Here is a 72,089-nt window from a genome sequence, read left to right as displayed (position 1 = left end):
GCTCAGCCATCTGACCCCACACACAGAGATAAATACGTTTTACCTGAGGTTGAAATCTTGGTGTTCGTTGCTGGTTTTGGATTCAGCGTTTCTTATGGCTCCAGTCAGAACTGTGGTCAAGAGTTTGTGGTTCCAGTTGGTGCTGAAGTGTTCTGCTTGGGTTCAACTAGACGTGGGGAGCAAGTGGGTCTGGACTGAGGTCTGGTTCTAGGCCACAGCGGGTACAGCTGGCACATCCAGAACTGGCATGGAGCTGGCAGTGCCCACAGTCTTTCCCCAGGATGACCACAGCATGCTGGTCTTCCTCCTGTTCCTTCTCACCCTCGTCTCCAACAACTTCCTGGTCATATTAGTGCTGCCCCGGAACAGAAACACACCCTCATCACCCCTCTGAACATCCTCATCCTCAGACTTATTTACTTTCCCGTCACCCTCCTCGCCACAGTCACCAACTTGTAAGGCTACTATGTCCTCGGAGAAGGATTCTGCATCATACAGGGCTTGGCGATCAATTACTTTGGTAAGTCGGTTTAAAAGGTTTACGTGTTCCCTCTTCCACATGCACTCCATGCTGTGCATATTCATGTGTTTTTAAAATATGGTTCTGGTCAATAAAAACAACTGAAAAACGTGTTCCATGCACCACAATGTGTAATGGAGGAGGAAGACCAGCTGTGTTCACATTCTAACATAACGGTTGGTAACAAGTAGTCTCTGTTTTACAGATAAAGTGCACCAAAGGGTTATTTTCTTAAATAGACTGCCATGCAAAGTAATTTAGGCTTACAGTATTACGGTGCAAGATGACCAAATGAATAGTCGGCTATAGTTTATTAGGCTGGCAACCATCAAAAAGCAATAGCAAATTAAACACAAAATGATAACTTTATTGAGAACAACATTTAGTCAAGCATCTGTGATATGAGAGTGAGAGAGAGAGAGAGAGAGAGAGAGAGAGAGAGAGAGAGAGAGAGAGAGAGAGAGAGAGAGAGAGAGAGAGAAAGAGAGAGAGAGAGTGAATGTGTGTGTGAGACAGAGAGAGAGAGAGAGGAAGAGAGAGAGAATGTGTGTGTATGTGTGTGTAAGGGTGGAGTGTAACTGATGATGTCATATGTGTGTATGTCTACATGATCTCTGTGTAGTGAAAGACAGAGAGAGAGAAAGAGCATGAGTATGCATGCATGATGTTTGTTAAACATCTGAACAACAGCCGCATATCAGTTTGCTCGACAGCCACTGGAGAAACCTGTCAATCATAAGAAAAAACATAAAATGTAATCTGCCATACCAGTACGCATTCTCACATCCTTACAATGACTGTCTTGATGTCTTTACCCACATTCTACCACCCCCTCCATTTAGCCTTTCTGCTATCTGTCCTCACCTCTTTCCCACATTCTTCTTTTTCTTTTTCTCCTCCTTCACATCGTTTTCAGAGTATTCCTCTGGCTGTTTTTTGCTGACTTCCAACACAAGCAGTGGTTTGACAAACGACTGTGTTTTGGCCGTCTTCTCCCCTTTGCCAGGCTTCTTCTTCACCCCTTTGCCAGGCTTCTTCTTCTCCCCTTTGCCAGTGTTCTTCTCTTCTGTCACATCCTGAAAGCAGAACACAAGCTTACATGGATGAATCACTGAGCTGAGAAAAAAATTGAACCAATGAAATCATGGTTCTTTTCCAGCCTCATTAGTCCGCAATGTATTTAATTAATTTAAATGTATTTATGCTTTAACAGTGAATATCATCATATATTTGCCCATGATGATAATGACCTACCTGTTGGAGCCCTTCCAGTCCTCCTTGGAGCAGCCTCTTTACATCAGCGCTCAAGTGGGTGATTGGTGTCAGACGAAGGGGGGGCAGAGTCACAGCAGGCGGAGTCTCAGGCCTGCTAGGGGTCACAACTCCAACGGTGACACGGTTGAGGGGAGTCAAAGCCCGGGGAACCTGCTGGTCGAAGAGGAGGGCCTCGGGAGTAGGAGGAGTCAGAGGGGGGGATTCCATGGCATCGTCCTCAATGGTGAAGGGGACCACAGCAGTGGTCTCTGTCTCAGATAGATCCTGGGGAGACAGAGTCACAAGAGAAGACATCACCTTTTGGCATGTGGGACCTGGGATCTTTCCATGGCTCTTTAGGATGATAATCAACAAACAGTGCCATGCCATACCTTGAATCAAACAATAGCTGAATAAACAAATACGTACAGTACGTCTGTACTGATTACTTACAAAGCGTCGGATGGAGGGCTTTTCTTCCTGAGAGGGTTGGACCTGTGGTGGGGAACTACACACCTCGGGTGGTTGGATACTCTCAGTGCAGGCCCTGCAGGCCATGCGTAGCTTCTTAACCTCTTTCTGCCAGTTCTCCAGGCCCGTCAGATTGAAGTCATCGCTGCAGTTCTTCATCACCACTTGGATCAGCGCATCGAAATCTTGGCTGACCCGTATATAATTCTGCGCCTGAATCCTCTGGAGCCTTCTCCCTCTGACGTTATAAACGAGTCTTCTCAGAGACGCACCCATCAGGCCTTTTCCCTGGCTCTTCACACGAGACATCTCTTTGAAGTACTCGTTGGTGTTCAGGATCTCCTCCTTGGTTGTCATAAGATCCTGTTCCAGGGCAACCAGGGATTTTTGGAACCTTTTCATGACCTTTTCTCTTGTGAAACGGGACTTCCTGTCGCACCTCTTCTGATCGTGTAGCATGGTGGGGTGCACGTCATTAGTGATGCAAGGCTTGGTCACGGCTCTCACCGAGGAAGGAAGAAGGCCCTGGGCTTCGTAATCCATAACATGATTCTAGGGAGACCAAGAGTAAAGTACAATGTGCAGGAACAGGGCAGAGAGGAAAATGTGAAAATATGAAGATCCATATGGTGAGGGAGGAGGTCAGGTGGGTCAGATGGCTGAGCAGTTAGGGAATTGGGCTATTAATCAGGAGGTTGCCAGTTTGATTCCCGGCCGTGCCAAATGAAGTTGTGTCCTTGGGCAAGGCACTTCACCCTACTTGCCTCAGGGGAATGTCCCTGTACTTACTGTAAGTCGCTCTGGATAAGAGCGTCTGCTAAATGACTAAATGTAAATGAGGGAAAAGCTGATTCAGCACTAAGAGAAAAAGACAATTCATTGACCTTTTGTCACACACATACACATACCAGGCTTCTATCCGGAAGTGGATTCTGCTGGCGGTCACGGTCCTCATCAGACTGTGAGTCAGATGGAAACATATTGTTCACACAGTCTATCTTCAAAATGTAATGTACCTTGATGCTTTTGATGCACAAACTGACCAGAAAATCTCTCTCGCTGACTGAACGGAGAGAGAGGTCATCGTAATCTTCGGTCTGACAGATAGTGTTCCCACCACGTTCCATTTCCTATATTAGAGACACAGTCACTCAGAGGTATTTGACCATGTTTGCTATTTAACCATTTAAGTGTATGTAAAATAAGGATCTTACCAATTTGGTGTCATCCCTTTCACCTATCGCTATACATAAACAACTGACCAGAAAATCTGCCTCATCGAGTGAATGGAGAGACAGATCATCCCGATTTTTCCAATCCGTTTCCATCTCTTCAATAGTTGTCCCATCATGGTCAACTTTCTACATTAGAGACACAGTCACTCAGAGAGGTATTTGACCATGTTTGCTGTTTAAACATTTAAATTTAAGTTGATATAAGGCTCTTACCATTTCTGCGCCGTCCATTTGTCGAACCAGTATCCGTTTGGATCTCTTTCCACTGTCCCCACGACAGTGATCAGGATCATCAAACTGTGTCAGATAGATCGTTAGTTTTCATAAATAAATTCTCTGAAAACCACTGCATTAGGCTATGGCCAATAACAGTGATTATGGGAACGTGTTATTTGAGAGGAGCTGACCTGACTGGAAGAGTTTGGTATCGGCATGTTCGGCTCACAATGATTGGCTGTGAAGCAATTGAGAGAGAAAACTTGTAACTTTTGTAACTGCAATGCTGTTGAGGTTTGATTTACAGGCCATTTGTGGACTGAGTCTTGAGTCTCTTTTTATTGATGTGGTCAGTTATAACAAAACACAAAAAGAAAACCATGTATCAAAACTTGCTTTAAATGTATTTGATGCGATGATATTGACGGTAACTGCATAATGAAAGTGTGGATTAAATTGAGAATGAAATTATGTTTTACGTTTAAAATTACAATAAGTAGGGGAAACATTAATGTGTAAATAAGAATTACTCACCAAAAAGCACAAAATTGTCTGAATAGCCTGAGACAATCTCCTGAGAAAGCTTACAATACAAGTCTTCAAGTTGCTATTCACCTGCCTGTTCAGAAGAAATGTGATGTAGCTGTGTAATGTTTAATTTAAGTATGAATATACACCATTATGACGTTTTTGTACGTAATCATGTGTAGCATTCAACCATACTTTTTATACAGAACGTATGTCCGTAAAATAAATGTGTCAATATTCTTCATTAGAAATGTGTAATTACACACAAGCATGTAGCTCAGATGACTCCAATAAATAATACGCAAACAATGCCCACTATGCAAACTACAACACGTAGGCTATGCGATAATTGTTACTTGGCCCATCTGCACTACACGTTCCGTCATGTAGGACAGATTTGATTTTGACATCCATACAGCCCAGCAGTCCTTTAAATTGGCAACATCTTTCTTGTCTGTATAGGTACCGACCAGAGCCATTAAATTATTAAGCTTTATTTATTGATTTATTATCAAAACGTGCTTTAAATGTATTAGAATTTTGAATCTGAGAGACATTTTCTTAGTTGTACAGCCATGATATTTACGGTAACTGCATAACGAAAGTGTGAATTAAATTTAGCATAAAATTGTGTTTTGTGTAAGATTACAAAAAAAAGGGGAAACATTAATGTGTAAATAGGAATTACTCACCAACAAGCACAAAATTGTCTGAAGAGCCTGAGAAAATCTTCTGAGAAAGCTTACAATAGTCTTCAAGTTACTATTCGCCTGCCTGTTCAGAAGAAATGTGATGTAGCTCTGTAATGTTTCATTGAAGTATGAATATACACCATTGTGACGTTTACGCCACATCATGTGTAGCATTCAGACATACTTTTATACAGATAGAACGCATCAAATAAATATGTCAATATTCCTCATTAGAAATGTGTAGTAGCCTACACACAACCATGTAGCTCAGATGACTCCAATAAATAATACGCAAACCAATGCCCACTACATACTACAACAGTATGCTATAATTGTTACTTGGCCCATCTGCACTACACGTTCCGTCATGTTGGACAGATTTTATTTTGAAATCCATACACAGCCAGCAGTCCTTAAATTGGCAAAATCTTTCCTGTCTGTATAGGTACGCCCAGAGCCATTTAATTATTATTACTAGGCTTTTCTTTTATTTATTTTTAAAGAAAAGTAGTACGACTGCCCACGTTTCCCTCGAAAACATTTTAGATAGCTACTTTGCATGACACCATCTCTCGCTAGCTGGCCCCGCCAGCTGCGCCAATCCAAGTGAACTGTTCCTGCTGCAGAAGAGGTTCAGTGCAGGAGAGGAACTGTATCAAGTCGTCATTTTAAAGGGAGTTATTGTAGCTTCCCAATAAGGGCCGACAATTTTGAGCAAGAAACAGAAGGGTACTGCACATGTTTACCCTTCTGTTCCTTACTCAAAATGTCAAATAATTGTCCTAAACCTTTTTGAAAGTGAAAGAAAAAGGTGCAGTGGTCTCTCAATTTCTTCCAGAGCTTATGTCAAATGTCTTACCTTCAAGGTTAAAATATTTACTGAACAGATAGGTGACCATGTCAATACAGGACATGCTAGGACTTTTGCTTATAATGAAACCATGCGCAATCTCAACACCGATCTGTCACAAGGACGATACCAAGCGTTTTATTGGAAACACTGATAGACTCCATGTTTTCTACCCATACCCACCCAGAGACATACATTGTTGATTGATAGGGCTGGGATGTTTTGGTACATTGAAGTACATAGTGGAAATTGTGTTACATGGTTGTATAGGGAGACTGGAGGTAAAAAATATCACACTCAATCTCTCATGTTCTCCCTCTCTTTCTACCTGTCTCACACTTACACAAACTACATCTCCATCTATCAGAGGTATGGGAATGCTGATCATTCTGTAAAAAAATCAATTCCCAATTACCTTAATCACTTTTGCTTTCATTTGATCACAGAGTAGAAAACAGTAAATAATTTGAAAATAGAAAAGTATTTCTAAAAATGGTTGAAATTTATGTAATTCCATATTACGACAACTGAAAAAATCTGTACATTCTCAATAATTGAAAGAGAGCAGTCCATCTGTGACACAGATTTTTTCAACTTGATTGATATAATGTGGCTTTGAACCCCAGAAATGTCTTTCGATGTGATATTTCACCTGAGCAAATAGATGACAAGGTGAAGACAGGAATGGAATACGAAACAGTTTCTGACACGTGGACAGGTAATACAGACTGAGATACAAAGTTCAGCTTTAGGGGCCATAAACCATATACATGGAAGAAGGGACTGGCTTCACAGTCTTTTGTCCTCAGTATTTCCATCTAGATTGTTTTTTGCTGAAGGCATTACTGGCACCACACACACAGCTGTGTAACCCACAAAACAATGAGAAACATTTCCTCTTCCTCAGAAATGGTCGAATGTACTTATATCAACACTCCGGGTCTTAATCTCAGAGCCAAATTTGACAAGTGGCTGGGATGATAATCTCTCCGTTACAGCCCCTGGAATAAGGCAGTCGTGCCATTGAAGACACAGGCTTTCCATACACACGGATGTTGTGGAATTTGGAATGTTTCATCGATATCTAGAGCATGTATGTATGAAACCTGTTAGAATTGTGTTTGTGAACTCAGAGAAAGGGTAGTTCAGTCAAGACAATCACGTATTAGATTTGAGCATTTATTGTTACATGACATGGAGATGTAGATTTAACGTTGGCGGAGTGGATGATCTAAGGGAAGCACTCCCTGCCTCCTCGATGCAACACATACATACATGACATATGAGGCAGGGAGCAATAGAGATATAATCCCCCGGAGGGATCGAACAGACAGACAGCACGGGGGAGAAAGGGGATGGTGGAGGGCGGCAGCAGCACTGATCATACAACAACCGGGGTGAGTGTGTGCGTATCCGCGCGTCTTTTAAAGACGCCTTATCGGACGTGGCCCAATGGATATGCGCTGCTAACATGGGTGTGGTAGTGGGCAGAGGAAGGAAGGTGGAGTAAGACGCCTTACGTCCCCGATGACTGACGCTAGCTGCCCGATTGCCCTGCCTGAACGAGCTGCGCTTATTTCTGTTAGATGCCAACAATGAGGCTGCAGAAGGGAGAGTGGATGAGTCTGTTGCAGGGTGCTGGGCCTCCTGATAAACACAAGGCCACAAGGATGCTTTGGGAAATCCTCTAGGCAGCATTTTCCCTCTGCACTGTTTCTGTTGAAGAACTCACTCCATGTTAGCAGTCTGAACTGAGTGAAGATCACACAGAGAAAAAGTCGGAGACCGATACAGCTCTCTCCCCACACAACGTCGTTCTCAATTCCTCATTGAAGAAACACAAACCCAGGATTCGAAGTAACGTCCCTACACATCACGATCTATTATGCACACACATTACATTTAGTCATTTAGCAGACGCTCTTATCCAGAGCGACTTACAGTAAGTACAGGGACATTACCCCGAGGCAAGTTGGGTGAAGTGTCTTGCCCAAGGACACAACGTAGTTTTGCACGGCCGGGAATCAAACTGGCAACCTTCAGATTACTAGCCCGATTCCCTAACCGCTCAGCCATCTGACCCCACACACAGAGATAAATACGTTTTACCTGAGGTTGAAATCTTGGTGTTCGTTGCTGGTTTTGGATTCAGCGTTTCTTATGGCTCCAGTCAGAACTGTGGTCAAGAGTTTGTGGTTCCAGTTGGTGCTGAAGTGTTCTGCTTGGGTTCAACTAGACGTGGGGAGCAAGTGGGTCTGGACTGAGGTCTGGTTCTAGGCCACAGCGGGTACAGCTGGCACATCCAGAACTGGCATGGAGCTGGCAGTGCCCACAGTCTTTCCCCAGGATGACCACAGCATGCTGGTCTTCCTCCTGTTCCTTCTCACCCTCGTCTCCAACAACTTCCTGGTCATATTAGTGCCGCCCCGGAACAGAAACACACCCTCATCACCCCTCTGAACATCTTCATCCTCATCCTTATTTACTTTCCCGTCACCCTCCTCGCCACAGTCACCAACTTGTAAGGCTACTATGTCCTCGGAGAAGGATTCTGCATCATACAGGGCTTGGCGATCAATTACTTTGGTAAGTCGGTTTAAAAGGTTTACGTGTTCCCTCTTCCACATGCACTCCATGCTGTGCATATTCATGTGTTTTTAAAGTATGGTTCTGGTCAATAAAAACAACTGAAAAACGTGTTCCATGCACCACAATGTGTAATGGAGGAGGAAGACCAGCTGTGTTCACATTCTAACATAACGGTTGGTAACAAGTAGTCTCTGTTTTACAGATAAAGTGCACCAAAGGGTTATTTTCTTAAATAGACTGCCATGCAAAGTAATTTAGGCTTACAGTATTACGGTGCAAGATGACCAAATGAATAGTCGGCTATAGTTTATTAGGCTGGCAACCATCAAAAAGCAATAGCAAATTAAACACAAAATGATAACTTTATTGAGAACAACATTTAGTCAAGCATCTGTGATATGAGAGTGAGAGAGAGAGAGAGAGAGAGAGAGAGAGAGAGAGAGAGAGAGAGAGAGAGAGAGAGAGAAAGAGAGAGAGTGAATGTGTGTGTGAGACAGAGAGAGAGAGAGAGGAAGAGAGAGAGAATGTGTGTGTATGTGTGTGTAAGGGTGGAGTGTAACTGATGATGTCATATGTGTGTATGTCTACATGATCTCTGTGTAGTGAAAGACAGAGAGAGAGAAAGAGCATGAGTATGCATGCATGATGTTTGTTAAACATCTGAACAACAGCCGCATATCAGTTTGCTCGACAGCCACTGGAGAAACCTGTCAATCATAAGAAAAAACATAAAATGTAATCTGCCATACCAGTACGCATTCTCACATCCTTACAATGACTGTCTTGATGTCTTTACCCACATTCTACCACCCCCTCCATTTAGCCTTTCTGCTATCTGTCCTCACCTCTTTCCCACATTCTTCTTTTTCTTTTTCTCCTCCTTCACATCGTTTTCAGAGTATTCCTCTGGCTGTTTTTTGCTGACTTCCAACACAAGCAGTGGTTTGACAAACGACTGTGTTTTGGCCGTCTTCTCCCCTTTGCCAGGCTTCTTCTTCTCCCCTTTGCCAGTGTTCTTCTCTTCTGTCACATCCTGAAAGCAGAACACAAGCTTACATGGATGAATCACTGAGCTGAGAAAAAAATTGAACCAATGAAATCATGGTTCTTTTCCAGCCTCATTAGTCCGCAATGTATTTAATTAATTTAAATGTATTTATGCTTTAACAGTGAATATCATCATATATTTGCCCATGATGATAATGACCTACCTGTTGGAGCCCTTCCAGTCCTCCTTGGAGCAGCCTCTTTACATCAGCGCTCAAGTGGGTGATTGGTGTCAGACGAAGGGGGGGCAGAGTCACAGCAGGCGGAGTCTCAGGCCTGCTAGGGGTCACAACTCCAACGGTGACACGGTTGAGGGGAGTCAAAGCCCGGGGAACCTGCTGGTCGAAGAGGAGGGCCTCGGGAGTAGGAGGAGTCAGAGGGGGGGATTCCATGGCATCGTCCTCAATGGTGAAGGGGACCACAGCAGTGGTCTCTGTCTCAGATAGATCCTGGGGAGACAGAGTCACAAGAGAAGACATCACCTTTTGGCATGTGGGACCTGGGATCTTTCCATGGCTCTTTAGGATGATAATCAACAAACAGTGCCATGCCATACCTTGAATCAAACAATAGCTGAATAAACAAATACGTACAGTACGTCTGTACTGATTACTTACAAAGCGTCGGATGGAGGGCTTTTCTTCCTGAGAGGGTTGGACCTGTGGTGGGGAACTACACACCTCGGGTGGTTGGATACTCTCAGTGCAGGCCCTGCAGGCCATGCGTAGCTTCTTAACCTCTTTCTGCCAGTTCTCCAGGCCCGTCAGATTGAAGTCATCGCTGCAGTTCTTCATCACCACTTGGATCAGCGCATCGAAATCTTGGCTGACCCGTATATAATTCTGCGCCTGAATCCTCTGGAGCCTTCTCCCTCTGACGTTATAAACGAGTCTTCTCAGAGACGCACCCATCAGGCCTTTTCCCTGGCTCTTCACACGAGACATCTCTTTGAAGTACTCGTTGGTGTTCAGGATCTCCTCCTTGGTTGTCATAAGATCCTGTTCCAGGGCAACCAGGGATTTTTGGAACCTTTTCATGACCTTTTCTCTTGTGAAACGGGACTTCCTGTCGCACCTCTTCTGATCGTGTAGCATGGTGGGGTGCACGTCATTAGTGATGCAAGGCTTGGTCACGGCTCTCACCGAGGAAGGAAGAAGGCCCTGGGCTTCGTAATCCATAACATGATTCTAGGGAGACCAAGAGTAAAGTACAATGTGCAGGAACAGGGCAGAGAGGAAAATGTGAAAATATGAAGATCCATATGGTGAGGGAGGAGGTCAGGTGGGTCAGATGGCTGAGCAGTTAGGGAATTGGGCTATTAATCAGGAGGTTGCCAGTTTGATTCCCGGCCGTGCCAAATGAAGTTGTGTCCTTGGGCAAGGCACTTCACCCTACTTGCCTCAGGGGAATGTCCCTGTACTTACTGTAAGTCGCTCTGGATAAGAGCGTCTGCTAAATGACTAAATGTAAATGAGGGAAAAGCTGATTCAGCACTAAGAGAAAAAGACAATTCATTGACCTTTTGTCACACACATACACATACCAGGCTTCTATCCGGAAGTGGATTCTGCTGGCGGTCACGGTCCTCATCAGACTGTGAGTCAGATGGAAACATATTGTTCACACAGTCTATCTTCAAAATGTAATGTACCTTGATGCTTTTGATGCACAAACTGACCAGAAAATCTCTCTCGCTGACTGAACGGAGAGAGAGGTCATCGTAATCTTCGGTCTGACAGATAGTGTTCCCACCACGTTCCATTTCCTATATTAGAGACACAGTCACTCAGAGGTATTTGACCATGTTTGCTATTTAACCATTTAAGTGTATGTAAAATAAGGATCTTACCAATTTGGTGTCATCCCTTTCACCTATCGCTATACATAAACAACTGACCAGAAAATCTGCCTCATCGAGTGAATGGAGAGACAGATCATCCCGATTTTTCCAATCCGTTTCCACCTCTTCAATAGTTGTCCCATCATGGTCAACTTTCTACATTAGAGACACAGTCACTCAGAGAGGTATTTGACCATGTTTGCTGTTTAAACATTTAAATTTAAGTTGATATAAGGCTCTTACCATTTCTGCGCCGTCCATTTGTCGAACCAGTATCCGTTTGGATCTCTTTCCACTGTCCCCACGACAGTGATCAGGATCATCAAACTGTGTCAGATAGATCGTTAGTTTTCATAAATAAATTCTCTGAAAACCACTGCATTAGGCTATGGCCAATAACAGTGATTATGGGAACGTGTTATTTGAGAGGAGCTGACCTGACTGGAAGAGTTTGGTATCGGCATGTTCGGCTCACAATGATTGGCTGTGAAGCAATTGAGAGAGAAAACTTGTAACTTTTGTAACTGCAATGCTGTTGAGGTTTGATTTACAGGCCATTTGTGGACTGAGTCTTGAGTCTCTTTTTATTGATGTGGTCAGTTATAACAAAACACAAAAAGAAAACCATGTATCAAAACTTGCTTTAAATGTATTTGATGCGATGATATTGACGGTAACTGCATAATGAAAGTGTGGATTAAATTGAGAATGAAATTATGTTTTACGTTTAAGATTACAATAAGTAGGGGAAACATTAATGTGTAAATAAGAATTACTCACCAAAAAGCACAAAATTGTCTGAATAGCCTGAGACAATCTCCTGAGAAAGCTTACAATACAAGTCTTCAAGTTGCTATTCACCTGCCTGTTCAGAAGAAATGTGATGTAGCTGTGTAATGTTTAATTTAAGTATGAATATACACCATTATGACGTTTTTGTACGTAATCATGTGTAGCATTCAACCATACTTTTTATACAGAACGTATGTCCGTAAAATAAATGTGTCAATATTCTTCATTAGAAATGTGTAATTACACACAAGCATGTAGCTCAGATGACTCCAATAAATAATACGCAAACAATGCCCACTATGCAAACTACAACACGTAGGCTATGCGATAATTGTTACTTGGCCCATCTGCACTACACGTTCCGTCATGTAGGACAGATTTGATTTTGACATCCATACAGCCCAGCAGTCCTTTAAATTGGCAACATCTTTCTTGTCTGTATAGGTACCGACCAGAGCCATTAAATTATTAAGCTTTATTTATTGATTTATTATCAAAACGTGCTTTAAATGTATTAGAATTTTGAATCTGAGAGACATTTTCTTAGTTGTACAGCCATGATATTTACGGTAACTGCATAACGAAAGTGTGAATTAAATTTAGCATAAAATTGTGTTTTGTGTAAGATTACAAAAAAAGGGGAAACATTAATGTGTAAATAGGAATTACTCACCAACAAGCACAAAATTGTCTGAAGAGCCTGAGAAAATCTTCTGAGAAAGCTTACAATAGTCTTCAAGTTACTATTCGCCTGCCTGTTCAGAAGAAATGTGATGTAGCTCTGTAATGTTTCATTGAAGTATGAATATACACCATTGTGACGTTTACGCCACATCATGTGTAGCATTCAGACATACTTTTATACAGATAGAACGCATCAAATAAATATGTCAATATTCCTCATTAGAAATGTGTAGTAGCCTACACACAACCATGTAGCTCAGATGACTCCAATAAATAATACGCAAACCAATGCCCACTACATACTACAACAGTATGCTATAATTGTTACTTGGCCCATCTGCACTACACGTTCCGTCATGTTGGACAGATTTTATTTTGAAATCCATACACAGCCAGCAGTCCTTAAATTGGCAAAATCTTTCCTGTCTGTATAGGTACGCCCAGAGCCATTTAATTATTATTACTAGGCTTTTCTTTTATTTATTTTTAAAGAAAAGTAGTACGACTGCCCACGTTTCCCTCGAAAACATTTTAGATAGCTACTTTGCATGACACCATCTCTCGCTAGCTGGCCCCGCCAGCTGCGCCAATCCAAGTGAACTGTTCCTGCTGGAGAAGAGGTTCAGTGCAGGAGAGGAACTGTATCAAGTCGTCATTTTAAAGGGAGTTATTGTAGCTTCCCAATAAGGGCCGACAATTTTGAGCAAGAAACAGAAGGGTACTGCACATGTTTACCCTTCTGTTCCTTACTCAAAATGTCAAATAATTGTCCTAAACCTTTTTGAAAGTGAAAGAAAAAGGTGCAGTGGTCTCTCAATTTCTTCCAGAGCTTATGTCAAATGTCTTACCTTCAAGGTTAAAATATTTACTGAACAGATAGGTGACCATGTCAATACAGGACATGCTAGGACTTTTGCTTATAATGAAACCATGCGCAATCTCAACACCGATCTGTCACAAGGATGATACCAAGCGTTTTATTGGAAACACTGATAGACTCCATGTTTTCTACCCATACCCACCCAGAGACATACATTGTTGATTGATAGGGCTGGGATGTTTTGGTACATTGAAGTACATAGTGGAAATTGTGTTACATGGTTGTATAGGGAGACTGGAGGTAAAAAATATCACACTCAATCTCTCATGTTCTCCCTCTCTTTCTACCTGTCTCACACTTACACAAACTACATCTCCATCTATCAGAGGTATGGGAATGCTGATCATTCTGTAAAAAAATCAATTCCCAATTACCTTAATCACTTTTGCTTTCATTTGATCACAGAGTAAAAAACAGTAAATAATTTGAAAATATAAAAGTATTTCTAAAAATGGTTGAAATTTATGTAATTTCATATTACGACAACTGAGAGCAGTCCATCTGTGACACAGATTTTTTCAACTTGATTGATATAATGTGGCTTTGAACCCCAGAAATGTCTTTCGATGTGATATTTCACCTGAGCAAATAGATGACAAGGTGAAGACAGGAATGGAATACGAAACAGTTTCTGACACGTGGACAGGTAATACAGACTGAGATAAAAAGTTCAGCTTTAGGGGCCATAAACCATATACATGGAAGAAGGGACTGGCTTCACAGTCTTTTGTCCTCAGTATTTCCATCTAGATTGTTTTTTGCTGAAGGCATTACTGGCACCACACACACAGCTGTGTAACCCACAAAACAATGAGAAACATTTCCTCTTCCTCAGAAATGGTCGAATGTACTTATATCAACACTCCGGGTCTTAATCTCAGAGCCAAATTTGACAAGTGGCTGGGATGATAATCTCTCCGTTACAGCCCCTGGAATAAGGCAGTCGTGCCATTGAAGACACAGGCTTTCCATACACACGGATGTTGTGGAATTTGGAATGTTTCATCGATATCTAGAGCATGTATGTATGAAACCTGTTAGAATTGTGTTTGTGAACTCAGAGAAAGGGTAGTTCAGTCAAGACAATCACGTATTAGATTTGAGCATTTATTGTTACATGACATGGAGATGTAGATTTAACGTTGGCGGAGTGGATGATCTAAGGGAAGCACTCCCTGCCTCCTCGATGCAACACATACATACATGACATATGAGGCAGGGAGCAATAGAGATATAATCCCCCGGAGGGATCGAACAGACAGACAGCACGGGGGAGAAAGGGGATGGTGGAGGGCGGCAGCAGCACTGATCATACAACAACCGGGGTGAGTGTGTGCGTATCCGCGCGTCTTTTAAAGACGCCTTATCGGACGTGGCCCAATGGATATGCGCTGCTAACATGGGTGTGGTAGTGGGCAGAGGAAGGAAGGTGGAGTAAGACGCCTTACGTCCCCGATGACTGACGCTAGCTGCCCGATTGCCCTGCCTGAACGAGCTGCGCTTATTTCTGTTAGATGCCAACAATGAGGCTGCAGAAGGGAGAGTGGATGAGTCTGTTGCAGGGTGCTGGGCCTCCTGATAAACACAAGGCCACAAGGATGCTTTGGGAAATCCTCTAGGCAGCATTTTCCCTCGGCACTGTTTCTGTTGAAGAACTCACTCCATGTTAGCAGTCTGAACTGAGTGAAGATCACACAGAGAAAAAGTCGGAGACCGATACAGCTCTCTCCCCACACAACGTCGTTCTCAATTCCTCATTGAAGAAACACAAACCCAGGATTCGAAGTAACGTCCCTACACATCACGATCTATTATGCACACACATTACATTTAGTCATTTAGCAGACGCTCTTATCCAGAGCGACTTACAGTAAGTACAGGGACATTACCCCGAGGCAAGTTGGGTGAAGTGTCTTGCCCAAGGACACAACGTAGTTTTGCACGGCCGGGAATCAAACTGGCAACCTTCAGATTACTAGCCCGATTCCCTAACCGCTCAGCCATCTGACCCCACACACAGAGATAAATACGTTTTACCTGAGGTTGAAATCTTGGTGTTCGTTGCTGGTTTTGGATTCAGCGTTTCTTATGGCTCCAGTCAGAACTGTGGTCAAGAGTTTGTGGTTCCAGTTGGTGCTGAAGTGTTCTGCTTGGGTTCAACTAGACGTGGGGAGCAAGTGGGTCTGGACTGAGGTCTGGTTCTAGGCCACAGCGGGTACAGCTGGCACATCCAGAACTGGCATGGAGCTGGCAGTGCCCACAGTCTTTCCCCAGGATGACCACAGCATGCTGGTCTTCCTCCTGTTCCTTCTCACCCTCGTCTCCAACAACTTCCTGGTCATATTAGTGCCGCCCCGGAACAGAAACACACCCTCATCACCCCTCTGAACATCTTCATCCTCATCCTTATTTACTTTCCCGTCACCCTCCTCGCCACAGTCACCAACTTGTAAGGCTACTATGTCCTCGGAGAAGGATTCTGCATCATACAGGGCTTGGCGATCAATTACTTTGGTAAGTCGGTTTAAAAGGTTTACGTGTTCCCTCTTCCACATGCACTCCATGCTGTGCATATTCATGTGTTTTTAAAGTATGGTTCTGGTCAATAAAAACAACTGAAAAACGTGTTCCATGCACCACAATGTGTAATGGAGGAGGAAGACCAGCTGTGTTCACATTCTAACATAACGGTTGGTAACAAGTAGTCTCTGTTTTACAGATAAAGTGCACCAAAGGGTTATTTTCTTAAATAGACTGCCATGCAAAGTAATTTAGGCTTACAGTATTACGGTGCAAGATGACCAAATGAATAGTCGGCTATAGTTTATTAGGCTGGCAACCATCAAAAAGCAATAGCAAATTAAACACAAAATGATAACTTTATTGAGAACAACATTTAGTCAAGCATCTGTGATATGAGAGTGAGAGAGAGAGAGAGAGAGAGAGAGAGAGAGAGAGAGAGAGAGAGAGAGAGAGAGAGAGAGAGAGAGAGAGAGAGAGAAAGAGAGAGAGTGAATGTGTGTGTGAGACAGAGAGAGAGAGAGAGGAAGAGAGAGAGAATGTGTGTGTATGTGTGTGTAAGGGTGGAGTGTAACTGATGATGTCATATGTGTGTATGTCTACATGATCTCTGTGTAGTGAAAGACAGAGAGAGAGAAAGAGCATGAGTATGCATGCATGATGTTTGTTAAACATCTGAACAACAGCCGCATATCAGTTTGCTCGACAGCCACTGGAGAAACCTGTCAATCATAAGAAAAAACATAAAATGTAATCTGCCATACCAGTACGCATTCTCACATCCTTACAATGACTGTCTTGATGTCTTTACCCACATTCTACCACCCCCTCCATTTAGCCTTTCTGCTATCTGTCCTCACCTCTTTCCCACATTCTTCTTTTTCTTTTTCTCCTCCTTCACATCGTTTTCAGAGTATTCCTCTGGCTGTTTTTTGCTGACTTCCAACACAAGCAGTGGTTTGACAAACGACTGTGTTTTGGCCGTCTTCTCCCCTTTGCCAGGCTTCTTCTTCTCCCCTTTGCCAGTGTTCTTCTCTTCTGTCACATCCTGAAAGCAGAACACAAGCTTACATGGATGAATCACTGAGCTGAGAAAAAAATTGAACCAATGAAATCATGGTTCTTTTCCAGCCTCATTAGTCCGCAATGTATTTAATTAATTTAAATGTATTTATGCTTTAACAGTGAATATCATCATATATTTGCCCATGATGATAATGACCTACCTGTTGGAGCCCTTCCAGTCCTCCTTGGAGCAGCCTCTTTACATCAGCGCTCAAGTGGGTGATTGGTGTCAGACGAAGGGGGGGCAGAGTCACAGCAGGCGGAGTCTCAGGCCTGCTAGGGGTCACAACTCCAACGGTGACACGGTTGAGGGGAGTCAAAGCCCGGGGAACCTGCTGGTCGAAGAGGAGGGCCTCGGGAGTAGGAGGAGTCAGAGGGGGGGATTCCATGGCATCGTCCTCAATGGTGAAGGGGACCACAGCAGTGGTCTCTGTCTCAGATAGATCCTGGGGAGACAGAGTCACAAGAGAAGACATCACCTTTTGGCATGTGGGACCTGGGATCTTTCCATGGCTCTTTAGGATGATAATCAACAAACAGTGCCATGCCATACCTTGAATCAAACAATAGCTGAATAAACAAATACGTACAGTACGTCTGTACTGATTACTTACAAAGCGTCGGATGGAGGGCTTTTCTTCCTGAGAGGGTTGGACCTGTGGTGGGGAACTACACACCTCGGGTGGTTGGATACTCTCAGTGCAGGCCCTGCAGGCCATGCGTAGCTTCTTAACCTCTTTCTGCCAGTTCTCCAGGCCCGTCAGATTGAAGTCATCGCTGCAGTTCTTCATCACCACTTGGATCAGCGCATCGAAATCTTGGCTGACCCGTATATAATTCTGCGCCTGAATCCTCTGGAGCCTTCTCCCTCTGACGTTATAAACGAGTCTTCTCAGAGACGCACCCATCAGGCCTTTTCCCTGGCTCTTCACACGAGACATCTCTTTGAAGTACTCGTTGGTGTTCAGGATCTCCTCCTTGGTTGTCATAAGATCCTGTTCCAGGGCAACCAGGGATTTTTGGAACCTTTTCATGACCTTTTCTCTTGTGAAACGGGACTTCCTGTCGCCCCTTTTCTGATCGTGTAGCATGGTGGGGTGCACGTCATTAGTGATGCAAGGCTTGGTCACGGCTCTCACCGAGGAAGGAAGAAGGCCCTGGGCTTCGTAATCCATAACATGATTCTAGGGAGACCAAGAGTAAAGTACAATGTGCAGGAACAGGGCAGAGAGGAAAATGTGAAAATATGAAGATCCATATGGTGAGGGAGGAGGTCAGGTGGGTCAGATGGCTGAGCAGTTAGGGAATTGGGCTATTAATCAGGAGGTTGCCAGTTTGATTCCCGGCCGTGCCAAATGAAGTTGTGTCCTTGGGCAAGGCACTTCACCCTACTTGCCTCAGGGGAATGTCCCTGTACTTACTGTAAGTCGCTCTGGATAAGAGCGTCTGCTAAATGACTAAATGTAAATGAGGGAAAAGCTGATTCAGCACTAAGAGAAAAAGACAATTCATTGACCTTTTGTCACACACATACACATACCAGGCTTCTATCCGGAAGTGGATTCTGCTGGCGGTCACGGTCCTCATCAGACTGTGAGTCAGATGGAAACATATTGTTCACACAGTCTATCTTCAAAATGTAATGTACCTTGATGCTTTTGATGCACAAACTGACCAGAAAATCTCTCTCGCTGACTGAACGGAGAGAGAGGTCATCGTAATCTTCGGTCTGACAGATAGTGTTCCCACCACGTTCCATTTCCTATATTAGAGACACAGTCACTCAGAGGTATTTGACCATGTTTGCTATTTAACCATTTAAGTGTATGTAAAATAAGGATCTTACCAATTTGGTGTCATCCCTTTCACCTATCGCTATACATAAACAACTGACCAGAAAATCTGCCTCATCGAGTGAATGGAGAGACAGATCATCCCGATTTTTCCAATCCGTTTCCACCTCTTCAATAGTTGTCCCATCATGGTCAACTTTCTACATTAGAGACACAGTCACTCAGAGAGGTATTTGACCATGTTTGCTGTTTAAACATTTAAATTTAAGTTGATATAAGGCTCTTACCATTTCTGCGCCGTCCATTTGTCGAACCAGTATCCGTTTGGATCTCTTTCCACTGTCCCCACGACAGTGATCAGGATCATCAAACTGTGTCAGATAGATCGTTAGTTTTCATAAATAAATTCTCTGAAAACCACTGCATTAGGCTATGGCCAATAACAGTGATTATGGGAACGTGTTATTTGAGAGGAGCTGACCTGACTGGAAGAGTTTGGTATCGGCATGTTCGGCTCACAATGATTGGCTGTGAAGCAATTGAGAGAGAAAACTTGTAACTTTTGTAACTGCAATGCTGTTGAGGTTTGATTTACAGGCCATTTGTGGACTGAGTCTTGAGTCTCTTTTTATTGATGTGGTCAGTTATAACAAAACACAAAAAGAAAACCATGTATCAAAACTTGCTTTAAATGTATTTGATGCGATGATATTGACGGTAACTGCATAATGAAAGTGTGGATTAAATTGAGAATGAAATTATGTTTTACGTTTAAGATTACAATAAGTAGGGGAAACATTAATGTGTAAATAAGAATTACTCACCAAAGAGCACAAAATTGTCTGAATAGCCTGAGACAATCTCCTGAGAAAGCTTACAATACAAGTCTTCAAGTTGCTATTCACCTGCCTGTTCAGAAGAAATGTGATGTAGCTGTGTAATGTTTAATTTAAGTATGAATATACACCATTATGACGTTTTTGTACGTAATCATGTGTAGCATTCAACCATACTTTTTATACAGAACGTATGTCCGTAAAATAAATGTGTCAATATTCTTCATTAGAAATGTGTAATTACACACAAGCATGTAGCTCAGATGACTCCAATAAATAATACGCAAACAATGCCCACTATGCAAACTACAACACGTAGGCTATGCGATAATTGTTACTTGGCCCATCTGCACTACACGTTCCGTCATGTAGGACAGATTTGATTTTGAAATCCATACAGCCCAGCAGTCCTTTAAATTGGCAACATCTTTCTTGTCTGTATAGGTACCGACCAGAGCCATTAAATTAATAAGCTTTATTTATTGATTTATTATCAAAACGTGCTTTAAATGTATTAGAATTTTGAATCTGAGAGACATTTTCTTAGTTGTACAGCCATGATATTTACGGTAACTGCATAACGAAAGTGTGAATTAAATTTAGCATAAAATTGTGTTTTGTGTAAGATTACAAAAAAAAGGGGAAACATTAATGTGTAAATAGGAATTACTCACCAACAAGCACAAAATTGTCTGAAGAGCCTGAGAAAATCTTCTGAGAAAGCTTACAATAGTCTTCAAGTTACTATTCGCCTGCCTGTTCAGAAGAAATGTGATGTAGCTCTGTAATGTTTCATTGAAGTATGAATATACACCATTGTGACGTTTACGCCACATCATGTGTAGCATTCAGACATACTTTTATACAGATAGAACGCATCAAATAAATATGTCAATATTCCTCATTAGAAATGTGTAGTAGCCTACACACAACCATGTAGCTCAGATGACTCCAATAAATAATACGCAAACCAATGCCCACTACATACTACAACAGTATGCTATAATTGTTACTTGGCCCATCTGCACTACACGTTCCGTCATGTTGGACAGATTTTATTTTGAAATCCATACACAGCCAGCAGTCCTTAAATTGGCAAAATCTTTCCTGTCTGTATAGGTACGCCCAGAGCCATTTAATTATTATTACTAGGCTTTTCTTTTATTTATTTTTAAAGAAAAGTAGTACGACTGCCCACGTTTCCCTCGAAAACATTTTAGATAGCTACTTTGCATGACACCATCTCTCGCTAGCTGGCCCCGCCAGCTGCGCCAATCCAAGTGAACTGTTCCTGCTGGAGAAGAGGTTCAGTGCAGGAGAGGAACTGTATCAAGTCGTCATTTTAAAGGGAGTTATTGTAGCTTCCCAATAAGGGCCGACAATTTTGAGCAAGAAACAGAAGGGTACTGCACATGTTTACCCTTCTGTTCCTTACTCAAAATGTCAAATAATTGTCCTAAACCTTTTTGAAAGTGAAAGAAAAAGGTGCAGTGGTCTCTCAATTTCTTCCAGAGCTTATGTCAAATGTCTTACCTTCAAGGTTAAAATATTTACTGAACAGATAGGTGACCATGTCAATACAGGACATGCTAGGACTTTTGCTTATAATGAAACCATGCGCAATCTCAACACCGATCTGTCACAAGGATGATACCAAGCGTTTTATTGGAAACACTGATAGACTCCATGTTTTCTACCCATACCCACCCAGAGACATACATTGTTGATTGATAAGGCTGGGATGTTTTGGTACATTGAAGTACATAGTGGAAATTGTGTTACATGGTTGTATAGGGAGACTGGAGGTAAAAAATATCACACTCAATCTCTCATGTTCTCCCTCTCTTTCTACCTGTCTCACACTTACACAAACTACGTACATCTCCATCTATCAGAGGTATGGGAATGCTGATCATTCTGTAAAAAAATCAATTCCCAATTACCTTAATCACTTTTGCTTTCATTTGATCACAGAGTAGAAAACAGTAAATAATTTGAAAATAGAAAAGTATTTCTAAAAATGGTTGAAATTTATGTAATTCCATATTACGACAACTGAAAAAATCTGTACATTCTCAATAATTGAAAGAGAGCAGTCCATCTGTGACACAGATTTTTTCAACTTGATTGATATAATGTGGCTTTGAACCCCAGAAATGTCTTTCGATGTGATATTTCACCTGAGCAAATAGATGACAAGGTGAAGACAGGAATGGAATACGAAACAGTTTCTGACACGTGGACAGGTAATACAGACTGAGATACAAAGTTCAGCTTTAGGGGCCATAAACCATATACATGGAAGAAGGGACTGGCTTCACAGTCTTTTGTCCTCAGTATTTCCATCTAGATTGTTTTTTGCTGAAGGCATTACTGGCACCACACACACAGCTGTGTAACCCACAAAACAATGAGAAACATTTCCTCTTCCTCAGAAATGGTCGAATGTACTTATATCAACACTCCGGGTCTTAATCTCAGAGCCAAATTTGACAAGTGGCTGGGATGATAATCTCTCCGTTACAGCCCCTGGAATAAGGCAGTCGTGCCATTGAAGACACAGGCTTTCCATACACACGGATGTTGTGGAATTTGGAATGTTTCATCGATATCTAGAGCATGTATGTATGAAACCTGTTAGAATTGTGTTTGTGAACTCAGAGAAAGGGTAGTTCAGTCAAGACAATCACGTATTAGATTTGAGCATTTATTGTTACATGACATGGAGATGTAGATTTAACGTTGGCGGAGTGGATGATCTAAGGGAAGCACTCCCTGCCTCCTCGATGCAACACATACATACATGACATATGAGGCAGGGAGCAATAGAGATATAATCCCCCGGAGGGATCGAACAGACAGACAGCACGGGGGAGAAAGGGGATGGTGATCAGCAGCACTGATCATACAACAACCGGGGTGAGTGTGTGCGTATCCGCGCGTCTTTTAAAGACGCCTTATCGGACGTGGCCCAATGGATATGCGCTGCTAACATGGGTGTGGTAGTGGGCAGAGGAAGGAAGGTGGAGTAAGACGCCTTACGTCCCCGATGACTGACGCTAGCTGCCCGATTGCCCTGCCTGAACGAGCTGCGCTTATTTCTGTTAGATGCCAACAATGAGGCTGCAGAAGGGAGAGTGGATGAGTCTGTTGCAGGGTGCTGGGCCTCCTGATAAACACAAGGCCACAAGGATGCTTTGGGAAATCCTCTAGGCAGCATTTTCCCTCTGCACTGTTTCTGTTGAAGAACTCACTCCATGTTAGCAGTCTGAACTGAGTGAAGATCACACAGAGAAAAAGTCGGAGACCGATACAGCTCTCTCCCCACACAACGTCGTTCTCAATTCCTCATTGAAGAAACACAAACCCAGGATTCGAAGTAACGTCCCTACACATCACGATCTATTATGCACACACATTACATTTAGTCATTTAGCAGACGCTCTTATCCAGAGCGACTTACAGTAAGTACAGGGACATTACCCCGAGGCAAGTTGGGTGAAGTGTCTTGCCCAAGGACACAACGTAGTTTTGCACGGCCGGGAATCAAACTGGCAACCTTCAGATTACTAGCCCGATTCCCTAACCGCTCAGCCATCTGACCCCACACACAGAGATAAATACGTTTTACCTGAGGTTGAAATCTTGGTGTTCGTTGCTGGTTTTGGATTCAGTTTCTTATGGCTCCAGTCAGAACTGTGGTCAAGAGTTTGTGGTTCCAGTTGGTGCTGAAGTGTTCTGCTTGGGTTCAACTAGACGTGGGGAGCAAGTGGGTCTGGACTGAGGTCTGGTTCTAGGCCACAGCGGGTACAGCTGGCACATCCAGAACTGGCATGGAGCTGGCAGTGCCCACAGTCTTTCCCCAGGATGACCACAGCATGCTGGTCTTCCTCCTGTTCCTTCTCACCCTCGTCTCCAACAACTTCCTGGTCATATTAGTGCTGCCCCGGAACAGAAACACACCCTCATCACCCCTCTGAACATCCTCATCCTCAGACTTATTTACTTTCCCGTCACCCTCCTCGCCACAGTCACCAACTTGTAAGGCTACTATGTCCTCGGAGAAGGATTCTGCATCATACAGGGCTTGGCGATCAATTACTTTGGTAAGTCGGTTTAAAAGGTTTACGTGTTCCCTCTTCCACATGCACTCCATGCTGTGCATATTCATGTGTTTTTAAAATATGGTTCTGGTCAATAAAAACAACTGAAAAACGTGTTCCATGCACCACAATGTGTAATGGAGGAGGAAGACCAGCTGTGTTCACATTCTAACATAACGGTTGGTAACAAGTAGTCTCTGTTTTACAGATAAAGTGCACCAAAGGGTTATTTTCTTAAATAGACTGCCATGCAAAGTAATTTAGGCTTACAGTATTACGGTGCAAGATGACCAAATGAATAGTCGGCTATAGTTTATTAGGCTGGCAACCATCAAAAAGCAATAGCAAATTAAACACAAAATGATAACTTTATTGAGAACAACATTTAGTCAAGCATCTGTGATATGAGAGTGAGAGAGAGAGAGAGAGAGAGAGAGAGAGAGAGAGAGAGAGAGAGAGAGAGAGAGAGAGAGAGAGAGAGAGAGAGAGAGAGAGAGAGAGAGAGAGAGAGAGAGAGAGAGAGAGAGAGAAAGAGAGAGAGAGAGTGAATGTGTGTGTGAGACAGAGAGAGAGAGAGAGGAAGAGAGAGAGAATGTGTGTGTATGTGTGTGTAAGGGTGGAGTGTAACTGATGATGTCATATGTGTGTATGTCTACATGATCTCTGTGTAGTGAAAGACAGAGAGAGAGAAAGAGCATGAGTATGCATGCATGATGTTTGTTAAACATCTGAACAACAGCCGCATATCAGTTTGCTCGACAGCCACTGGAGAAACCTGTCAATCATAAGAAAAAACATAAAATGTAATCTGCCATACCAGTACGCATTCTCACATCCTTACAATGACTGTCTTGATGTCTTTACCCACATTCTACCACCCCCTCCATTTAGCCTTTCTGCTATCTGTCCTCACCTCTTTCCCACATTCTTCTTTTTCTTTTTCTCCTCCTTCACATCGTTTTCAGAGTATTCCTCTGGCTGTTTTTTGCTGACTTCCAACACAAGCAGTGGTTTGACAAACGACTGTGTTTTGGCCGTCTTCTCCCCTTTGCCAGGCTTCTTCTTCACCCCTTTGCCAGGCTTCTTCTTCTCCCCTTTGCCAGTGTTCTTCTCTTCTGTCACATCCTGAAAGCAGAACACAAGCTTACATGGATGAATCACTGAGCTGAGAAAAAAATTGAACCAATGAAATCATGGTTCTTTTCCAGCCTCATTAGTCCGCAATGTATTTAATTAATTTAAATGTATTTATGCTTTAACAGTGAATATCATCATATATTTGCCCATGATGATAATGACCTACCTGTTGGAGCCCTTCCAGTCCTCCTTGGAGCAACCTCTTTACATCAGCGCTCAAGTGGGTGATTGGTGTCAGACGAAGGGGGGGCAGAGTCACAGCAGGCGGAGTCTCAGGCCTGCTAGGGGTCACAACTCCAACGGTGACACGGTTGAGGGGAGTCAAAGCCCGGGGAACCTGCTGGTCGAAGAGGAGGGCCTCGGGAGTAGGAGGAGTCAGAGGGGGGGATTCCATGGCATCGTCCTCAATGGTGAAGGGGACCACAGCAGTGGTCTCTGTCTCAGATAGATCCTGGGGAGACAGAGTCACAAGAGAAGACATCACCTTTTGGCATGTGGGACCTGGGATCTTTCCATGGCTCTTTAGGATGATAATCAACAAACAGTGCCATGCCATACCTTGAATCAAACAATAGCTGAATAAACAAATACGTACAGTACGTCTGTACTGATTACTTACAAAGCGTCGGATGGAGGGCTTTTCTTCCTGAGAGGGTTGGACCTGTGGTGGGGAACTACACACCTCGGGTGGTTGGATACTCTCAGTGCAGGCCCTGCAGGCCATGCGTAGCTTCTTAACCTCTTTCTGCCAGTTCTCCAGGCCCGTCAGATTGAAGTCATCGCTGCAGTTCTTCATCACCACTTGGATCAGCGCATCGAAATCTTGGCTGACCCGTATATAATTCTGCGCCTGAATCCTCTGGAGCCTTCTCCCTCTGACGTTATAAACGAGTCTTCTCAGAGACGCACCCATCAGGCCTTTTCCCTGGCTCTTCACACGAGACATCTCTTTGAAGTACTCGTTGGTGTTCAGGATCTCCTCCTTGGTTGTCATAAGATCCTGTTCCAGGGCAACCAGGGATTTTTGGAACCTTTTCATGACCTTTTCTCTTGTGAAACGGGACTTCCTGTCGCACCTCTTCTGATCGTGTAGCATGGTGGGGTGCACGTCATTAGTGATGCAAGGCTTGGTCACGGCTCTCACCGAGGAAGGAAGAAGGCCCTGGGCTTCGTAATCCATAACATGATTCTAGGGAGACCAAGAGTAAAGTACAATGTGCAGGAACAGGGCAGAGAGGAAAATGTGAAAATATGAAGATCCATATGGTGAGGGAGGAGGTCAGGTGGGTCAGATGGCTGAGCAGTTAGGGAATTGGGCTATTAATCAGGAGGTTGCCAGTTTGATTCCCGGCCGTGCCAAATGAAGTTGTGTCCTTGGGCAAGGCACTTCACCCTACTTGCCTCAGGGGAATGTCCCTGTACTTACTGTAAGTCGCTCTGGATAAGAGCGTCTGCTAAATGACTAAATGTAAATGAGGGAAAAGCTGATTCAGCACTAAGAGAAAAAGACAATTCATTGACCTTTTGTCACACACATACACATACCAGGCTTCTATCCGGAAGTGGATTCTGCTGGCGGTCACGGTCCTCATCAGACTGTGAGTCAGATGGAAACATATTGTTCACACAGTCTATCTTCAAAATGTAATGTACCTTGATGCTTTTGATGCACAAACTGACCAGAAAATCTCTCTCGCTGACTGAACGGAGAGAGAGGTCATCGTAATCTTCGGTCTGACAGATAGTGTTCCCACCACGTTCCATTTCCTATATTAGAGACACAGTCACTCAGAGGTATTTGACCATGTTTGCTATTTAACCATTTAAGTGTATGTAAAATAAGGAGCTTACCAATTTGGTGTCATCCCTTTCACCTATCGCTATACATAAACAACTGACCAGAAAATCTGCCTCATCGAGTGAATGGAGAGACAGATCATCCCGATTTTTCCAATCCGTTTCCACCTCTTCAATAGTTGTCCCATCATGGTCAACTTTCTACATTAGAGACACAGTCACTCAGAGAGGTATTTGACCATGTTTGCTGTTTAAACATTTAAATTTAAGTTGATATAAGGCTCTTACCATTTCTGCGCCGTCCATTTGTCGAACCAGTATCCGTTTGGATCTCTTTCCACTGTCCCCACGACAGTGATCAGGATCATCAAACTGTGTCAGATAGATCGTTAGTTTTCATAAATAAATTCTCTGAAAACCACTGCATTAGGCTATGGCCAATAACAGTGATTATGGGAACGTGTTATTTGAGAGGAGCTGACCTGACTGGAAGAGTTTGGTATCGGCATGTTCGGCTCACAATGATTGGCTGTGAAGCAATTGAGAGAGAAAACTTGTAACTTTTGTAACTGCAATGCTGTTGAGGTTTGATTTACAGGCCATTTGTGGACTGAGTCTTGAGTCTCTTTTTATTGATGTGGTCAGTTATAACAAAACACAAAAAGAAAACCATGTATCAAAACTTGCTTTAAATGTATTTGATGCGATGATATTGACGGTAACTGCATAATGAAAGTGTGGATTAAATTGAGAATGAAATTATGTTTTACGTTTAAGATTACAATAAGTAGGGGAAACATTAATGTGTAAATAAGAATTACTCACCAAAAAGCACAAAATTGTCTGAATAGCCTGAGACAATCTCCTGAGAAAGCTTACAATACAAGTCTTCAAGTTGCTATTCACCTGCCTGTTCAGAAGAAATGTGATGTAGCTGTGTAATGTTTAATTTAAGTATGAATATACACCATTATGACGTTTTTGTACGTAATCATGTGTAGCATTCAAACATACTTTTTATACAGAACGTATGTCCGTAAAATAAATGTGTCAATATTCTTCATTAGAAATGTGTAATTACACACAAGCATGTAGCTCAGATGACTCCAATAAATAATACGCAAACAATGCCCACTATGCAAACTACAACACGTAGGCTATGCGATAATTGTTACTTGGCCCATCTGCACTACACGTTCCGTCATGTAGGACAGATTTGATTTTGAAATCCATACAGCCCAGCAGTCCTTTAAATTGGCAACATCTTTCTTGTCTGTATAGGTACCGACCAGAGCCATTAAATTATTAAGCTTTATTTATTGATTTATTATCAAAACGTGCTTTAAATGTATTAGAATTTTGAATCTGAGAGACATTGTCTTAGTTGTACAGCCATGATATTTACGGTAACTGCATAACGAAAGTGTGAATTAAATTTAGCATAAAATTATGTTTTGTGTAAGATTACAATAAATAGGGGAAACATTAATGTGTAAATAAGAATTACTCACCAACAAGCACAAAATTGTCTGAAGAGCCTGAGAAAATCTTCTGAGAAAGCTTACAATAGTCTTCAAGTTACTATTCGCCTGCCTGTTCAGAAGAAATGTGATGTAGCTCTGTATTGTTTCATTGAAGTATGAATATACACCATTGTGACGTTTACGCCACATCATGTGTAGCATTCAGACATACTTTTATACAGATAGAACGCATCAAATAAATATGTCAATATTCCTCATTAGAAATGTGTAGTAGCCTACACACAACCATGTAGCTCAGATGACTCCAATAAATAATACGCAAACCAATGCCCACTACATACTACAACAGTATGCTATAATTGTTACTTGGCCCATCTGCACTACACGTTCCGTCATGTTGGACAGATTTTATTTTGAAATCCATACACAGCCAGCAGTCCTTAAATTGGCAAAATCTTTCCTGTCTGTATAGGTACGCCCAGAGCCATTTAATTATTATTACTAGGCTTTTCTTTTATTTATTTTTAAAGAAAAGTAGTACGACTGCCCACGTTTCCCTCGAAAACATTTTAGATAGCTACTTTGCATGACACCATCTCTCGCTAGCTGGCCCCGCCAGCTGCGCCAATCCAAGTGAACTGTTCCTGCTGGAGAAGAGGTTCAGTGCAGGAGAGGAACTGTATCAAGTCGTCATTTTAAAGGGAGTTATTGTAGCTTCCCAATAAGGGCCGACAATTTTGAGCAAGAAACAGAAGGGTACTGCACATGTTTACCCTTCTGTTCCTTACTCAAAATGTCAAATAATTGTCCTAAACCTTTTTGAAAGTGAAAGAAAAAGGTGCAGTGGTCTCTCAATTTCTTCCAGAGCTTATGTCAAATGTCTTACCTTCAAGGTTAAAATATTTACTGAACAGATAGGTGACCATGTCAATACAGGACATGCTAGGACTTTTGCTTATAATGAAACCATGCGCAATCTCAACACCGATCTGTCACAAGGATGATACCAAGCGTTTTATTGGAAACACTGATAGACTCCATGTTTTCTACCCATACCCACCCAGAGACATACATTGTTGATTGATAAGGCTGGGATGTTTTGGTACATTGAAGTACATAGTGGAAATTGTGTTACATGGTTGTATAGGGAGACTGGAGGTAAAAAATATCACACTCAATCTCTCATGTTCTCCCTCTCTTTCTACCTGTCTCACACTTACACAAACTACATCTCCATCTATCAGAGGTATGGGAATGCTGATCATTCTGTAAAAAAATCAATTCCCAATTACCTTAATCACTTTTGCTTTCATTTGATCACAGAGTAGAAAACAGTAAATAATTTGAAAATAGAAAAGTATTTCTAAAAATGGTTGAAATTTATGTAATTCCATATTACGACAACTGAAAAAATCTGTACATTCTCAATAATTGAAAGAGAGCAGTCCATCTGTGACACAGATTTTTTCAACTTGATTGATATAATGTGGCTTTGAACCCCAGAAATGTCTTTCGATGTGATATTTCACCTGAGCAAATAGATGACAAGGTGAAGACAGGAATGGAATACGAAACAGTTTCTGACACGTGGACAGGTAATACAGACTGAGATACAAAGTTCAGCTTTAGGGGCCATAAACCATATACATGGAAGAAGGGACTGGCTTCACAGTCTTTTGTCCTCAGTATTTCCATCTAGATTGTTTTTTGCTGAAGGCATTACTGGCACCACACACACAGCTGTGTAACCCACAAAACAATGAGAAACATTTCCTCTTCCTCAGAAATGGTCGAATGTACTTATATCAACACTCCGGGTCTTAATCTCAGAGCCAAATTTGACAAGTGGCTGGGATGATAATCTCTCCGTTACAGCCCCTGGAATAAGGCAGTCGTGCCATTGAAGACACAGGCTTTCCATACACACGGATGTTGTGGAATTTGGAATGTTTCATCGATATCTAGAGCATGTATGTATGAAACCTGTTAGAATTGTGTTTGTGAACTCAGAGAAAGGGTAGTTCAGTCAAGACAATCACGTATTAGATTTGAGCATTTATTGTTACATGACATGGAGATGTAGATTTAACGTTGGCGGAGTGGATGATCTAAGGGAAGCACTCCCTGCCTCCTCGATGCAACACATACATACATGACATATGAGGCAGGGAGCAATAGAGATATAATCCCCCGGAGGGATCGAACAGACAGACAGCACGGGGGAGAAAGGGGATGGTGATCAGCAGCACTGATCATACAACAACCGGGGTGAGTGTGTGCGTATCCGCGCGTCTTTTAAAGACGCCTTATCGGACGTGGCCCAATGGATATGCGCTGCTAACATGGGTGTGGTAGTGGGCAGAGGAAGGAAGGTGGAGTAAGACGCCTTACGTCCCCGATGACTGACGCTAGCTGCCCGATTGCCCTGCCTGAACGAGCTGCGCTTATTTCTGTTAGATGCCAACAATGAGGCTGCAGAAGGGAGAGTGGATGAGTCTGTTGCAGGGTGCTGGGCCTCCTGATAAACACAAGGCCACAAGGATGCTTTGGGAAATCCTCTAGGCAGCATTTTCCCTCTGCACTGTTTCTGTTGAAGAACTCACTCCATGTTAGCAGTCTGAACTGAGTGAAGATCACACAGAGAAAAAGTCGGAGACCGATACAGCTCTCTCCCCACACAACGTCGTTCTCAATTCCTCATTGAAGAAACACAAACCCAGGATTCGAAGTAACGTCCCTACACATCACGATCTATTATGCACACACATTACATTTAGTCATTTAGCAGACGCTCTTATCCAGAGCGACTTACAGTAAGTACAGGGACATTACCCCGAGGCAAGTTGGGTGAAGTGTCTTGCCCAAGGACACAACGTAGTTTTGCACGGCCGGGATGGCCTTTCCCCAGGATGACCACAGCATGCTGGTCTTCCTCCTGTTCCTTCTCACCCTCGTCTCCAACAACTTCCTGGTCATATTAGTGCTGCCCCGGAACAGAAACACACCCTCATCACCCCTCTGAACATCCTCATCCTCATCCTTATTTACTTTCCCGTCACCCTCCTCGCCACAGTCACCAACTTGTAAGGCTACTATGTCCTCGGAGAAGGATTCTGCATCATACAGGGCTTGGCGATCAATTACTTTGGTAAGTCGGTTTAAAAGGTTTACGTGTTCCCTCTTCCACATGCACTCCATGCTGTGCATATTCATGTGTTTTTAAAATATGGTTCTGGTCAATAAAAACAACTGAAAAACGTGTTCCATGCACCACAATGTGTAATGGAGGAGGAAGACCAGCTGTGTTCACATTCTAACATAACGGTTGGTAACAAGTAGTCTCTGTTTTACAGATAAAGTGCACCAAAGGGTTATTTTCTTAAATAGACTGCCATGCAAAGTAATTTAGGCTTACAGTATTACGGTGCAAGATGACCAAATGAATAGTCGGCTATAGTTTATTAGGCTGGCAACCATCAAAAAGCAATAGCAAATTAAACACAAAATGATAACTTTATTGAGAACAACATTTAGTCAAGCATCTGTGATATGAGAGTGAGAGAGAGAGAGAGAGAGAGAGAGAGAGAGAGAGAGAGAGAGAGAGAGAGAGAGAGAGAGAGAGAGAGAGAGAGAGAGAGAGAGAGAGAGAGAGAGAGAGAGAAAGAGAGAGAGAGAGTGAATGTGTGTGTGAGACAGAGAGAGAGAGAGAGGAAGAGAGAGAGAATGTGTGTGTATGTGTGTGTAAGGGTGGAGTGTAACTGATGATGTCATATGTGTGTATGTCTACATGATCTCTGTGTAGTGAAAGACAGAGAGAGAGAAAGAGCATGAGTATGCATGCATGATGTTTGTTAAACATCTGAACAACAGCCGCATATCAGTTTGCTCGACAGCCACTGGAGAAACCTGTCAATCATAAGAAAAAACATAAAATGTAATCTGCCATACCAGTACGCATTCTCACATCCTTACAATGACTGTCTTGATGTCTTTACCCACATTCTACCACCCCCTCCATTTAGCCTTTCTGCTATCTGTCCTCACCTCTTTCCCACATTCTTCTTTTTCTTTTTCTCCACCTTCACATCGTTTTCAGAGTATTCCTCTGGCTGTTTTTTGCTGACTTCCAACACAAGCAGTGGTTTGACAAACGACTGTGTTTTGGCCGTCTTCTCCCCTTTGCCAGGCTTCTTCTTCACCCCTTTGCCAGGCTTCTTCTTCTCCCCTTTGCCAGTGTTCTTCTCTTCTGTCACATCCTGAAAGCAGAACACAAGCTTACATGGATGAATCACTGAGCTGAGAAAAAAATTGAACCAATGAAATCATGGTTCTTTTCCAGCCTCATTAGTCCGCAATGTATTTAATTAATTTAAATGTATTTATGCTTTAACAGTGAATATCATCATATATTTGCCCATGATGATAATGACCTACCTGTTGGAGCCCTTCCAGTCCTCCTTGGAGCAACCTCTTTACATCAGCGCTCAAGTGGGTGATTGGTGTCAGACGAAGGGGGGGCAGAGTCACAGCAGGCGGAGTCTCAGGCCTGCTAGGGGTCACAACTCCAACGGTGACACGGTTGAGGGGAGTCAAAGCCCGGGGAACCTGCTGGTCGAAGAGGAGGGCCTCGGGAGTAGGAGGAGTCAGAGGGGGGGATTCCATGGCATCGTCCTCAATGGTGAAGGGGACCACAGCAGTGGTCTCTGTCTCATATAGATCCTGGGGAGACAGAGTCACAAGAGAAGACATCACCTTTTGGCATGTGGGACCTGGGATCTTTCCATGGCTCTTTAGGATGATAATCAACAAACAGTGCCATGCCATACCTTGAATCAAACAATAGCTGAATAAACAAATACGTACAGTACGTCTGTACTGATTACTTACAAAGCGTCGGATGGAGGGCTTTTCTTCCTGAGAGGGTTGGACCTGTGGTGGGGAACTACACACCTCGGGTGGTTGGATACTCTCAGTGCAGGCCCTGCAGGCCATGCGTAGCTTCTTAACCTCTTTCTGCCAGTTCTCCAGGCCCGTCAGATTGAAGTCATCGCTGCAGTTCTTCATCACCACTTGGATCAGCGCATCGAAATCTTGGCTGACCCGTATATAATTCTGCGCCTGAATCCTCTGGAGCCTTCTCCCTCTGACGTTATAAACGAGTCTTCTCAGAGACGCACCCATCAGGCCTTTTCCCTGGCTCTTCACACGAGACATCTCTTTGAAGTACTCGTTGGTGTTCAGGATCTCCTCCTTGGTTGTCATAAGATCCTGTTCCAGGGCAACCAGGGATTTTTGGAACCTTTTCATGACCTTTTCTCTTGTGAAACGGGACTTCCTGTCGCACCTCTTCTGATCGTGTAGCATGGTGGGGTGCACGTCATTAGTGATGCAAGGCTTGGTCACGGCTCTCACCGAGGAAGGAAGAAGGCCCTGGGCTTCGTAATCCATAACATGATTCTAGGGAGACCAAGAGTAAAGTACAATGTGCAGGAACAGGGCAGAGAGGAAAATGTGAAAATATGAAGATCCATATGGTGAGGGAGGAGGTCAGGTGGGTCAGATGGCTGAGCAGTTAGGGAATTGGGCTATTAATCAGGAGGTTGCCAGTTTGATTCCCGGCCGTGCCAAATGAAGTTGTGTCCTTGGGCAAGGCACTTCACCCTACTTGCCTCAGGGGAATGTCCCTGTACTTACTGTAAGTCGCTCTGGATAAGAGCGTCTGCTAAATGACTAAATGTAAATGAGGGAAAAGCTGATTCAGCACTAAGAGAAAAAGACAATTCATTGACCTTTTGTCACACACATACACATACCAGGCTTCTATCCGGAAGTGGATTCTGCTGGCGGTCACGGTCCTCATCAGACTGTGAGTCAGATGGAAACATATTGTTCACACAGTCTATCTTCAAAATGTAATGTACCTTGATGCTTTTGATGCACAAACTGACCAGAAAATCTCTCTCGCTGACTGAACGGAGAGAGAGGTCATCGTAATCTTCGGTCTGACAGATAGTGTTCCCACCACGTTCCATTTCCTATATTAGAGACACAGTCACTCAGAGGTATTTGACCATGTTTGCTATTTAACCATTTAAGTGTATGTAAAATAAGGATCTTACCAATTTGGTGTCATCCCTTTCACCTATCGCTATACATAAACAACTGACCAGAAAATCTGCCTCATCGAGTGAATGGAGAGACAGATCATCCCGATTTTTCCAATCCGTTTCCACCTCTTCAATAGTTGTCCCATCATGGTCAACTTTCTACATTAGAGACACAGTCACTCAGAGAGGTATTTGACCATGTTTGCTGTTTAAACATTTAAATTTAAGTTGATATAAGGCTCTTACCATTTCTGCGCCGTCCATTTGTCGAACCAGTATCCGTTTGGATCTCTTTCCACTGTCCCCACGACAGTGATCAGGATCATCAAACTGTGTCAGATAGATCGTTAGTTTTCATAAATAAATTCTCTGAAAACCACTGCATTAGGCTATGGCCAATAACAGTGATTATGGGAACGTGTTATTTGAGAGGAGCTGACCTGACTGGAAGAGTTTGGTATCGGCATGTTCGGCTCACAATGATTGGCTGTGAAGCAATTGAGAGAGAAAACTTGTAACTTTTGTAACTGCAATGCTGTTGAGGTTTGATTTACAGGCCATTTGTGGACTGAGTCTTGAGTCTCTTTTTATTGATGTGGTCAGTTATAACAAAACACAAAAAGAAAACCATGTATCAAAACTTGCTTTAAATGTATTTGATGCGATGATATTGACGGTAACTGCATAATGAAAGTGTGGATTAAATTGAGAATGAAATTATGTTTTACGTTTAAGATTACAATAAGTAGGGGAAACATTAATGTGTAAATAAGAATTACTCACCAAAAAGCACAAAATTGTCTGAATAGCCTGAGACAATCTCCTGAGAAAGCTTACAATACAAGTCTTCAAGTTGCTATTCACCTGCCTGTTCAGAAGAAATGTGATGTAGCTGTGTAATGTTTAATTTAAGTATGAATATACACCATTATGACGTTTTTGTACGTAATCATGTGTAGCATTCAAACATACTTTTTATACAGAACGTATGTCCGTAAAATAAATGTGTCAATATTCTTCATTAGAAATGTGTAATTACACACAAGCATGTAGCTCAGATGACTCCAATAAATAATACGCAAACAATGCCCACTATGCAAACTACAACACGTAGGCTATGCGATAATTGTTACTTGGCCCATCTGCACTACACGTTCCGTCATGTAGGACAGATTTGATTTTGAAATCCATACAGCCCAGCAGTCCTTTAAATTGGCAACATCTTTCTTGTCTGTATAGGTACCGACCAGAGCCATTAAATTATTAAGCTTTATTTATTGATTTATTATCAAAACGTGCTTTAAATGTATTAGAATTTTGAATCTGAGAGACATTGTCTTAGTTGTACAGCCATGATATTTACGGTAACTGCATAACGAAAGTGTGAATTAAATTTAGCATAAAATTATGTTTTGTGTAAGATTACAATAAATAGGGGAAACATTAATGTGTAAATAAGAATTACTCACCAACAAGCACAAAATTGTCTGAAGAGCCTGAGAAAATCTTCTGAGAAAGCTTACAATAGTCTTCAAGTTACTATTCGCCTGCCTGTTCAGAAGAAATGTGATGTAGCTCTGTATTGTTTCATTGAAGTATGAATATACACCATTGTGACGTTTACGCCACATCATGTGTAGCATTCAGACATACTTTTATACAGATAGAACGCATCAAATAAATATGTCAATATTCCTCATTAGAAATGTGTAGTAGCCTACACACAACCATGTAGCTCAGATGACTCCAATAAATAATACGCAAACCAATGCCCACTACATACTACAACAGTATGCTATAATTGTTACTTGGCCCATCTGCACTACACGTTCCGTCATGTTGGACAGATTTTATTTTGAAATCCATACACAGCCAGCAGTCCTTAAATTGGCAAAATCTTTCCTGTCTGTATAGGTACGCCCAGAGCCATTTAATTATTATTACTAGGCTTTTCTTTTATTTATTTTTAAAGAAAAGTAGTACGACTGCCCACGTTTCCCTCGAAAACATTTTAGATAGCTACTTTGCATGACACCATCTCTCGCTAGCTGGCCCCGCCAGCTGCGCCAATCCAAGTGAACTGTTCCTGCTGGAGAAGAGGTTCAGTGCAGGAGAGGAACTGTATCAAGTCGTCATTTTAAAGGGAGTTATTGTAGCTTCCCAATAAGGGCCGACAATTTTGAGCAAGAAACAGAAGGGTACTGCACATGTTTACCCTTCTGTTCCTTACTCAAAATGTCAAATAATTGTCCTAAACCTTTTTGAAAGTGAAAGAAAAAGGTGCAGTGGTCTCTCAATTTCTTCCAGAGCTTATGTCAAATGTCTTACCTTCAAGGTTAAAATATTTACTGAACAGATAGGTGACCATGTCAATACAGGACATGCTAGGACTTTTGCTTATAATGAAACCATGCGCAATCTCAACACCGATCTGTCACAAGGATGATACCAAGCGTTTTATTGGAAACACTGATAGACTCCATGTTTTCTACCCATACCCACCCAGAGACATACATTGTTGATTGATAAGGCTGGGATGTTTTGGTACATTGAAGTACATAGTGGAAATTGTGTTACATGGTTGTATAGGGAGACTGGAGGTAAAAAATATCACACTCAATCTCTCATGTTCTCCCTCTCTTTCTACCTGTCTCACACTTACACAAACTACATCTCCATCTATCAGAGGTATGGGAATGCTGATGTAAAAAAATCAATTCCCAATTACCTTAATCACTTTTGCTTTCATTTGATCACAGAGTAGAAAACAGTAAATAATTTGAAAATAGAAAAGTATTTCTAAAAATGGTTGAAATTTATGTAATTCCATATTACGACAACTGAAAAAATCTGTACATTCTCAATAATTGAAAGAGAGCAGTCCATCTGTGACACAGATTTTTTCAACTTGATTGATATAATGTGGCTTTGAACCCCAGAAATGTCTTTCGATGTGATATTTCACCTGAGCAAATAGATGACAAGGTGAAGACAGGAATGGAATACGAAACAGTTTCTGACACGTGGACAGGTAATACAGACTGAGATACAAAGTTCAGCTTTAGGGGCCATAAACCATTTACATGGAAGAAGGGACTGGCTTCACAGTCTTTTGTCCTCAGTATTTCCATCTAGATTGTTTTTTGCTGAAGGCATTACTGGCACCACACACACAGCTGTGTAACCCACAAAACAATGAGAAACATTTCCTCTTCCTCAGAAATGGTCGAATGTACTTATATCAACACTCCGGGTCTTAATCTCAGAGCCAAATTTGACAAGTGGCTGGGATGATAATCTGTCCGTTACAGCCCCTGGAATAAGGCAGTCGTGCCATTGAAGACACAGGCTTTCCATACACACGGATGTTGTGGAATTTGGAATGTTTCATCGATATCTAGAGCATGTATGTATGAAACCTGTTAGAATTGTGTTTGTGAACTCAGAGAAAGGGTAGTTCAGTCAAGACAATCACGTATTAGATTTGAGCATTTATTGTTACATGACATGGAGATGTAGATTTAACGTTGGCGGAGTGGATGATCTAAGGGAAGCACTCCCTGCCTCCTCGATGCAACACATACATACATGACATATGAGGCAGGGAGCAATAGAGATATAATCCCCCGGAGGGATCGAACAGACAGACAGCACGGGGGAGAAAGGGGATGGTGGAGGGCGGCAGCAGCACTGATCATACAACAACCGGGGTGAGTGTGTGCGTATCCGCGCGTCTTTTAAAGACGCCTTATCGGACGTGGCCCAATGGATATGCGCTGCTAACATGGGTGTGGTAGTGGGCAGAGGAAGGAAGGTGGAGTAAGACGCCTTACGTCCCCGATGACTGACGCTCGCTGCCCGATTGCCCTGCCTGAACGAGCTGCGCTTATTTCTGTTAGATGCCAACAATGAGGCTGCAGAAGGGAGAGTGGGTGAGTCTGTTGCAGGGTGCTGGGCCTCCTGATAAACACAAGGCCACAAGGATGCTTTGGGAAATCCTCTAGGCAGCATTTTCCCTCGGCACTGTTTCTGTTGAAGAACTCACTCCATGTTAGCAGTCTGAACTGAGTGAAGATCACACAGAGAAAAAGTCGGAGACCGATACAGCTCTCTCCCCACACAACGTCGTTCTCAATTCCTCATTGAAGAAACACAAACCCAGGATTCGAAGTAACGTCCCTACACATCACGCTCTATTATGCACACATTACATTTAGTCATTTAGCAGACGCTCTTATCCAGAGCGACTTACAGTAAGTACAGGGACATTCCCCCGAGGCAAGTTGGGTGAAGTGTCTTGCCCAAGGACACAACGTAGTTTGGCACGGCCGGGAATCAAACTGGCAACCTTCAGATTACTAGCCCGATTCCCTAACCGCTCAGCCATCTGACCCCACACACAGAGATAAATACGTTTTACCTGAGGTTGAAATCTTGGTGTTCGTTGCTGGTTTTGGATTCAGTTTCTTATGGCTCCAGTCAGAACTGTGGTCAAGAGTTTGTGGTTCCAGTTGGTGCTGAAGTGTTCTGCTTGGGTTCAACTAGACGTGGGGAGCAAGTGGGTCTGGACTGAGGTCTGGTTCTAGGCCACAGCGGGTACAGCTGGCACATCCAGAACTGGCATGGAGCTGGCAGTGCCCACAGTCTTTCCCCAGGATGACCACAGCATGCTGGTCTTCCTCCTGTTCCTTCTCACCCTCGTCTCCAACAACTTCCTGGTCATATTAGTGCCGCCCCGGAACAGAAACACACCCTCATCACCCCTCTGAACATCCTCATCCTCAGACTTATTTACTTTCCCGTCACCCTCCTCGCCACAGTCACCAACTCGTATGGCTACTATGTCCTCGGAGAAGGATTCTGCATCATACAGGGCTTGGCGATCAATTACTTTGGTAAATCGGTTTAAAAGGTTTACATGTTCACTCTTCCACATGCACTCCATGCTGTGCATATTCATGTGTTTTTAAAGCACAGTATAGTCTAACACATCTGCAGTCTCAGTATGTAACCCGGAAAGCTTAGTGCAGAATCACAATGACCATGTATCCTCAACACAGTGTCATCCGAAATAATAATCTGCCTTTAACAACCTTACATTGACCCGGCACAATCAGAACCAGAAAACTGTAGTTCGTGGTGCGTCACCACAGCAGGACTTCCCCGTCTCCTGTCCCTCAGCCCTTCTTAAACAGTATTCGAAATCAACAGGTTCTATCCACAAGCTCCAAAAAAGCTCTTACCTTTTTTTCTATGGTGCGTAGCTACAACTAGGCAGGCTTTGAGGAATTTTATGGGAAATCACTAACCGCGGATGTTGCACTTTTGGCTTGGCTCGCCAAATTAAGACGTATTAGTAGCCTACCCAATTGCTGTTAAAGTACCAAGTCAATGAATGGAATCGCCAAATACAAGTTTAAGTTCAAAATCAACGTATATATTATAGATCTATGAAGTGCAGGTGTCTGATACACTCAAGTTGAGCATCTCAGAAGACTGGACCAAGAATACAGGAAATCAAGGGAGTTAAATGGTATCACAATATGGGAGGATGGGTGACTATTAGCATAGCCTTCGCAAGCACACAAAAAGGACACCGCATACTCGATAGCTTTCGTTTAGGTTTTTAGATAGGACTTCTAGAAATGGACTCAACGTTCCATGTCCTCATGAGCTAACATAACAGGGTAAAGTTCAAACATTGTTTATTCAGAGCATTCAAAACAGTATACAAGTAATAAAGTAATCATTAGTTATTGTTAATGGATCAGTGGTTAAGGACAGACCTCTTCCGTTTCCTTGATGTCCTAAAACCCATTATCAGGGTGGTGCCTTGCCTACTAAATGCCTAGAAAACCCTGCTACAGATATATCACAAAAATGAAGTGATTTAAGACCCACTCTTTGGAGTGTCAGGGTTGTGACAGCAGAAGAAAACCTTGACCTACTTGTTAACCTCATCTGTAAAATAATCCACCAATTAATATCTATATGTACAAGTTTGTTTTGCAGATGCTAAACTGAATATGGGTAATACTGGTGTGTCCTCACCATAATAGTCTGGTCTCTCCACATTAGAAGACTAGTCTCTTTTCGTTGTGATAATAGTCTCTCCTCCCTGTGATACTGGTCTCTCCTCAATGTGATACTGGTCTCTTCTGACTGTAATACTGGGCTCTCCTCACTGTAATACTGGTCTCTCCTCACTGTGATACTGGGCTCTCCTCACTGTGGTACTGGTCTCTCATTGTAATACTGGTCTCTCCTCACTGTGATACTAGTCTCTTCTCATTGTAATACTGGTCTCTCCTCATTGTAAAACTGGTCTCTACTCACTGTGATACTGGTCTCTCCTCACTGTGATACCGGTCTCTTCTCACTGTAATACTGGGCTCTCCTCATTGTAATCCTCTGGATCCGATTATATTGGTACCCTTGAAACTACAACCCTTTTTATACTGTTTAGCTTATACAGTCAGGTTAGAACAGGGTAAACATTAAATAAAATGTATAATTACACTCTACATTTCCCAGTTACTGTAACTAGCCACAAGGGGGCAGAGAAGGCCTCAAAACTATGGTGTCCAGCAAATGTTTAGTATGTGTTAAATTTAGAATGTTTACAGATGGAGTGAAGATGTCCCCGTTGAGAGCAGATTGTAAACCACTCTAAACTGCACACTTGGGTCACATTACAAAAAAGCAAGCCAACAGAAATTTCAAGAAGCTTAACGTGATGCCAAGATTGTTTAGTTCTTAGAAATAGTTCAACTTTTGTACTTTTACTTAATTTAAGATTCGTATATGTTTAGTGTTTTGCACCTCCCTGCCACAGTAAATTCCGTGTTTGTATAACATACATGGCGAATAAACCGAATTCTGATTCTGATGTTTGCGGATGCAGGAGTCAATAAGCTGCTTTTAAGACATTTGAAATGTTTATTTGCTCACTCAATGAAACTGATAACGTTTAGCACTTCAAGATACCAAACCCAGCTGTGGATGCATTGTTCCATCTGTCTCCTTGTCAAACACTGATGTATTTTTATTTGATTAAATAATGATCTTTCACTCTGTGTGTATGTCATTTCTTCTATGTGCTGTTTTTTTTGTTATTAAGTGTGAGTCGCCTCAGAAGTGTTAATATGTTTGTTTTTTGTTGTGGTCACACTATGCCCATTACTAAGGTCAACGTCCTAGCGAAGGCTAGCAACAGTCTCTCCCAGTAGAGTTAGAGAGTTAGAGAGTTGTGGAAAGAGTGTTGTCTCTCTCACCAACGGTATCTAAACATTCCTGTCAACAGGAACCCAACCTCTTTGGCACACACACACACACACACACACACACACACACACACACACACACACACACTAGACATTGTACTCTACAACACAACAAATACTTAAGTGGTAGCTTCTAGACACTGTGTTCTAATTCAAGATCCCAGCTACTGTGGATCGAAACAACACATACAGCTATACACAGTTGAACAAAACCAAGGCGCAAGTGATAGCAATAAAAAATAAATACAAAAAAGATTGTGTGCTAAAAGTCATTCAAAGGTCCACAATGAGGTCACCAACTGGACCAAACTTTATCAGGCACACCAGGCCAAGAATATGAGTGATGTGATGGAGGGACACCTGTCTGAAACCCCCCAGTGTCTCTGCTTACAGAGAACAGAGAAAATGCCGACCAGGCCACGCATCGCCTGCCAGCCCAGTCTGGAAGCTGCTCATCTCTTACCCTCTTTTCAAATGTTACCAGCTGACATACGCCACAATAGTTATTCTGAGGATTTGAGTTGTTCTAGTTGTCTAAAAATATGAAATCCCACCAGAGGACATGAAGAGATCAAATCATTTTCCGGATTGTGTTATTGTGTATGTAAAATATTGAGACTAATCTTTTGGAGGGCTAGGGTCAGTCACAACAATGTTGAGTGAATGCTGATAAAGGTACTTAAGAAGTACCAAACCAAAATGGACATTGCTTCTGTCTTTGTACACAGCTTCAGTGGGGTTGTGTTTGTGTGTCTGGTCTGTGATTACATGTTTCCATCATGTGTGTTTCTCGTTTATGTTCAAATCTTCTCTGACACAAGTTCTGTGCCCTCTCTCTCTGTCTCACCGTGTCTCTCTCTCAGTCTCTCTATCACTCTCTCTCGTCTCTCTCTCTCACCCTTTCTCTTCCTCTTTGTCTCTATCTCTCCCTCTCCCTCTCTTTCAATTCAATTCAACACGCTTTATTGGCATGAATGTTCAGGTTAAACAATGTTGCCAAAGCGGTCCACAGTCTTTCACAGTCGTCCTCTCTTACTCTTAGACTCAATCGCTCTCATGTCCAGTTGGGCTTTTTTTGGCTTTGAACAAATCACTCAGGATGCACAGACAACAGGCTGTCCCTCCCAGTGGGCCGAGTTAGTCTCTCTCTCTCTCTCTCTCTCTCTCTCTCTCTCTCTCTCTCTCTCTCTCTCTCTCTCTCTCTCTCTCTCTCTCTCTCTCTCTCTCTCTCTCTCTCTCTCTCTCTCTCTCTCTCTCTCTCTCTCTCTCTCTCTCTCTCTCTCTCTCCCTTACTCTCTCTATCCCCCCACCCATTTTTCTCTCTCTGAGCTCACATGCTTTTCATGGATTCTATCCTCTCTGACCACCGCCTCCCAAAAAAGCCCATGCATCATGGCCCGCACCTCCCTACACTCCCCCCTGAATGATCCCTCTTTTAAGGCCCAGGCAGCAGCTGGAGAGATTAGGAAGGAGACGAGAGGGACACACACACACTTGCAATAACCAGACGTCCCCTCTACTCTACACTGCGACCGTTCCCTACAATCGGCTGGTCAGACCCTTCGTCTACACTCCAACCAGGAGGGACCACCCCGCTCTGACTGGACTTCAACCCCAGAGAGACCTCAGTCAGGCCAGGCTCCTAACCCATAACAGAGTCCCCCCCCCCCCCCCCCCATCCACCAGGAGTCTGAACACCCTGACATAGCAGAACCTGGAACCATGAGCTGCTTTGGTTACCGGAGGGAGCTGAGCAAGTATGAGGACATGGACGAGGACGAGCTACTGGCCTCCCTCAGCCCAGAGGAGCTGGCCGAGCTGGAGAAGGAGCTGGCGGACATCGACCCCGACGCCAACGTGCCCATCGGGCTGAGGCAGAGGGACCAGACGGACAAGACGCCCACCGGGACGTTCGACCGCGACGCGCTGCTCCAGTACTGGGAGAAGGAGACAAGGAAACTTATGGAGGACGAGAGGGAGGGAGGCAGCCCCAAGCAGGTCAGCCACTAAGCAGATGGTTCACTTGGAGACTGTTCTGATGAATACTCGTCTGTATTGTATATAGCATGTTCTGATAAAAAAAGAAACAGGGGACAATACATGAGCTATTTATGTACATCGAGACACAAAAAGTAGAGGACACAGCAGCAGACAGTGACAGAGACAGGAAAAATACATGGTCTCCTTGTATAAAAGAGATGTGATCATTCCAGCATCTTTCAGCCGTTTAATTGATCTAACAGTAGTTTAGCTGACCTTACACATAAGCAAGATCAACTAAGCCACTTTCCAATGTTTGTCATTTGAGTCAATTGACGTTTTCCATGTCCCTGACTGCCAGTTGGGTTGGGCAGGAGGAAATATGTGAAGGGGGGCGATAAGGGTAAGCTGATAAACTTAGAGGCATATCGGGTGGTGAGTGCCAGTTTGTGAATGAACAGACTTCCACTGTGTCTGAATGTAGGATGAAGAGGAGAAGAGTGAGGAAGAGTGTGTGACGGACAGCGACAGCGAAGCAGAGGACAAGGATGGAGAGAATGAGAAAGACAAGAAAGGGTGCGAAGATGAAGAGGAAGAGGAGGAAGAGGAAGGGGAGGAGAGTGAGGATGAGGAGGAGAGCGAGGAAGAGGAGGAAGCAGTAACGGAGGAAGAGGACGATGAAGAGCAGGCGGAAGAGGAACCCAAAGTGGAGCTGCCAAATGATTCTGGTCCTACTCCATGCCAGCACACTCCTCCCAACCTTCTGAAACCCCAGAGGGTGGAGCCTATGCGACTAACCCCGCCCCCTCCTCCCCCTAACGACCCCAACGCCAGCCCCGGAAACCCCACCGTCGTAGACGACGCTCTGGAGCGCGTCCTCGCCGACGACCCCGAGCTCACCGAGGTCAACCTCAACAACATCGACGACATCGCTCAGGAGACGCTGGTCCGCTTCGCCGAGGCGCTGAGGTCCAACACCCACGTGCGCGTCTTCAACCTCGCCAACACGCACGCTGACGACTCGGTGGCGCTCGCCATCGCCAAGATGCTGCGAGCGAACAGCTCCATCGTCAGCCTGAACATCGAGTCCAACTTTGTGACGGGGAAAGGGGTCCTGGCGATGGTCCAGGCCCTGACAGAGAACAGCACCCTCACAGAGCTACGCTTCCACAACCAGAGGCACATGTGTGGAGGACAGGTCAGTATCCGCACCTCCACACTAAAACCGAGTCTAGTCTGATGTATTCGTAGCATGTAATATTATAATACATTCTAAGCCTTATTCTGTTCACTATTATTGTTATTATTCGCCCTGTGAAGACAATGTGAAGACAATTCCAAAATAAACTTTCCTCCCGTCACATCTTTCTCTGCCCTCTTTCTCCTTCCTCACACCCTCACCCTCCCTCGGTTCTCTTCCCCTCCCTCTTCTCTCCCTCTGTCTCTCAGGTGGAGATGGAGATGGTGAAGCTCCTGAGAGAGAACCACACCCTGATCAAACTGGGTTATCAGTTCCTCTTACCTGGCCCCAGGATGAGCATGACGGGCATCCTGACCCGTAACCAGGACCGCCAGCGCCAGCGGCGCCTCCAGGAGCAGCGGCAGGCACAGCAGGGGGCCGGCCCAGCGACGGGGCCACTTAACCCCCGCACCAGTGCACTGCAGAGGGCGACGCCGGCAGCCTCGCCCAGCACCTCGCCCTGGTCCTCCCCCAAGCCCCCGCCCAAGAGGCAGCACCCGGCTGTGCCCGTGACACCACCACCTCCTCCCCCCCCGCCGCCTCCTCCGCCGGCCGCCCCCCTGCCTACCTCAAGCCGAGAAGAGAAAGCCTACCCGGAAGATTGCCGAGGTGATCAAGCTGCACGAGGAGTCCAGCAGGAAGCAGGGGAAAGGGAAGGGGAAGAAGGGGAAGAAGGGTGGAGGGAAAGAGAAGGAGACCAGCAGCATCCTAAAGGAGCTGAAGAACGCCCTGAGGCCCGTGGTGGAGAAGCGGGGGGAGGAGTCCAGCCGGCCGTCCACACCGCTACGCTCCTCCCGCGACCAGCTCATGGACTCCATCCGCAACAGCAGCATCCGCTCCCTCCGACGGGTGAGTGTTGTGTGTGTGCGGTTGTCTGGTGTGTGTGTGTCCTCCAGTCATCATCTCAAACATAGAGGAACGATACGTTTTTGCCACGTAATGCCTCATTAAGAAACGCCAGGAAACAGATCCTAACAGGCCAGAACAGACCTAACCTTAGAGGGGTTTACCAGTTACACACACACACACATTATAGGGGAATGTGGTCAGCACATTCTGCATTAATACTTCACCACCAGCCTCACATAACACTGGAAACAACCAACATCGCTCCATTTAGGGAATTTGTGAAACAGGATATAGGAAAGCAAGCAGACGCTATGTCATTGAGGGGGAAAAAATGATAAAAGCTAGTGAATCCTCCGACTGAGAGGCTGGTTGAAAGGAAATAAAGGGATTCCTGGGTACCTTAGCGCGTAGTCAAACTGTCGAAAGGGTATACCTGCTTTAGATTTCTGAGGTGACATAAGCGCCTCAACCTGGAAGGCTCGGTGGTTGACTGGACTGTTCTAATTCTAGATAGAGAGAGAGAAAGTGAGAGAGAGACAGAGAGAGAGAGAGAGAGAGAGAGAGAGAGAGAGAGAGAGAGAGAGAGAGAGAGAGAGAGAGAGAGAGAGAGAGAGAGAGAGAGAGAGAGAGAGAGATGAGAGAGAGAGAGAGAGAGAGAGAGAGTGTGAGTGAGTGAAACACACAAATGGTCATCAGAAGACTTACCACACAGAGTAAAACAATGTTGTTATAGTCAGTATAGACGGTATATCTGTACGATGGTGCAGCTAGTTATGTTGTCGGCCACAATGGAAAATCAGTCTTGCCCTCAGATGCCAGGGTCACTTGGCTGTAAATCCCTGCCACTTAATGCAGATATAAATAGACCCATTTAACTGGACCTTGGATAAGAGTTGCCTCCCTTGTAATCAAAACACAGCACACACTGGATCAACGAGCCAGACAACTGTAAAGCTATACACGTGTTGATGGACAGCAATCAAGTTAATGCATTGTGACCATACTTCCATTTTGAAGCATACATAGTATGCAAAAAAATATAGTATTACTAAAAAAACACACATAAAATGAGAGCTGACAGACCTGTCGAATAGCAATCTTGAAACCTTTCCTGACTTAATGATAGCTCGGTATGTTCTGGACAGTTTGAAGAGTATTTGAAGTATACTCACACATGGTCATGAACTTGGAGGATCTGACAAACGTTCTTTGTCCATTGCAGGTCGAGGTTCCAAACGTTCTTATATAATGAAGATCGTGAATATTCCACCAGGACCTACCAAGAAGAGACAAATCAGACATTTCTACAACAATAAACTGGAAATTTGCATAGTTACTGTTACCTTTACTATAAATTTGGAGGATTTTAATTTTATTTTTTTACAAATAAGTTACTGTACTTTATACAGTATAAAGTGTTTACTGAATTCATATTTTGTCATTTGAAATGTTTAATGTATAAATGTAAATACTCTGCTGTTGGAGGGCAAGGTAATACAGTAGCCTATATTATGAAACATAAAAGTGAGTTTATGTGTGATTTTACGTTTATTTAGTTAATGGTAGGTTTTGGCAACTAATTAAAAATAATAATGCAATGACAATCCTGTCCGGTTTGAACATCCTCAACGGTGTTGATACTGTGCGTGAGGAAAACTGTGTTTGATATGGTGTTGATACTGTGCGTGTATATATTCAATAAGAGTAACACATTTATACAGGTTAGGCAACTGTTAACCTCAACACACAGTCAACCGCTGTCAGGACACTTGCCAAATGCACTCATCCCAGAACTTGCTCCTACAGGGAATTTTTCCAAGACACACAAACACATTTGGATTATGAGCTGCGCACGGCGGTAACAAGCTACAGCAATCAGATAATAACTCATCTGCGTTTAAGGCTTGGATGGGTAAAGGTAATCTCCTGACCCGCTGTACACCCGACAGGTTTTGAGGAAAGGATCAAGCGTACACGGTTTTGGATTATGCTGGATAGAACTCCGGACTCATTTGAATTGCGCAGCTGTTCACAGCAAGCACCGAAAAAGCACCACCATTTCGTTGACAACTGTCTCTCCAATAGTTTGTATCATAATTTTCTTCTCTGTAAAAGTGACTGAAGACTTGTAGGCTACTCCTCACTATAACGCAGTCTAACTGAGAGTAGTTTATAAATAAGAACGAGCGCGCAGGCATGCACACCGAATATGAGAAGTAATGTTGCTATTGGCCTTTTACATGTATTAACATTGTAGATGTACAGATGCTCCATAATAACACTCCTGACTCATGAAACACAAGACGCGCCTTGCGGTAAACATCCCAAGGTCATGAGAACGCTGAGTCACCAATGTAGGCCAAAACCCTTGGCCTAGCAAAACACTGTGCTTATGAAACTTAATCCCGTTCTCTAATCAATACATGTTTATCTCTGATACACCAAAGTCAGTGAGAAAGTCATATGAACTGAAAATGACTTACTGCATTTGTATAAATAGCAGATATACTAGTAACGCACAATAATGCAACTGTATAATATACAGTATTATACATAATAAGAACACTGTATATGAAGAGGGGGTGGCTGCAATTTATACTGTGACCTACTGTGACCCGTGTTTGTGTGGGTATGGTTGGTTTGGATATGGCCTTGGAAGTGTGGAAAGTACGACATGTAATCCCCTTCAATACTGTCCACAGCAAGGACAAACACACACACACACACAGCTGTTTCCTGATCAGTCATGCTGTCTGTACCTCAGGTGAAGAAATACCAGCTTCATAAGGATGCCAAACCATGCTCTATGGGGGGGGGGGGGCACACACACACACAGATAAGTTGAAAGCAGTCATCTGAGCCAGAAAGACACCATCACACTAAGACAAGTATCTGACCACATGATGTGCACACAATACCCCCACTAACATTACAATTGGCACAGTGGCACCCCCAAGGGGGGGGGGGGGGAGGCAGGGCCCCACTGATACAATCGCTGCATTAACTCTAAAATAAGTATGCAATTCTTTAACTTTCATATTAACATACATTTTCAAGTAGCTTATATAGTACAACAGTATAATATAATTTATGGCTTTTGATTTTAGTGTACCACCCCAAGATTTTCAGTGGCCCAATCTGGCCACCAATAAGAAAAAAAACACAGAAACAAAGCTATGGAAATATTAACATTTATTATAGTGTACAATTTAATAATCCGTTATTTTTCCAACCTAATCTCACGGGTTTTGATGTCCGTGGCCTATTGACTGAGTACAGTCACTAACTGCTGAATGGGGAAGAGATAAACAGGTGATAACAGCCGGTTCGAGACAGTCAGTCAGCGCTGCCGTAGACGCGGCTGCCTGTTAAAATATGCAGTATTACTCTGCTTGGGGGATGGGTTAGTGTCAAGGGGGCTTGAGTCTTGTGTCATTCTGCGATTCCTCCCACGGCATGTTTTAGTATCACAACCCCAATTTACACAGTGGTAAACAGCAGCTTTGTAGAATTCAAAAAAGTGTTTCTTTTACTCTCAAGCATTTTATACTGTACGAACGCTCACCTGATTCAAACAATTACGTCTGAATACTACTGTAAAGAGACAGACAAAACTAAAGAATACAAAGAAAGATAAAAACTGAACGGTGGATGTTGTAGTGAGAACCTTTTGAGCTCCATAAAACAAACCATGTTGCGGGTCTTTTGTGTGTATACAGTATATGTGTGTGTATAGTCTTGGTCAAAGTGTAGTGTAGAGTGCTGGATGTTGAACTGTACTTTACATCATAGCCTTTAAATCGTAACCCAGCAGGTTCAGATGAAGACAGGAAGTTGACTCCTGTACTCAAGTAGTGAGCCCCCCTTCCCTTCCTCTCGATTCGTGCAAAAATATAACAGGCTCAAAAAAAAACTCTGAGACAAATTTACAATAGACAGCAGATGGGGATAAATATTTCCAAAAGAGAGGGGATTCTTTAGGAAAATAGGAGAGCTAAATTAGGATTCTTTGAGTACACAAAAATAAAAGTTATTAGGGGCAGGGTATTAAAATAGTGTTCTCGATTTGTACTGACAATGAATTACATTTATGGGTTTCTGTCAATTTGTTCAATAGATCTCTCTCCATACCAATTGCTGACAAAAGCACACAAAAAGAAACATTCAACTCCATGTGTCGAGACAAACTCGATGTAAAATTGCACATGTTCATCAGGGAGGGAGAGAGCGAATACTTTACAAAAAGATACATGACAAACCTTTACAGATTACATGAGGTATTGCACAGATAAAAAAAAAAAAAAAAGAAGCTTAAAGGCAACAAAAATATACAACAAATCGATAGAACATTTACATTAGAATTTTAATAAGATTCAGAAAGACAAGAAACAATATTGTGTGGTAATCTTCCACGGGAGGGGGGGGGGAGCGTTAAGCTAGTCCTCCCACTCATCATCATCCTCAAAGTCCTCATCTTCATCATCATCCTCGTCGTCATCTATGAAGTTAGGGAGAGCGAGAGATTTGGGAATATGTAACCAACAACAGTGTAGTGTCTGCATTTGTGGATAGCATTGTGTGTGTGTGTACCTGAGGAGTGGATGGCTTTGCTCCTCTTCTGCATCACCTCCATAAGAGCCCCTACAATGCCGGCCGATGGGGCTGGGGTGGGGGGGCCCGAATCGGCAGTGTCTGGCACCTGCAAAACGCACACAAACATTGTCTTTAGTAGGCATATCTGGTGTTCATACATAAAAAAGGTCAATTGTGGTATGTTAGGGAGTATGAAGGCGCTTCTGGTTCTGTGTGAGCGCTGTATGTGTGTGTGTGTGTGGGAGAGGGGGGGGGGGGTTGGTCACAGAGGGTCAGAGTCCCCTCACGTTTTTCAGTTTGGTGCCCTGTCTGATCTGGTCCAGCAGGGCATCTCTGCCGGTGTTGGTGGAGACGGGACGCTCCTTCTGCTCCACCTTCTTCAGGTTGGCTCCCTCCCGGATCTGGCTCAGCAGGGCATTCTTACCCACGCCCAGGGGCGAGGGCACACCCCCGTCTCCTCCGTTAGCCTCCGGCAGTGGTGGGGGCCCCGGGGGTGGGGGGCCCGGGGGCGGAGGGGGAGGCGGCGGCGGAGGAGCTCCAGAGCCCATGCCTGCTGGGGCGGAGGAGGGGGGCGGGGGCGGGGGAGGTGGTGCCTGGGGGGCGATGCTGTCGTGGGAGGGTTGCGGTGGAGGGGGGAGGGGCCCCCGGCTGGGGGGAGGCGGCGGAGGCAGGGCACCCATGCCCGGCCGGGAGGGCGGAGGTGGTGGGGGGGCGGAGGTCGGGGCCCGAGTCGGGGGAGGGGGCGGAGGAGCCCCTCTGCCCCTGGCAGGGGGAGGCGGAGGGGGGGCTGAGCCGTGGTGGGGGGGCGGGGGCGGAGGACCACCTCTGGAGGGTGGGGGTGGGGGGGCTGGAGAACATGAGAAGAGGAGGAGCTCGGTTCAGTATAACAAGCCAACATCAAACTTTCTTCACATTGTGCTTCAAAACTTACGTCTTAAGAGCTGTCCATATCATTTATCTAACCATGCAGTTCAAAAAGCAGGCCACTAGGGGCATTACCTCCATGTCACACTATTTACCAACCCTGACCCAGCAATTTACAGAGACCTTAAAAGTCTGACTGACTGTGTATTGGGATAGGGATTAGGCTGTTTGGGATTGACTGAATCCAGCAACTCTCAGCCTAAATCCTAAGAAATTACACTAAAATGTCTTGCTGTGCATCTTCTCACAGAAAGGCAACACAGAACGGCAAGACAAATAAAGATGGATCACCACAATACCACAACATACTACTTAAATCAATCCATGCATGTAATCTTATGACATGTAAATCAAGACCATAACAAGCTTCACTTTATGTATGTTTATCAACCTATAGCAACACTGTATTAACATGGAAGGTCATTGATTACTATAATTGATTGCTCACACGGCAAAACCATGCAGACAGACCTACCACTCCATCTGGGGGGACCTGAGGAACACAATCACACAGGTTAACAGTAGACTAGACGAGCCCTCACAGGTTAACAGCAGACTAGACTAGCTCTCACATGTTAAAGGTAGACCTACACTAGCTCTCACAGGTTAAAGGTAGACCTACACTACTAGCCCTCACAGGTTAACAGTAGACCTACACTAGCCCTCACAGGTTAACAGTAGACCTAAACTAGCCCTCACAGGTTAACAGTAGACCTACACTAGCCCTCACAGGTTAACAACAGACCTAAACTAGCCCTCACAGGTTAACAACAGACCTACACTAGCCCTCACAGGTTAACAACAGACCTACACTAGCCCTCACAGGTTAACAGTAGACCTACACTAGCCCTCACAGGTTAACAACAGACCTACACTAGCCCTCACAGGTTAACAGTAGACCTAAACTAGCCCTCACAGGTTAACAGTAGACCTACACTAGCCCTCACAGGTTAACAACAGACCTAAACTAGCCCTCACAGGTTAACAACAGACCTACACTAGCCCTCACAGGTTAACAACAGACCTAAACTAGCCCTCACAGGTTAACAACAGACCTACACTAGCCCTCACAGGTTAACAACAGACCTACACTAGCCCTCACAGGTTAACAGTAGACCTACACTAGCCCTCACAGGTTAGCAGTAGACCTACACTGGCCCTCACAGGTTAACAGTAGACCTACACTAGCCCTCACAGGTTATCAACAGACCTACACTAGCCCTCACAGGTTAACAGTAGACCTACACTAGCCCTCACAGGTTAGCAGTAGACCTACACTGGCCCTCACAGGTTAACAGTAGACCTACACTAGCCCTCACAGGTTATCAACAGACCTAGACTAGACCACACAGGTTAACAGACCTACACTAGCCCTCACAGGTTAACAGACCTACACTATCCCTCACAGGTTTACAACGGACCTAAACTAGACCACACAGGTTAACAGTAGACCGATATTGATAGATATGGAGGTACTGGCTTTGAAACAAATGCCACATGACCAAATATACATCTGTACACTAGTTACGGGAGGTCTAATGGTTTGACCGAATTATTCCATATTGAACCATGGTGCTAATAACATTACCCTTGTTTGCCATGTGGTTTACACCCTGCCATCATCCTCTGAACACACATCCTCTGAACACACACACACCCTCTCTGGTCCTCACTGGAGATTCTGACCTTGTCTCCGGAGTTCGTTCTTGACGGCCTCCACTCCCCCCTTCTTCTCAATGAAGTCATAGATGACCTTGGAGGTCTCCTTGTCCTTCAGCTGGGCCTCCGAGATGCCACACATGTCAAACAGGTTCTTCAGCTCTGGGTCCAGGTTGTTCAACTGTGAGGGACAGAAATAAACGGGTTAGAGACTGACTGGATCAGATCATCTATAAGAACTTGACGGGGTTACAACTTTCCTTCAGCAGAACCTGGATGTTTAAAGGAAATTATTGAGTCTCCTAGTATTCTATGTTTACACACACTGCTTTAGCCTGCCCCTACATTGCCACCTTGTGGTGTGGTGCTGGTGTTGTCAGGTAGGCACTGAGATGAATCTTGCTTAAACTAGCGGCCTACCAACCGTGCCAGATTACCTAAATGTTCTGCACCGTTAAGATGCCACCTCTTGGCAGAAAGCCAGAGGTCAGAGCTGGGTCTGTTTGTTCTATTGTAGTGAATGGACTTCTCCAATCAGCACAGGGAGACTGAGGCATAGGAAAAACCTCAGTTGATTGGAAAATCTTTAGGTCCTATATGTGCTGTGAGAGAAATGCTTTAATTAAAGGCCTAATTAAGCAGGGTACGGTAGAATTTTATCAAAGCCATATGAAAATATCTTTTTTTATGTATTTATTTCTTTTGAACAAGGAAAACTCATTGTAATATCTTGTGTACGAAATGAAATCCATGGTAGCAACCCAATTTTTGTTATATCATGGGGGCAGGGGGATTATAGGAGGTACAGGTTTATTTCTCTAAATCGCCTTGTGTAACTCTGCTGACTACTTTGGCAGCCCAGTTTAATATCTCAGGGAAATTGTATTTGACATTTAAGCTTTTCTGGGGAGAAAACAATGATGCACTCCTGACATCAGACCCTGACGAGAGCCTGGCTCAGAAGACTCCCTTGACGATTGTTTATCCAGACCATAATAAGCCATACTCACATCAAAGCCTGTGTTGGGGTCCCAGCCTACATGTCCAATGTGCCTGGAGGGAAACACAAGAGGGAGAGAGGCCTTAACACGACACCAAGAGAAACCTGGACCAGTCACCTACCAACAGAGCCATGTTCCACCACTGATATGTGTAGGCATGTACAAACCGTGGGGGGTAAATATTGTAGGACTATAAAACAAGCCTTGCCCCATCCCCTCGTTTTCTACGCAGCAAACCTGTTCCTGAAACATCCTGTCCAGATTATCCTCCCATCATCAATTCATCCCTATTACACATGAAACATACATGCATTACATCAGATTAAGGGTTTGATGATATATGACATGCCCCCAACCAGTTTCTCAACGGGATGCAATACACACTGCCGATGAGGTAGGTTGTGCAGTGCGAATGTAGTACGACCACCGCGGAATTCCTCTGAATGACAACAGCCCCGGCATCCCCCCCCCCCCCCCCCCCAACTCACTGGAAGTTGCTGGGCGTGCCGATGTCAGCCTTGGTCAATCTCTTCTTCTTGCCCTTCACCTTCTTCTCCTTCTTGGCGAAGGACGAGTGCATGATGTTGTTGACCTGGGCGTTGTTGTGGAAGCGTGGCGCGTTGTTGATCTCTGGGTTCTTGATGTCCACGGTCGCCATGGGGAGGGCAGGACCTGGGGCGGGGGGGGGGGGGGGGGGGGGGAGAGAGAGAGAGAGGGGGGCTCAGAACTACAAGTCCCAGGACTGCAAGGGGTTATAGATATACAGAGGGCGGGCCGATGGAATTTTCAGCCCACCATATCTGACCGATATGGTTCACCATACACTGAACCCTTTCAGGCAGCGTTCTTAGATTTAGTGTGAGCAGGAAACAGGAAGTGAGGAAGAGTTTCGATTTTGGGATCAGAGGGTAAGCAGCACTTTGCTATCAGATGGACGCAGCGTATTAAAACCGTCTCTCCTCTCTGTAAAGCCCTCTACGACACTCAGATTGGACACATAAAACCGAACTGTGGCATCCAAATACCTGCAAACACACTCTGCAAACTCCATGGCCAGTCCCCAGGAACAGACCAGGGCGGTAAATTAACTCCCCAGCTGACGCTCAGCGTTGTAGCAACATGGCCTGTAAGTTGCTGCAACATTGTGCGCCAGCTGGAGAGTTAATTTACCACTGTTATGTCGAACAACCTGCTTTCTGGAATACCCCCCTGGTTCGCTCTCAAACGCAAACAAACTAGAACCACTTCAAAAAGATAACAGGTCCAGCAGATGGCAACTTAAACCAAAGTGGAATCCTCCAAGGCTCCTCCTGCTTCCAAGCCGCCACAACAACCAGAGCACAGACGCACAATCATCCGACAAAATACCCTGAGGAAAGACCCCCCCCCCCCCAAATAAAACAATCCCAGTTAGGCACTGGACCTGAGGTGTCCTGCGAATGCCTATTTTGGGCTATTGGTTGGGGGGGGCTACCTTTGTGAGTGTCCCTACTAGGGCTCTTCCTGGGCGGGGGCGAGGCCGAGCAGCTTCGGCGCCTCTGGCCCCGCTCCCCCACCGCCCGCCCGCCGCACGCCACCATGTTGACGTCCAGCAGCATCTTGCCCACCATGCCGCAGGCCCGCCGGCCATGGCACAGGGAGAAACGGGAGGCGGAGGAGCCAGGGGAGGAGGGTAGGGGGGCGTACAGCTCCTCCTGGGGGAGGACCAGGCAGTGGAGGGTGGAGAGGCAGCCCCCGGGGGTCGCCCCTCCCCCGCCGTCGCCCCCGCCGTCGCCCACCAGCTCCTCTGAGGGGGCGGACAGGAAGGTGGTGCAGAACATCATGTCACCGGCGCCGCCGTGCGGGCATGCGCACGCCGCCTCGACACGAGACGCACAAGAGGAGCGTCTGGCAAGAGACTACAGCTTCTGTGTCTGACTGTGGGACCAAAAGACCCAGAAAGAAGAAGTGGCGATGAGGAGAGAGTTGAGCGGGCGTGGGGGGGGGTTATCCAGGCACCTGGTTAGCGAAGAATAAGAAGACACCGGAGCCGAAACTGAGGCACACGACCAGAGAACAACGTTGGAAAAAGACTATTTAAAGACTACAGATCCCATCAGATGTCCTTAAGATTGGGCTGCGTAGGTCCAGCTACAGCAAGAGGCAAAGCAGGGTAGTCGGGCATTTTGAGGCAGGAGAGAGAGAGCAAATCCAAAACAGAAACTAGCGGTAGACACACACTGGTGCTCTAAGCGATGCGTGCTGACCAGGGCTGGGCAAAATCTTGCTTTTTCTCTCCAGTTGGCTCCACCTCCAATCCATCCCTAAAGCCGCCTCTCATCTCTCCTTTACACCGCAGGGAGCACATACAGATCATCATTCGCACTCCATCCCTCCCTCCCTTCCCTCTTTCTCTCTCACTCCACTCCAGAACCAAACTCCGCCCATGGAGCGCCCGTTGTAAGCCGGGTAAATTACGCGGTTGCTGGATTTTTTACATAACCATTAAAGCCTGTCCACTTTAATCCAACCTAATCCGACAGTTCTTAAACATGATGAGTGTGTATAGGAGGACATGGTCTGGCTGGGAACGGGGGGGGTGGCGGAGTTTGAGAAAGAGACACAAATGTCGCTCTGGATAAGAGTGTCTGCTAAATGACTAAATGTAAATGTAGAAGAGAATGAGAAAGACAGAGGGGATAAAGAGAAATAAAATGAGACAGAGAAAAAAAAAAATTACGACGGGAAGAAAAATGGAAGAGACGGAGAAAGAGAGATAGATGGGGAGTGAGAAAGACAGAAAAAAGGAGGGAGGTCGTCAAGAAAGTCAGACAGAGAGGGCGATAGAAAGAGAAAGAGGAGAGGGCTGAATGAGCGAGAACGAGAGAAAGAGGGAGGGAGACAGAGGGGAGGGCAAAAGAAAAAGGGCAGAGTTGCCTCATGCAGAGCCAGGGGCCTAGAAGGTGGATGGCTGTCACTGCTGTGCTTCTGTTTGGATACATTAGCACACGTGTTCCAATCCTCTCAGATCACCATGGTGATGGGTATCATAACTGGGATGGCAGGGGGAGTGGAGGAGGCGTCTCTCATGTCACGCAAAACAATAAACCATATGGAGCCACAGAAACACAACAGTGCCTTGCGTGTCTGTTTGTCCGAACACACTGCCTGCGCACACACACAGCAGGGCTGACAGAAATTCAGGCGGGTGTACTTCGACAGATTTGACTTGTAAAGTACTTCATCGGATCCATTCTGGAGTGCACAACTCTTAACACTCGACCAGGGTTCAAAACATTACACAACATGTGCTAAAGGGGGGAGGGGGGGGGCAAAGCTGTAGGTTGAGGGCCAATCCACTTGATCCCAGATCATCTCTCAGGAGCCCCTGGCTGCAGTTTCTCTGGTAGGACACCAGTGGCAGTAAGTGACATATCTTCAATGTGGAACGTCTCCCTCTCTCTGTCTACCTCTCTCTGTCTCCCTCTCTCTGTCTCCCTCTCTCTGTCTCCCTCTCGCTGTCTCCCTCTCGCTGTCTCCCTCTCGCTGTCTCCCTCTCGCTGTCTCCCTCTCGCTGTCTCCCTCTCGCTGTCTCCCTCTCGCTGTCTCCCTCTCGCTGTCTCCCTCTCGCTGTCTCCCTCTCGCTGTCTCCCTCTCGCTGTCTCCCTCTCGCTGTCTCCCTCTCGCTGTCTCCCTCTCGCTGTCTCCCTCTCGCTGTCTCCCTCTCTCACACACACACACACACACACACACAAAAGCAGCGCTCAGAGATGCAGTGTTTTAGGTTCGTTTTAGGATGACGGCAAGGAAGCTGGTCAAATAATCCTGTCCCGCTGGCTGTCTGGTGTATGTGTGTGTCGTCGAGCACAGCATGTGTGTGAATGTGTTTCAGCCAGAGGCATAGGAAAAAAATGACTCAAGGCAGGGGTTGTGTGTCTGTGTGTGTGTGTGCACGCAAGTCTGTTTCCTCTCTATCTACAGGCAAGTGTCTAATGCTCTTTATGGGGAAGGTGTGTATATCAGCTGGGGTCAGGGAGGTCACCAGATCCTCTACATTTTATGTGGTTAGGGTCGTAGAAAGATGGAGGGGGGGGTGGTACTCATTAGGGAATCAACACAGCTGGATTACATGTGGTACAGACACCTTGCTCTCTCTCCCCTTCTATCCCTCTCTCCTTCTCGCTGGCTTAAACTGAGAGACATGGAGCCCACCTCGAGCGACTGAGTGTTCCTGTGTCTTTGCTAATAAGGATAAATAGATACACATACATTTCAGCTTCCCGTAACGCATGTGTATCACAACTCTGTGGGTTTATCACAACTTTTGATTGGCTGACCAAAGTGTTGATCTCAAATAAGTCTCAATTGAGTATCACCTCAAATCAAAATCATAATTAAAAGGATGAACAAGACCAGAGGGAAACGGGTAACATAAACCTACCATTCGGAGTGTCACGCCTTTTCTCTGCAAAACAACAAGATGGGAGATTGTGAGATTCCATCGTACGTCTTTCTGCTGTGTGTTTCGAGCGGTCAGCTAGGCGTTAGGGGATGGGGGGGGAAGAGGTGAAAGTGAGACCGAAGGGGATCGAGTTGAGAGGTCGCTGATTACTCAAGCAGGGGGTTTGAAGGGGTTAGGCAGACTTGTGTTAGTATGTAGGTGGAGCACACACACACACACACACACACATCATTACATTGCGAAAAAGGAACAAAGGAACAGAGAACACAAAGACAACCACAATCCCCAAACCGCGCACCTCTCCACAGCACCGGCAACAGTGACTGGGCAGCCCACTGGGTTGAGACGCTAGGCTGTGGTGCTGCAGGGAGGTTGGAAAGAATATATATATATATATATATATGTATATTTGAACAACAAAGCCTGTAAATGCGAGCATTCTGCTCTGTCAGGGGACAAAGAGGTTTCGGACGGAGCCGGCGAACTGAGAGGAGCGAGGACGGACGGTAGCAGTGAAAGAGTGGCGCCGCCCTTTCACAGGGACAGCGGGAGAAAACCCCCGGAACTACCAGACTCCGAACGAAAAGAGAGGAAGCGGAGGGAAAACGTGAGACGAGAAAACAGACGTGGGGGCTCGAGATACAAAGCGGAAACGGCGAACTGCATGTGTGTCGTGGACAGGTGAATGTATCAGGCAAATTGCAAGAGAAGTCCAATTTGGGTGCAGGAGAGTGATTTCGAGTTTGCACTCTGCCCACCAAGTCAGAGTCTTAGCAAGGAAAGAGAGACAGAGAGAGAACGAACAGAGCGGTTGATAGATCGTAGCAAAAGAGGCAGGGAGGACGAAAACAGAGCAGAGGTAATGGGAGTGTTTCGAGAGAGAGAGACAGAGATTATTCAAAATGGTGGAGTGGGTGGGGTAAGGTACCAGATTTCCGTTGTCTTCTCCCAAGCAGGTCCGCCAACGCACTTCGGAAACGTTTGGCCTCTTCCTCACTGGCAAAGTTGAGACCCACCTGGCATGTCTTCACAAACACATACACACAATCTTAGAATACTGTTATAGCCAAATATATATATATAAATACATTTATTTATATATTTATAAAGTGTTACACCTGTGCCCAGTGCTTGGTGGTATTTACCCACTAGGGGCGCTGTAGTCTCCTTGGATGCAGAAAGGGTTCTTTGAACCTTATCTCATACTGTCCCTGTCCTACCACATACCCTGCTGTTGTCGCTCCCTGCACCGCACTGCCAAACTGTTTGCTATGTAAACATCCAGCACCCATGCATCATGTGAACGGAATTATAGAGGAAAAGTGTGCGCGTGTGTGTGTGTGTGTTGGGGGGGGGGGGGGGGGGACTCACGTCTCCGGCAAAAGTAATAAAGTACAATCTGGAGTTGTGGGTTGTGAAATTGTTGTACAGCTCTTGCTCAAACAAGATTCTGCCATCCTGTACAAAAGAAAATGAAGGAAGGGAGAGAAAGACAGAGAGAAAGAGAGAAAAACAATGACGACTCGTCATAATCTCTAAACAAAACACATCTCTGCCATCTTTCTAATCAATAAACACACACCTTGATGTCGAAGACCCGGATGAAGTAGGACCTCTGTGGGTTGTCTTTGACCAGACAGGCCACGCCGCAACAGCTCTTGGTCCAGGCCGAATTCCTCTCCGCAGAGTACACCTGCACCACCGCCGAGCACAGCGACTGGAGGGGACACACAAACACGTCACACACAAGACAAGCAGTGGTCACTTTTGAACTCTTGAACTCGGGGGGGGGGGGAATAACTGTAGTTCTGGGCATACAGCACTAGGTAACCTACTTTAGATTGTCAGCCCTTAGTGCCACCCCGGTTACCTGACGTGACATCAGCCATGGTTAAGAGCCAAGCTTTGGCCATATTGCACGCCATTGACTGGAAACCCCTAGAGATAGCACTGGTTTTATTACTGGAGAAAGAGAGGACGGAGGGGGGGAAGGGTGCTTCCTTCCAATAACTAACAAACATACCTCATGAGGATCATAAAAACAGACTAGGTGCCAAAGAGGGACAACGGTTTACATAGAGCAGACCTGGGCATTTCCCGATCCGACACACGTGAGGTAAATAAAATTTAAAAAAAATAAGTGTGTTGAGCGGTAGGAAATCTGTAGTCCTGAAAGACTACAGTGACCAGGTGATTTACGCATGTGCGCTTACACAGCCTCTCACCGACAGGAGACACTGAGTTGGTTAGCCCTCGAAAATGTCTGCTCACGCCGCTCACGGTAAAAAAACGAAAGGTTGATACAGAATGTAGAGTTTTTAACAAGACATGGACTTCTAAGTATCTGTTTACTGAAGTCAAAGGCAAAGCTGTGTGCTTAGTTTGTGGAGAACAGGTCGCTGTGTTGAAGGATTACAATTTGAATCGGCAGTACGGGACGAAACACGCGGAAAAAAAATAAGAACTTGACTGATGCAGAGTGGGCGCGGGCCGCTGATGGTTTGCTTGTTAAGCTGCAGACCCTGATGATCACCTGTCAGCTGTCCTTCGCATATCTACCTCAGACATTCAACCAGACTTCAAAGCACTTGTTCACTGGTTAACTGGAAAACATCAAAAGCACTTATTGCTTTGTATAAAGTGAATCAATTGCTGGTCTTTAACGTACATCTTATGTATTTTTGTGAAGGTTTAAAGGTATGTAAAAAAAACTATATATACACACACAATTTTGACATATTTTCATAGCCTTATTGTAACATCATGTATTACCAGTAGCAGCTCAAAACCATATAATTTACAGTTTTTTTTAATAAAGTAATAACATTTATATTGAATTAAGTTCAGCCTATTGGTTCAGCCCACCACAACAGTCCCAATTTCTCATGTGGCCCTTCAGGAAAATTAATTTCCCACCCCTGATATGAAGAGGGATGGTAGACAGAGATAGAGAGAGAGATGGGGAGAAATGTTATCGATGGGATAGAGTTTAAGAGGAAAGTTGAAGCAGACAGGTGGATAGGCGGGGAGGGTTTGAGAGAAAGAGAAAGGCAGACAGGCAGAGAATAGCAGGAAGGAAGAGGGTGGGCGAGTTAGAGAGAGAGGTAGAAGAGGTAGGCAGAGAGAAGGAGACTGGCTGGGGGGGGACACTACAGAGCTGGTCATCACTCACACACAGCCTGAGCAAAGGAATACTGTCCTTTCAGTGAGCACGCACACACACACGGTTGGCCAAGCCATATCCCAGCCGCAAGTGCATCAAATCTAGCTTTCGCCACATCAACCAGTGGACGTCCATTTAACAAATGGACCATTTGGCATGCTTGTTGCGTTTCCCTAAATTACACCCGCAACGGCTCCCCCTCCTCCCCCCTCCAATGAGGGCTATGTCCACCAACAGAGCACACTGGGATGCTAGGCTACATCTTATCAATCTCCACACGCAGTCCAGGGAGTCTGGCCAAGCTGCCACTGGCTCTGAGGGGAGAGCGGACACTGGCTCACTTCACATAACGAGAGACAGAGGGGAGGAGGCCAGTCCGTCGGTGAGCGCTGTCATGATAGCGCTGTCATCTCTGTTCCTGCCTGGCACTGGGCCATGCTGTTTACTGCAGAGACCACGCCCTGGCCTCTGGGTCCTTACCACACTTTGTCTCTTTTCCAGAAGCACTAGGGTTACCTCTGTGTTCTAAAGGTACTATGGCTAATTCTGTGTTCTAAAGGTACTTGTGATACATGTGTGCGAAAGGTACTAGGGACACCTACAGTATGTGTTCTAAAAGGTGCTAGGCCATCTTTGGGTTCTACAGGTACTAGGGCCACCTCTGTGTCCTAGCCGTGCTCGGCCAAACTCTTAAGTACTGCATGCTGCAGTAGCCTGGTCTATGTGCACAACTATTAGGGAACCTATATATGAGGGGTGGTGGTTACCTAGTGACTCTGCTTGCAGCAATGTGAAAAAATTCTTCTGGTAACCTGAGAGCCATTGTGCTAGCTAGCTGTGAGTGTCAGTGGAAGGTACTGGTGAGCTGCTCAATACAGCGATGATGGGCTACGGAGCCAAGTATCAGGCTAAGAGACCCCCAGCACCCCAGCAAGAGGGGGGCGGTCCTTCCGAGAAGTTCCAACCGGACAGATCCACCACACACACACACACACCTTCTCCAGGTTTATAGGCTGCCGTAGGGCCCCCCCAGACCCATTACGGTCCCAGATGAAAGGCTGGAGCAGACAGCAGTAAAAAAAAAAAAAAAATGTGCACCCCTGGAACAAGCAGCCCTGCCAGACCTAACTGCACACAGATGGCTGGGGGCTTCTGACTTGCCGGGAGGGGGGGTGGAGGGGTGTGGGGTGCTCCGAGCACTGTTCCCCGATCAGTTGTGTTTTCAGCATTATTCATGAGGCTGCGACTCGGGTGTAAAGTAAACTGAGCCTGGGTCCGGGATGATGTTGCGATTCAGTTCCAGAGCGTGGCACCTGCCTTGTACGCTCGCGCAAACACACGTCTGCACATCTGTCCACATTCACGAAGGTCGGCGCAAACAGGAAAGGCTTTATTGATCGGGAGGCCGTATCCTCCCAATGTAACCATATACAGGGATGAGGCCAGGCCACTGGGGACATTATAGACAGGCTAGGGATCGTGCACATTGTTAGGCTTCCAGACTCCTGGGCACTTATTCACTCACTCTAACCGCTCTCAAAAAGGTAAGCAGATCTACAACCAGACGGTCGACCTGATCATTCATGAGGAGGGAAAATAAATCTGATTGGTGAATGAAAAAAGCTTCCACTGCCGATGTCTCAAATACTGAGTAATAGGCCGGATGGGCTGAGTGGTAGACTAGTTCAGGGTTTAGCATGGAGGTTAATCGGGAGGGGGGGGGGGGGGGGGTATGAAGATGTTTAGTAGGTTGGAGGGAGAATGCCACTTCCCCTCTAGGTGAGGTCGACCTGAAACAGGAGGAGAGGCAGACACTGGAAAGGGGGGTGAAGGCAGGGATGGGAGAAAAAGACAATCGGAGGTTGGCTAAACAGGATTGAGGGGAGAAAGACTGGCAGTGTACTGACTTTTTCACAAGCAATGTCACAGAGGGCTTTACATATGCCCATAGAACTGCACATGAACCAAACTAAACCCTCAAGGATGACAAGGAAAACTCCCAGAAAAAAATCTTTGAGAAAACATTTGAAGAAACATTGGGAGGAGCAATTCAGTGAAGGATCCCCTCCTCCAGAGACAGTCAGTGACACAGAGATGTGCAGACCAGAGGCTGAACACAACTGTGTAGCAAAGAGCAGAGATAAAATGTGGTAAATGGTTGGTGAAACACAGATATCCAGGGTTCCCAATCAGTATAGGATCCGGATTAACGACTGTCAGTTTAGGCAGAGAGGCCAGCACTGTGCAACTCCTAACATTCCAGGAATGTAGTGGAGAGACAGTTGAGGTCCAGAATTGGGGGGTGGGGGGGGGAGGGAGACACAGAGAAGGGATGAAGGGGGGGGGAGAGAGGGAGGGAGAGACACTGAAAAGGGATGAGGGAGGGGGGAAAGGGAAAGAAGGAGGGAGGGAGGGTAACAGGAGCATGTTCCGAAGCTCCAGCACAAAACACCGGAGGAGGTCGACCACTGCACTTCCTGTAGGCGAGGACTGCTGATCAGGCAGTCTCTGTGTGTGTGTGTGTGTGTGTGTGCGTTCATGGGGGCGTGTGTGTGTATTGCTATGCTGACACACTCTCACACACACACTCAGTGAGATTTGGGCAGCTTTCCATCTCTCTCACCCATTGCTGCTGCTGCTGATGGCAAAAACTCCACTAGTGAATACCAATGACTGACTGAGCGAAACCCACAGTGCAGGTTGGGGTGCACTGAAGTGTGATTATGCTCAGGGTTGAGGCTAGAGGGGGTTGCTTTCACATAGGTAGTACATCATTAATCGTCCTACGATAAGGTTATAGCTGTTAGTAGCCTGACCTAATTTGCTGTGGATATTGGCAGAGAAGACCTTTGCTAGCGTGCTAGCCTTTCACAAGTGGAATTCAAAGTTTACAAGTAGTAGAACATAGTTAAAGTAGGTTGTGGGAGTTTTTGCTGCTGGACAGACTAAGCGACAATGATTACTTAGCCATCGCTGCCATTCCTTACATTATGAGGCCATTACATAATGTGCAATCACTCTCTCATGGACGTTCTCGTTTGATTTTTCTTCAAGTGAAAGAGACAGACATGTACGCACACAGACCCATGAAGGGAATGTTCCTCACCATGCCTGTGTCACATGGTAAGGTCTGAGGCCTCATGTCATTGGCTGTTTTTTTTACAGTTCCGGAGAAACAGGTAAGGCTGTAGGACTTGACACTGAGGTGGGGCTTCATCTTGTCAGCCCACCAAGAAAAAGGTAGTGACATTTTAACTAAAAGGTAGATAACTTGACAATGTTGAAAACTAGGTAGGTCACATGAGGAAGTAGCACAGGGAGTGGTAAATAAAGTCATTCCTAAGGAGAAACAGTAACTCAACTCAAGGGAAACTATTAAAGGGCTCATGCAGCAGGCCTACAGTACTTGACTTGAAAAGCACTAAGGAGCCAAACAGTCAAAAAACATTACGCAAGGCACTGTGACTGACCCATATTCCTGTGATCAGATTAGGCTGTACTTCTATGGATAAACACTCAATATGATGTCCTCACTTGAGAAATCTGTCTTAACCAGAGTAAGAAGGGTCTTGGTGTGAATTATTTCAAACACTGACATTAAATGAGATAGAAAATACCATAGAAAACACTGATTGTCAATTAAAAGTTCAGAGGACAATATAGATAGATCGACCTCGCCACTTTAGTCCAGCAGTGAAAGTTCAAGTCATAACAATGAGACATGACAATGTTTAATATGACTGCATAAAAATAAAATCATAAAAATTATCATATGAAATATTTTGTAAGACAGACTCGAAACAAACTATCAATTTCAGGCCATGCTATTTTGCTACAGTGTAGCACTGGCAAAACTACTCTGTCATGCATCATCACCACTACTTGGCGGCAGACAGGCTTCTTCCTGAATTCCCAAAAAACGAGACAGGCATCAATTAAATTGTAGGCGCTTTTATGCGAAAACTCGACTAGGTCTGGTAGATACATTGTTCCGAAAACAGTCTTACTTCTGAAACCTGCCAAGGACATTATGTAATGTCAGCATAAAGCAAGTCGTTTTACAGCTAATGGCTTAAACAGATGCATTTATTTGCACTGTAACTCCGGACATTGTGGGAATGTAGTGTCTGACAAAACACCAGTTATGTTCCTTCTCAGGTGTGTCAAGCACCGTCCAGGCCTCGAGGCTTGGCTAAAAGTTTCAACCGCCAGTAAAACACTGTCCCGGGATGTAAACACTCCCTACCCTCTTGCTCCAAGGGCAAAATACCTTGAAGAGTCATTCCCATGTTCTCAACAAACATGAAAACCTCCAAATATAGACCCAACACCAATATAGCGTTACGCGTTAAATTCTAGGGCAGAAGACAACATGTTCGCTCTTTTTAAGAAACAAAAATCGATAAACTTACAATACATTTCCTGCCAAGGTAGTTGAAAAGGCAATCATTTTCTTGCGGCGTGAGCACGATAGATCCAGCATTTGTTGGCCGCCGTTGTGGCGGATGACTGCTCATTGTGTATAATCAACAAAACGTGTGCTATGATTCTAACTAGTTCTATTCAATCCAGGATAGAAAATAGTCAAACAGTGATCATTGTCCCGTGGCCTGCTACCAAACCCTCACACCGGTGCGGGTCCCTTTCTGGTATATTATTGGAAAGTATCTAAACGTGACGGTCGTTTAGAAACGCTACTTAATGCATTTCCATTGACAGTGTAATAGGTCAAAATTCTTGCGACGTCTAGAAGACAAATCGCAAGGTCTAAACTTTCATCGGAACTCCAGCGAGAGAGTTCAGTCAATAAGCAGCTCCATCCAACATGGCTGTATAAGGAATAATCCAACCTAGTGGCAGCGGGAGTGGACACTTCCAAAACGCTCTTAATAGATCTTACTAAGAACATTAAGCAGTGGTAACATCGTATTTATAAATGGTAAAAGACAAATGTACATAAATACTATAAATTGTACATAAGTGTTTCGTTAATAATCCTAATAAAGCAGCACATCAACGTTGGAATGGTACAGTCCCGTCCGCCCATGGCTTTCATAACAAGCGAGGAGGCTACAGTAGAATGGGGAGGGCATAAAACGCACAGGTTGCGATTATGATGCTGTGTCATTAGTTTATGTTTGTTTGAACTGTGTAGTTGTTAATGGAGGTATTAACTTGACAAAGCCGATATTGCAGCAGCTGATAATGAAATAAATCAATGGACATTCGTAGTCACGCTGAATTATTAATGGCCGCAAAGTATTGAAAAAAGTCAAATACCGTAATCTTTTCCAGCAAGTCATGCACGGGAAGGCTATCTGTTGTGTGACATTGAAATTGTGTTCTTTCATTGTAGCAAAACCGTTAATAAATAATTAAAACTCGACAATTTGAACGTGCTCCAGTTACTACACATAGCCTTGGGGTGCGTATGGTGCGTGTGGATGAGACGTGGTTGGAATAACTACTGCTCAGACACGGGTCACTATTCACTATTTCACTATTTGTATATACAGCTTTGGAAAAAAATAAGAGACCAATGTATACCGCTGTATACTGTCCTTACACACAGCACTATACACTAACAACTCAGCAGAACAAGTGTAGGAAGTAAGTAGACTTGCTGCATATTTTATCGTAAAGCCTGGGGGGGGGGGGGGGTTACATGCATCCAATATGTTCTTTCTGACTCCCCCACTAGGCCTTGGCCAGACTGACTAACACTGACTAATTCAGAACAATAAGACTTGTCAAGACCTCACAGGCTGACTAAAGTATACTTCTTTTGATTGAATCTGAGGCATGTTTATGTTTCATGCAAACTGGTTTGACATTCATGAGTGGCTATGAAAGGTTAACAGGTGAATTGCCATCTTGCGTCACTAACATAATATTCTTATCATCTGACCCCATAACACAAGAGTCACACATACAGAGAGACAGAAACACACACTGGACATCTCCTTGATTGATTGATGGTGAGTAAAGCAATCTGACAAAAGGCCATATACAGAGCACTTTCCCAATAAAAGAAGTACAGTTACAATGCTTTGTTTTCCATTTTTACTTTGTATTACATTTCAGTTTATGTTTACCTTCATTCTTGTATATAACCGGCTTTGTGCATTTCTGTGGGACCTGAACAACAAGACAGACTAGCAAACAGAGATCCTCCGCAGTTACTCTTTCTCTCTTTCCATCACATACCAACACAGTGTTAGGGCAACCAGTGTTCTGAGATCATTTATGTAGGTTACTAATGACGATGAGGAGGTGAAACTTGTGAGGAAAGTGAAGGATGAAGAGGAAATGGAAGGTTCAGACAAAGGCGAGAGAGTATGTTAGGAGAGCCTGAGAAGAAGAAGTAGGATTGGGTGCGATAATGAAGATAATGATGACAAATATGACATGGTAACCAGAATGCACAACATAGTGGTGTCTTTTCCTGTTTAAAAGTCATCAGATGCAACACCACCTACTGTTTCAGGTTCCAGAACATTCTCAGTTCTATGCCTACATGTCATCCTGTGACTGGGTTGAGAGCTAAAAACAAAGTCTGCATTCAGAGTAATGTTTACGTGTTATGTGTTTACTGGCATCCCCACCAACAACTCACCCTCTTGGTATGTAGCTCTCACCAATTACATCTGTATCAAATTATGGACAATGTCAGGTGGTCTGAGTGAGGAAGTTATGAACATTTACACACTATTCGCACTATTTGGTCAGTTTGTCTGTCTATCTGTTTGTAGCGCTGCCCCCTGCCTGGCTGTTTGTTTCCCTGTCAGTCTGTCTTGTGTGAGGGTTTGGACAGATGGCACACAGTTCCTAGTGTCCTGCCAGTTCTTCAAACCCTATTACATCATCCATCTCTCAAACCCTGTAGCTTTCAAATTAGGCAAGCACTGAATCCTGGCAAGAGGCCTTAAGATCTCACTCCGTTTGTCTCAAGGTTAGGCTGGACTGAACGGTTTCTCAAAGGACTTATAATCCCCGTGGTTGACATTTGCGATGTTTGGGAACGTCGAAAGACCATATGGAGTCTGGGGGCAGCCAGGTGGCTCCTGGTGGGACACTGTTAAGTATCTGTCTAAGGTGTGATTTCTTGGGTTTAGCACCTTAGCATTAGCTTAGCGTCAGTAATGCTGCTCTTGTCAGGTTTGTGTCCCCTCAATGAACCCCCTGCTGGGTTTAAGGACAGAGAGCATCCCTGACACAAATCTTTTCCTGCACAAGTTCTCCCCAGTGAAATGACGATACTTCAACCCATTTAAATGAGGACAATGTGCTTTTACCCAGTTTTAAATAATAACTCATTCAAGAGAGTAAATCAAAACAAAGGGTCTAGTGTGTTGGCCCGGAAGACAGAGGCATCCCCCTAACTGAGCACATGAATAATTGATCACGTGATCATCACCAGCTCTGCTGAATGTTGTATTTTGGAAATCCCACAATGCATGTTGTTAGTTGAGAATCTGCATTCTTCTGCCTCTGTCTACACACTCTAAGGATGGTGTGAAAGCACTCACCTATAGCAGTATTTAGATATGAGAAGAAACAAGAAAATAGGTCAATAGATATGGATACAGATTATAAGAGCTACAAGTAGAGGTATACACTGAGAAACAGAAAAAGCGAAAGTTGACTCTAGAGAGAGAGCAAGAGACAGACAGAAAATCCTGAAAAGACCCTTTCATCTTACTTTTGTCAAGCTACATATTACTCCTAAAATCCCTTGCTGACCTATGAACCTTCACATAGCCTTTATTGCCCAAGGTTAGCTTGTCCTCATTCTTCGCCTACAACCCTCTTTCTGTCTTAAGTCTCACATTTTCTGTAGGAGTGATGTACGACTTCAGGAGTTACAACACTAATTGGGGCCATCAAAGCCTCTTAAAACGGACTGATTTTTCAATAGAAGTTGAGCAACTATTTCACTAGATCAGGAGGTCTGAGAAGGTTATCAGTGGTATGTCTCCAAGTGGTATGTCTCCAAATCCTTTCTCAATGACATTCAAATTTGCATGATTGTAGTTTCACAAACAGATTTTTTTGTCCATTTAAGAATTTTCAAAAGGAAATCTTTGCGTTTTTCATTCTTATTATGTAGATTGAATTACTTTTCATATTTGTAATACACAGCATATATTGTACGACACATGTGACCATTCACACACACATACATATCAAATACACACATATCAAATACACCAATACAGAAAAAACACAGAATACGGAAACACACATTTAATACAGAAATACACGTGCACAATATAGAAATACACACATACAAATACCCACACGCAATACAGAACTACAGAGATGGGAAGTGAGGGGGAAGTAATGCGGTAAAGTGGTCAATTCTTCACACGCCCACAGAACAGAAATAATTGATTATGTAACCGACTAATATTAAACAAGGAGGAGGGAAAGAATGTGTAAGGGAGAGAGAGAGAGAGTGAGAGAGAGAGAGAGAGAGAGAGAGAGAGAGAGAGAGAGAGAGAGAGAGAGAGAGAGAGAGAGTGCGAGAGCTCTGAGAAATGTCCGACACAACCATTCACAAATATAAGCATGGCATTTTCAAGACAAACCCAATACATCATTCATATTCATGTCCATAACTAGCTCACCATGTAAAGCCCAACACCCATGACTGTACTGAACATGAGCATACTTTTTCAAAGGATCTCAAGCTCCTGCTTCTATTGGAAAGACAGGTATTTCAATCCTTGTGACAGACAAATATTCAGAAGATCTTTGTAGGCTGATGAGAGCGGCATGAAGCTGGCACAGAAAATTCATGGGCTCATGAGTTGGCCTCTTGGATTGTTTACAATTAACGGTTTTCTCCCTTTGTCACAAGGTGGCAGCATATACTAGTTTACTGTAATGGGCCTTTATAACTAGTCTCCATGATGATTTGGAAATGGGACCCAGGGATCATTTAGGCCCCATGCTACTCTCAAAATACACTTTAGGGGAATGTTATTTGGAGAGTCAGAGAATATAACATGAGGAGTAATGAGAGGAGGATCCCGGCAAGAACTTTCTGAAACACTCAGTTCCAGTTCATATCCTTCTCCTCTGACCCACCCTTCCCCAACCGTATACTCTCATCAAGGGACAATCAGGTATGGGGGGGTATGATGACCAAACAATGGCCGAATCAACTGTGAACATCGTTAAACATCTGTTGGAATAATTTGTGATGTGTTTCCACCATTTGGCATTTGATCGCACAAGCAGTCCAAGGCCTGTATTACTCTCCATGTGTTCATTGCTTTGAGATAGCAAACGCAATGATTTAGACAAAATCTGAAAATCTTTCATAACTCAAGTGTGACACCTACTGGAGAAAGTTGGTAGGGGAATCTTTATGTTTTTGTAGGGCCCCCTTCTTGTTTCTTATTCGTGGTAGAGAGGTGGTGGAAGAGGAGGATGTGTTTGACCGAACTGCATGAGAAGTCACAAGTACGGTCCACGTGAATGTCCATTTCTGAGAGTAAATTGTAGGTGAAACTTGGACAGTTTTCTTTGAAAGAGGTTGTACTTGGTCTGAAAAGTTTGAGAACTACAGGTTCAGCATATTTACAGTCAGCCAATTATTGACAGTGACATACATTTTGTGTTTGCAAAGTTTGTTGCTTCAGTTGTGTTGTTGAGTCACATTATTACTCGATTGTTGGGCAGAGTGATCAGATGCATTTTAAATAAAGTTTCATTGGCATCACAAACACCTACATATCAGTTATTTGAGCCCTGGCATAAAATTACCAGCTAACATGATTCATAAATCATATCATCAGCACATGGGAAAGTGTGAGCGAGTTCTAGTCAAATGAAATCACTTACAATACTTTTGGCCACGACTGTACATTCTCTTGCTTTATGCTATATCTGTGCAATAGCACCAGAGGGAAGTGTTGATTGTACCATATTAATGTATCTTGTGACGTGTGTGTGTGTCTGTGTAAGATAAATTTATCAAGTAATGCACAGGTTCAGTAAAGTCAAGGAAGTTTTATTACTTGCGGCCAGCTGCAAGGAGACAAAAAGCCATGGTGGTACAAAGTTTTTCTGCTAGCTTGTCTGCTATAGCTAACCATTTAAACAACACTGCTCTCAACAGTCATTGGTTCATACAAAGACATGCAACTGTCACATAGCTCTTCTTTCATTGGCTGTCTCCCTTACATAGATCTTGCGCGCATGTGCATGTGTGCGTCTTGAAGTGACCCTGCTTAAGCTAACTAAATGACATTCTCAGATAAGATAAGGATCTTCCTGTTTACCTAAGCCGAGTGTTCCCCAGAGTTCATGTTGGGGGTGGCCTCTCTCTGCCCACAAGGAATGCTAAACACAGTATCATTTTATACAGAATAAAAGGTTACATCTTCAACTTTTCTGACAGTCTGACAGTGAGCGACAATAATACAGATTTTCAACAGCCGACAGGAGAGAACATTTACTTCAGACTTTAAGATTAGAATGACAACAAAAGGAGTCAGGAGTGTCT

General features: G+C 44.4%; 3 protein-coding genes across 7 annotated transcripts in view; 1 reads left to right on the top strand and 2 right to left on the bottom strand.

Annotated features, from left to right (window-relative positions):
• Positions 1-43,100: 43,100 nt before the first annotated feature.
• On the top strand, positions 43,101-47,223 carry lmod2b (leiomodin 2 (cardiac) b). Its single transcript, XM_062483407.1, is given in 5 exon segments — positions 43,101-43,721; positions 44,188-44,901; positions 45,153-45,509; positions 45,511-45,792; positions 47,015-47,223. Coding segments are annotated over 5 exon segments (1,656 nt in total). The 5' UTR covers positions 43,101-43,445; the 3' UTR covers positions 47,042-47,223.
• A 1,744-nt stretch (positions 47,224-48,967) lies between these two features.
• Positions 48,968-66,468, bottom strand: LOC134037503 (actin nucleation-promoting factor WASL-like). 3 transcript variants are annotated; one of them, XM_062482808.1, is made up of 11 exons: positions 65,986-66,467; positions 59,993-60,127; positions 59,782-59,868; positions 59,339-59,435; positions 58,390-58,413; positions 54,458-54,641; positions 53,979-54,021; positions 52,996-53,149; positions 50,673-51,232; positions 50,383-50,491; positions 48,968-50,290 (listed from the first exon to the last, which is right to left on the bottom strand). In XM_062482808.1, exons 1-11 carry the CDS (start codon positions 66,088-66,090, stop codon positions 50,229-50,231), a joined length of 1,560 nt encoding a protein of 519 aa, XP_062338792.1. In that variant the 5' UTR covers positions 66,091-66,467; the 3' UTR covers positions 48,968-50,228. The 3 variants fall into 3 exon arrangements, with proteins under 3 accessions (XP_062338792.1, XP_062338793.1, XP_062338794.1); XM_062482809.1 differs by lacking the exon at positions 58,390-58,413 and having other exon boundaries at positions 65,986-66,468; XM_062482810.1 differs by lacking the exons at positions 58,390-58,413; positions 59,339-59,435; positions 59,782-59,868; positions 59,993-60,127; positions 65,986-66,467 and adding an exon at positions 55,444-56,551.
• A 5,114-nt stretch (positions 66,469-71,582) lies between these two features.
• LOC134037917 (E3 ubiquitin-protein ligase TRIM21-like) overlaps positions 71,583-72,089 on the bottom strand; it is a 3,317-nt gene continuing 2,810 nt past the window's right edge. For all 3 annotated transcript variants that reach the window (XR_009932602.1, XR_009932601.1, XM_062483485.1), the window contains one exon: positions 71,583-72,089. This exon is cut by the window's right edge. The gene's annotated coding sequence lies outside the window, so the exon portion shown is untranslated.

Source organism: Osmerus eperlanus, chromosome 17 (genome assembly GCF_963692335.1).
Source record: "Osmerus eperlanus chromosome 17, fOsmEpe2.1, whole genome shotgun sequence".
Taxonomy (NCBI): Eukaryota; Metazoa; Chordata; class Actinopteri; order Osmeriformes; family Osmeridae; genus Osmerus; species Osmerus eperlanus.
The sequence above is the reverse complement of the archived record's forward strand: the minus strand, read 5'-3'. Positions and strand labels throughout refer to the sequence as shown.

Bases quoted from the DNA above. Each gene is read 5' to 3' on its own strand.
- LOC134037503 (XM_062482808.1), bottom strand. From the start codon at position 66,090: ATGAGCAGTCATCCGCCACAACGGCGGCCAACAAATGCTGGATCTATC. The intron at 53,150-53,978 runs GTGAGTATGGCT...TGTCCCTCACAG, and splicing joins ACCCCAACACAGGCTTTGAT to TTGAACAACCTGGACCCAGA. The intron at 50,492-50,672 runs GTGAGGGGACTC...TGCGTTTTGCAG, and splicing joins AGGGCACCAAACTGAAAAAC to GTGCCAGACACTGCCGATTC.